The sequence below is a fragment of the Calliphora vicina genome, chromosome 4, assembly GCF_958450345.1.
Source record: "Calliphora vicina chromosome 4, idCalVici1.1, whole genome shotgun sequence".
In the NCBI taxonomy this organism is placed as follows: Eukaryota; Metazoa; Arthropoda; class Insecta; order Diptera; family Calliphoridae; genus Calliphora; species Calliphora vicina.
Window position 1 is genome coordinate 14,677,430 of NC_088783.1, and position 72,089 is coordinate 14,749,518.

Genomic DNA, 72,089 nt, shown 5'->3' on the forward strand with positions numbered 1-72,089 from the left:
CTCGCCTGTTCTCTTCATCTGTCTCTCTTTGTGTTTTTGCCTTTTGGTTGTGAATTTTCTTTTTCTTTTTTGTGATTATTTACCTTATTTCTATAAACACTGATATTTATAAGGTACTTTTGTGGAAAAGTAGGGTATTTAAGGGTTAATATATGATATTTCCTGTGTTTAGTATTCCCGAATTTTCTAAGGCAATTAATTGATATTTTCGAAACATACTCTACTTTTTTATCTTGTCCACTGCTTTATGTCAAGTTTTTTCCATAGACACACAAAAAAGTGTGTTGAACCAGCTAAAACTTAGAAATAATATGTCATTTCTGATTAGCTGCAATAACTTTTTAATGTATATACTACTATATACCATATGCATTACTTAGAAGTAGTAAAGAAATATTGAGAATTTTTCTGGAGAACACAATAGAAACAGTTGGCAGCTTACGTTCTTATTCCCATTTTCTAAATCTCTGGTTAAGGATTTTCGTAACGATATATTTCCATTTAATATAATTTTTGTATGAGGACTGTCAGAATATCGCCACGATAAAAAATAACCAGAGATAGAAAAAATGAGGGTTAAAGGGTCTCTCTTAGTCGTTGTGTATCTCCAATCATCAAATAATTTATGATTCTTTTTACACCATTTTGCATTAATCTTTGTATTGTGCGATTCAACAGATCAAAAGAAATTTAAAAATACAATACATGAAGTCGTAAAATAAGTATTCTACCATAAGAAATATGAAATTGTTGTGTATATAAAAATTCAATTGTGGAAAAGGGATAAAATTTCAAATGTCAAATATAGAAATACACATTTATACAATAATATTTACAAAAGTAATAAAATTTGTTATGCATAAAATTCTTAATATTTATCTCTTAAACTTGAAAGACACTGTAAATAAATAAATATTGAAATAAAAACAATTTAACTACTTTGTTTTTGTAAACAAAAAAAAATATTCCAAATTTTTTTTTAACCACTATTGGAAGTTTACTCTACACCACCATAGTGGGGAGGGTATATTGGATTTGTCGTGATGTTTGTAAACTGCAATAATATTGTCCCAACACCCACATCCAAGTATACCAATGTATTCAGGATCACTTTCTAAATCGATTAAGCGGTGTCCGTCCGTCCGGACTTCAGTTACGGAAGTCTGTAGAATGCCACTTGAATTCAATACTCAATATTCGCGCCGCTTCGGAGACCTAGAGAACGGCATTGGAGTATATGGATATATTATATTCGAAAATAACGCGAATCTGATATGTTTAATGATCAATATTTTCATCGTTGGCAGTAGCTTTGTATTGTTCTGAAATTCTTCCAATCTAGGCATTAATTATATCTTAATTATATAGTACTTATAACTCACTCTCATAGACAAGGTGTAAAACTTTGTCCGCGGATCCTAAAATAAGCAGTATGAGTACAGAAAGATGTCGACAATTTCGCATTAAACAAACAGAGAAATATGAGGGGACTATCAGTCTGAGGTTTGAGGTTCGACTATTTTGTTTGATGAAATCGGCAAAAAAACTAACACTCTCTATAACTTTGTAAATACTGTGATTATCAAGAAAATAATTTCAACCTCTGATCACTAGGGTATTCGAATTATTCGATTTTTCTCTTGTTCGAATAAAACTAAATCGAATAACAGATTTTAACTTGTTCGAATAATTCGATCACACGTTTGAAATTAATCGAATTATTCGAATAATTTAATTTTTTTTTAAAAAAGTAAAGAATGAAGTTTTGATTTTGGTTTTTTAATATTTTATATTTAAAGAAAAACAAAAATAACGTTAAAGTTAAAAATTCAAGTATTGATAATGTTAAAAAACATTCGAAAACAAAGTTCATCAATAAATAAAACAGAGATATTCTGATCAGATTAACTCCCGAACAATCTACAAAACAATTGACTACCAAACCCATTAGTTTCCATTCTGGAGCTATGCTTTACAAAATTTGAGCTAGTTGGACATGATCCTGAATTCAAATCCAATATAAACGTATTAAGAACTTTGTTATGTTGTTCATTAATTCGGGTTTTATATTGAGTAACTAATTCTTTAGTAAATTAATTATTCACTATTTCTAAATTATTTATAACAAATTGTATTATACATCAAGCTCTATCGACGTTGCCGAATCTTTGCTTAATAAAGTGGTCTTGGGGAATTACCCAATAAAGGGAATCTGTCCAAGTTTGATATCATTGTCAGTGAACGTGGCTAATTTGAAGTCAGGCAGTGCATGATTGATGCATTTACAAATACGCAAAAAGTTTATTAGTTACAATGTTAGACAAAGATCCTCAACGATGTTCAAAATCATGTATAAGACGAACTCCATGCTTTTCTTGCAACAAAACGTTAGTTTGCAATATTTGTGTTTATCATTCGATTTATTAAATATTTTGCAACACTTAGGTACGCGGTTAATAACATCACTTATATACAATGTATATTATACACATATTTTAAGATCATGGCCTTCATCTATTTCAATGTAATCATTATAAATGTCATCCTCAATATCACTTTCGACGGCCGTTTCAAAATCACATTCTCCATCACATTCAACTCCACTTTAATCTAAGTTAATATCTTGATTATTAATTGCAATTCTTCTAATATTTCGCCAGCTAAATAACAAATATTTTATTCCGTACCTTTTATTTTCATTGGTTCAAGTCCTAAGTTAAAAATTTTGAATGATTTGTTTTGAGGATTATAACTTCTTGCAGTAATATTTATATCTGTGGTCATATGCAATAACCACCTAAGTCGACTTAAGAAAGATTTGAGTTATATATGCTACATTATTCTGTTCATAGTACTCTATGTATACGTGAAATCCCTACCTTCCTAACTTTCTTATTTAAAAAGTTATTAATTAGAAACATATTGGCTTAAGATCTAAGGAAGACTATTGCACTTATAATAAGCGCCAAAATATACTTAAGAAAACATTCAATTATATTTTATTTTGTTTAAATAGCTTATATTGACTTTAGATGTTATTGTTATTTTTCACGAAATAAATTTTCATAAATAAGAGTGCTGATATAAGAGCCAAACTAAAAATAAGCGATTATTGCAAATTGGCTTAATTGGTTGACATGTCAATTTTTAAATATGTAATAACAGCTTAACTCAACATATGCCAAGCAACAAACAAAATACTTATTTTCAACAAGCAACAAGCATTTTCAATTTAGTATTTCTGAGTTGCATTAAGCGATGATATTTGTTTTTATTAAATATTTCTCTAATAAATAAAGCTTTTGTTATAATTTTTCATTTTAGCATTGTGGGTGTAAGAATCTTTGATTCTGCATTATACTTTTTCTAATGCATTCTTTTATTTTTTTCAGAAACGCTTTTATAAATATAAATTGCTTTTTCTCAAAAACATGTTTTTTGAATTAGGCGGTTATTGCTTGTGACCACAGATATATTTATAGAATGAGCTATCGGAACACTCATCTACAGTGATCAAAAGTCCCTTTCAATTTAAAAAATTTAAATATAATATGAACATTTATTCGTTTTATTCGATTATTCTACATAAAAATTTTCGAATTATTCGTTATTCGAAAATGACCATTTTTAAATTGTTCGAATAATTATTCGTAAGAAATTATTTGATTAATCGATCGATCATTAGTCGAATGAATACCCTAGTGATCACTTATATTTCGGACAAAAAATTGATTTTTAGAAAAGAAATGTATTCATAAGATGCTCTTGGTGTTTCTGCAAGTTTGTGTTTCTTTAAAAAAATAAAAACATTTATTTTTACCCCGAAAATATGTTCCCAAACATTCAAATCTTCCAGATATTAGCATTATGATGCCAGTTAGAAAATATAGTGCTACTTTGCTTCAAAGCGAAGAAATTTGTACAAAAGATAACCGAAGTCATAGTTGATCGACTAAACTTTAAAAAATAGGGTCATTATATTTTTATTTTTTTCATTATGAAAATTAGGCTCAGTAGAACAAAATTGATATTAATTACTCAGATATCCTAAGAGATTTAAAGATTCTCTTAGAATATAAAATGTATTTTTACCTAAAACCAAAACACCAATCATTTATCATGGACCTTATACATATGTTCACCTTCCCGATGCAATTATCTTAACAATCACACGTTGGAATTTTATAGCAAGTTAGATTAAACATGTAGCATTTTGTTCAACGTTCGTTTTTGCATTGAAAAACTTGAATACTCCTCTGAATTGTGACATTACTTTAATGTATAAAATTTGTTGTTTATTTCATGTCTTTAGCTTGAATTTATCTAAAGAATTTCTACAACACACGAAATGTTTACTTAAACTTTGTCATGCCACCAACCAACTGAAAGAATGAAAAAAAGCAGGAGCAGGAGCAGCAACAATATGCAAACGTAAGCCAAAAAACAAAAAAAAATACACAGGTAAGAGGAAAAAATACTGTCCCAAAAATCTAGTATATATGTAAGTATTTATGTCAGTGAGTGTGAATGTGTAAATATGATATCGTAAGGTAAGTAGTTAGTAGATTGTTACATATCCTTTGCCGTATCCTTTTCAATTACTATATATTTATACACACACTCTCTCACATAGCTACACATGCAAACATATCCTTGTTCTCTTTTTTTTTGGGGGGAAAAATTCTTATTATTTTTCAGTGTTTTTTCGGCTTTTTGTTGTTGCAGCTACAGCCATCTTATTTTACTTATTTATACAAATACACACATATTCCGTTAAATTTATATAAAATTTTTTGTTGTTGCTATTTTAGCTTTTTATTTTTTGTTGTCCCTCTCACATTTGAAAATTGCTCATTTCTTGAAAATGTGTCATGAACCATTTAAGCTCATTTTAGATGTAATTTAAAACGCTAAATTATGCTCATAGCCGGAAGTTGTCATATACTACCTAAGTGTTTCCTTTTTCCTGATTGCTTCACTGGCTTAACAAACGAAATGAAGAAAACTTACACAACAACAACAAAAAATTCATATAACATACTTTAACGAAAACTGAAACGAGTGGAGAAAAAAATACAAAAAAATAGAAACGAATAGAAAAGGAAAATAACGAAATCCCATTAAAAGTTGGCAACCGTTTTCCTACAACAACAGCAACGGCAAGAAAATCACATAAAAAATTATTAAATCTAAAAAGTATGAAGAGTTACAAAATGTGCTTACAAATGCAAGAAAATAATACGACGAAGCAGCAACAAAAAAAAAGAACCCTAATAAAAATTGTAATAAATTTGTTAATTTTAAGCTGATTTGCTCTTAAAAATTTCACTACAATTGCAGTTGGAAATTTAGAACAGTAACCGTCATAGTTTCGTTTAGTTTTATAACAAATTACAAACATCTAAATATGTATATTTCTAGTATAAAGACAAAAAATATTATGCAGTAGTATTTTCTTAAGGGCAAAAGTACAAGATCAAATGATTTTGATTTTTTTGCTATTGCATTTTTAATACTAATAAAATTTAAAATCATTGAAAAAAGATAAAGACTATATTCTAGTCTGATTGCTTGCTTAAAGATCGCCCAATGAACCGTTTATACTCCTATACTCCTCAAAATGTCGTATCGGTTACTATTCCCCTAGCTATGTACACGGACAGCTGTAAAAGGGGTAATAGAGTCGAGGCAGGTTTCTTTATTGAGAATTATGGGAAAATCCTACTTCGGGCTACCCATCGCCTGCCCTTCAGTTGGCAATTATTGCCATAAAACGTGCATCCAAATGGCTGAGGTATTATCGAATATCTGGAGATATATGTATATTAACTGATATCACGTCTGACGTTAACGGAATAGCGGATGTCTTCACGACATCTAGGTTACCCAAGGAATGACGGGTATCTTAGCTAATATGTGTACCTGAACACGATTGAAATCAAAGTAATTGTATAGCAGATAAATTGGTCAAAAGGAGTGCAATGATGCACATTGGGGCAGAATCAAACTTTTTTGGAAATAAATCTGGCATTTCTAAACGGCTGGTCTGATCGGAATAAAATTTGATGTGGGAGTATCCGAGTTGAAGATATTAAAATGCGCCATACGAATGATCCAAGGGCGGTGCTATGGGGGCTCAAAGTAGGGTACATTCGACATGTAAAATTTTTAAACACGTGCAATTTTTTTGTTTCCTATCCGATTTTAAAGATTGTGGACTAATGAATCCACATATGATCTTGAGGTCGACCTGGCCCATTAACGATGACGGCAAGAAGAATCTACGTATAGAATTCCGTCATGAGGAAATAGTGCTAATTGTTTAACTTATTACAGGACACTGCATAATTGAAACACATACTAGAAGGCCTACGGTTTAATGATTACTATAGAAGCTGTCGAAACAAAGAAGAGGAGGATACTGTGTCCCAGCTATTCTGCCAAAGCTAGGCTCTGGCAAACTTGAGGAAACGTATTTTTGGAACATCCTTCCTCTCCTGTTAAGATTAGATTGTTAGATTGTTCAGCTAGGAAACAACGGATTTAGAATAAATATCCTGCTGTTTACTTATGAAGTATCACAGTGGCTACCCATGTCGAGTGTAAGGGGCGTTATGTATATGAGGGTTCCTACACAGAGACAACAGCTTCGTGATAGCAACCGAATTTGTTGTCAATCGAATGATTCTACTTTAGTGGCCGACTTGTGGCTACAAAATTATAAAAAAGGTAAAAAAATTTTGGTTGCTTTAACCGAAATTCTTCTTTGTAAACAAACTTCCTGTTGATAGAACCGAAAAATTCAATGTGTGTAACCGAATCATTCGATTGGAATTAAATTCGGTTGCTAATTCGGTTGTTTTCTCTGTGTATACCAAATTTCTGAGATTTGGTTTAGGAACGAAGGAATACAATTCAAGATCCTAGCTTTTGTATACATGAGCAATTAAACATACTGCACTGCAAGCAAATCTCTGAGTTCTGTAGAGTTGATCCACGACGTTTTTTGTTTTTGCTTGGACCAGCACTCAGGGGATGACTCATACTCATGCAATGCATTGTGTTGGAACTAGGAAAATAGGTTATGGGAAGGAGGATAGAGGGAGTATTGTTTGTGAACATTTGATTTGAATTTTCCTACATTGAAAGAGACAGGAAATACTTCGACAGGAAGCTTATTCCACATACGGACGGTACGGCTAAAAAACAAATTGACCACGAATGGATGAGCCCCCGCTAATGAACGTATCGGGTATCGGGAACAAGTTCCCTAATTTCATCAGAACACATTCCATTGTAGTATCGATAGAACAGTGAAACGCAACCCACATTGCGATGATGCTCCAGAGAAGCGATAGAGCTGGATACCCTACTGTCGCCGATAAGCACCTTACTCGACCGCGTACAGGAGAGGTCAATCCTGTACGCGGTCGAGTAACTCCAAAATAGACTTCGAAGCACCGGCCCATACATGAGAGTTGTATTCCATTTTCGGTCGGATATAAGTGGTGTAAATAGTAAGGAGATCAAATGAAGTGAAGTATTTCTAACACCGTCTTAGAAAACCGAGACACTTGAATGCTTCTTTCGACACTTGAAAAATATGTTTTGTCCAGCGAACATCACACTGAATTCTCATGCCTAGAACATCGAGAGCTTCTGATTCCTTAATATTTACACCACCCATAGAAAGAGATGTAGCAACATGATCTGTCGTGCATTTGTGTGTTAACATACAACATTGAGTCTTACGTGTATTAAAATCGACTCTGTTCGCATGACCCCATTCGGAGATTGTCACAAGATCTTTGTTAAGTGTATCATTCATGTTTTGCCTCATTGCCCCAATCTCCAAAAGGCTTGGCCTATAGCTGAATGAATATGAATGGCAAATGTTGATGTCATCTGCAAAATAATAGATAGGGTTGGAAGTTTGACTTAGAAGGTCATTTAGAAAAATAAGGAATAGAGTAGGAGAAAGAACGGAGCCTTGCGGTACCCCTGAATGAATCTTGAACTTATTTGATGAGATCCCATCTACAACAACTAGTATAGTGCGATCTCTGAGAAAGCTCGATATAAATCGAGAGAAGTCGTTACCTACACCAGACACATAAGTCATTATTGAAAGTATTGACCACTTAACCAGCTTAGGACTGCAGCCTCACTTTGCCCCGAACATCCTGCTACTAGTTTGGTAAGAGTAATATCTACAAATTTCGCGCAGTTCACATCCCCAAAGACGTAGTAGTCTGAAGCTTGGTATCTTGGTCTTTGAGATAAACATAACTAGTTCGGTTCTGCTTCAATTTACTTCTAGCTCATTTCAATGGCCTAGTTTTTCCATGACATTGGTTGTGATATTGATAATCACATTCAGGATTATACCTGGAACCAGTAATACCACATATTCCGCATCAACAACAAATTTAATGCTCTTATTTTAAGACTCGATAAGAATCGAGGTGTTTCCCATTCAAATTGTTTTCAATTTTCGGTGTTACAAGACATCATTTGGCATAATTTTTAATTTTCAATATACCCCTGGCACCCCACTTTGGGACCTTGAGGGTCTGTCCCCCCTTCTTGGTGATTAAAAGTCCAAAGTCTCAACATAAACTCAACTTTACCTTCTCTATAGACATGATAAACTTTATTAAAATAGGAGTATCTCTTTCGAAGTTACAGATTTATTTCCACTTTCGACAAGAATCAAATTATCAACAATCAGTCACAGTAGAGAAAAGATCACAGAAACTTAGTGTATTTCACGTCCAACTGAGTCTCAAGACACTCAGTTATAACTCTAGATTTCAGCTTGATCACTATCCAGCTACTGATGTATTTTTTTAAATCTTCTAGGCTCAGTTGTATGGCTATAGTTGTTATATTGTTGGAGACCTCATTTATATATCTCAATGTAAGCCATCTATATAGTTTGAATTCATGTGATCTCTAGTAGTCCATACAACGTCATGCAAAGCTATATCCTTTTTAGGTAGGCATGTTGACAGCTAGAAAATTGTGACAATGAAAACATGAGACTTTATAAAGTTTTCAATAGGAAAGATTCTAGAAAAATATCATTTGTATGTTTATATGTTCTATATATCCAGGGAATGCTGGATCCCCTTGTATTCTGCCGCTCCTGGACGAGGATTCCTTATGTTATGTATATCATGATAAATCGTCAATCACATATGAAATTCTATCATCGGAGGTTATGTTTTCAATTATTTCAAAAAGTGACTCAGTCATAGTCAGTAACGTTCCTACGGCCTGGAAATTTGTTAATTAGGGTTCCCAAAATTTAAGATTTTAATTAAACTGACAACCAAGTTTTCTTCTTTAGACAGTGATTTTTTTGAAATTATATTTAAATTAGTTTCTTTAAACATATTTTGCCACCAATGCTACCACTTTAAATGAAAATTTACTAGTTTAATAGCAAATGCTCTTTATGAAGCTACTTAAAAACCACATACCAACACGTAGACTTTCTCTTAAATGTAAAGCCACCAACATCTTAAGCGAAATTTTGCAGTGTTAGCTCTAAGAAAATTGAAAACCAACAAACATCTATTCTCCCCCGCTCTCCAACAATTCCTGGTACATTTTTTGTGGAGAAAATTCCAATTAAAGCCACAAAAATACTACAACTACAACATAAAAATGTAACTTAAGTTCTTATTATTACCTTCATATTGTATAAATACGTAAGACTGTGCCAAAGTATGTGTGTGTGTGTGTGTGTGTTAGAGTAAAGTATATGGGCCAGAAAAAATATATGAGAAAAGCTAAGAATCTTAATAAGAATTGGAGTCATAATTAGATGTACCCTTAATAGAAAACATATGTTGACAAACATATAAAATGCTAAAGTATTGGGGGTTTTCGTAAGATTTGGATTAAGAACTTATGCAAGTAATTATGAATATATTGGGTGTATGACTTAAAAATTCAGGATTTACAATAGATATTTTGAACGCGTTTTTGTTGGCTTTGAAAATGTCGAATTTGGTACCAACAAAACGTCATATGCGGGAAGCCGCTAAAGCACACCAATTGCTCACCAAATCTAATGAAGAATGTGGTTCATCGATTCAAACCATCTCTTGTTCGGTGCAGAAGTGGTGATTTAGACGCGAAATTCAAAGATTGCCCAGGCCAGCTCAAAAAAGTTTGAAGACCGAGAATTGAAGGCATTAGGTAAGGTTAGGTTATATAGGCAGCTAGTATTAACCAGCTCACTTGGGTCCATAAATTGGTCCCTTTGTGTTACCCTAAAGGATCATGCTCAAGACCTCATTAGCATGAGCATGTGAGTTCTGACTCACATGTCAGAACTGGGTTCAATGTCGAACCAACCATTTATGCCGTGCAAAAATGGACTACCCATTGTCGCAGTCCGATCCCCTGCTAGGGCTGGCCAAAGGCAGAGGACATGTTCAATCTTCTCATCCTCGTCTTCATCATGGCAACTACTACAGAAGTCATTATATGGAGTATTCAGTCTCCTAGCATGTGTACCTATCAAGCAGTGCCCCGTGAGTACTGATATCAGAGCTCGGATATTCACACCAAATAGCCTATAGTACTTCATCCAGTGTATCGCCCTTTTAACCGCTGAAATCTCAGCTTGAATTACACTTCATTGATCATGTAACCTGAAACACACGCTCTTCTGAATATGGAGAATATAAAAGACACCACCCACCCCAACCGCAGACTTGAAACCATCTGTATATATGACAAACGTGTCCATAGAAGAAGGAGACTCGCCCGTCAACGACACAGAGAAGCGTCTGTCAATAAAGGGTAAGGGTGTGCAAAAGTCAATATTACCAGGGAGATAAGATATACTTCCCAAAATAGACGCATGGGCAGTACAACTAGACCTCCATGCTCCTACAGTACTTAACTTAACCGTCGAATTTATGGCCAATTGTTTGGTAGCCAGTGCATCATTACGAACAGAGCACGCCCAGACAAGAAACAGTAATAGTCCATCATGACAATGCTCGATACCGAACGATGGTTCCCTTTGAAACATAGTATCTGATATTGGCTTTATTAGTTCTTGGCCTGTAAAGATGAGTAGTTCTTTTGGCTCGGAATCCATATGTTCCAACAATTTCATAAATATCCCCAATATCTGCAAGTATATTTACAACATATGTGTGTCTCTGAATGTGGCTTTAGAAAAATTGTTTAGCATAAACGAGAGGTAAGGAATCCTGTCAAAGGAAACAACAACCTCAAAACAAACAAAAAAAAAATAAAATAAATAAATAGCTGGGAAAAGAGTCAAGTTGTTTTTGGGTTGTAGTTTATACTAATTTCTATATTAAACATGCCTATGTTCAAGCTACTTTTCCGTTAACTATTTATGTTTGTTTGTATAAATATGTTTTGTTCAGTCAACGTACTCCCGTATAATAGCGGTAAATCCTTGAACATGGTAAAAATTTGTGCAAATTTCGAATTATTTCCCCTTTTTAATGTTAATAGCTTATACTTTTACAGACATTCTTACACAACTCATACATACATATGTTTTAAGACAGACGACTAAGAAGCCAGTAGATATTGTTTTTCACTAACAGTTATTTAGACCTCAAGCATTTAGAGGACAACTTACTTAGAAAGGGGAGAAATAAAACACTTTGAATTTGGTTGAGATACCAAACTAAATGTACAGAAATAGTCACTCAGTCGGACTGACTGAATGTCTGTCTTTCTGTACTTTAGTCATACATATTAAAATTGTATTCTAGTGGTTTCTTTTGTTTTTGTTCACTATTTAGTGAATTTTTTTGGGGTTCCTGCCAGACCACATACGAACTTAAACATACTTATTCATACATACATACTTATGTATTTATATCTTCAATGTGTGTGTCAACCTTACCATGTATGTATATCTCTGAAAGAGCATGATATATTTACATATACACAGTTATAAATTCACTTAATAGGAGGGGAGAGAAACAGCAACGACCTGATAACATTTTTCTGCGGTCGAATTTGGTATTTTATATTCACAAAACAATGTAGCCAAATAAGTCTGCCAACAACGAATAGTGTTACAGCCTAAACAACTAGATACTTTCAAAGTTTTAGAAAAATATAGGTACCTATATCAATAAGATATTAGTCCAAAACTTTTGTAAAAATCTGCATATTTGCAAAATACCGGATTTGACCTTTAATGTCTATATATTATAAGTGTTGTCTGGATGAATTTCTTTTAGTAAAAAAAAACTATATGAAAACAAAAACAACACTCGTATATGTGATTATTTCGATTAATTTTTTGTTTCAGTTTTTTCTAGTTTCCGCTCTATTTATGCAAGAATTTGAAACTACACGCAGAGAAAAAATATAATTGGGCATGGTTACTGTAACCATTTAAATAGTGTTACAATATTTTTAACAATATTATAGTCACAGTAACCATTTACATGATTGTGGTAACCATAATATGGTTAATTTACGATTCACATGATTGTATCAACCATATATATGGTTACATTAAACAAATATATGTTTGTGGCAACCATATTTGTGCTGAATAATTTTATCATAATATGTTGTTCTCAGATTATGATAAGCTTTAAGCCGAGAACAATATAATATGATAAGTCCTTCATCATATGAATGGTTGTCACAAACATATATTTGTTTACTGTAACCATATATATGGTTGCTACAATCATGTGAATCATAAATTAACCATATTATGGTTACCACAATCATGTAAATAGTTACTGTGACTATAATATAGTTAAAAAACTTGTAACAATATTGAAATGCAGTAACCATGCCCAACTATATTTTTTCTCTGCGTGTACACGCTTACAATAAACCTATGCGAAACCAGAAAAATATCTCACCCAGATCCAGTGGCGTTTGAATCTTACTTTTATACAGAATAACAATAGTATGACTATGAGACTGAGTTCGCAACATCAGGATAGTTCAATGTTATGCTCTGAATTTATAGTGTCCGAACCAAATGCCAAAATGGGTCGCTATAACTCAAATTGTAGATGCTGCTGGTAACTTGTAGAACCAATAATATTGTTAGAGGCCGGACTTAAGGATTCTTAAAGTCACATGGGAATTTTCAGATAACAGTATTTACATATAGGTACAAAACAATAGATATGTACTGGCACATGGAAACTTGTACCAGAAAGGATGGATGCAAAAGTGTTGCTAAACTCCAATCAAACAGATCCAACAAAGCTAATTTAAGGATCTTAGTTGCTAAATCAGGATCTTAAACGCAATGTCTGGCCAGTCAAAAGAAGAACCACAGATAAAGGAAAAACCGAATAATATTTAATAAATTATCACAAAACCGAAACCGATCGGTTTTCAATTTTATAAAACCGAAACCGCAGTTTTGAAATTCTTCGGTTTTTTGGAAAATCTAGGTCCATTGATATAGAAAATTCAAAAAAGTACCATGAGAATAAAGAAAAAGTATGTATCATGAAGTATGCCCTTGAATTTTAACTCACTTGGTACCATATACTAATAATTTCATATTTCTATGTCCATTATTACAGAAAATTCAAAAAGTACCATTAGAATATATAAAAACTACCAAAAAGCCCCCACTTGTGGTTTCCCACTCATTCGGGTCCATATAAGCTTAATTTCATGTTTTTAGGTTCATTGGTGAAGAAATTACAAAAAGTACCATTCGAATAAAGAAAAAGTACCAAAAAGTCTCCCCCTAGAATTCTCACTCACTTAGGACTATATATGCTTAATTTCATGTTTCTAAGTCCATTGTTATAGAAAATTCAAAAAGTACCATTAGAAGAATAAAAAAGTACCTATAGTAGTTATAGTTAAAATATTAAAAAAGTACCATTAAAAGAAAAGTACCAATTTCCCTTTTCCTCCTTGAACACCCCTCAAGTTTGAAATTTAAAAATATTCTATTTTTCAAAAATTGTTTATGCTACAGACATGTCTCAAATCTAAAATCTGTGTTAATGTGCCCAAGGAAATATATGTTTTAAAAATGTACCAAACTGTTTACCCGGATTTGGCCCAATATACACCCTGGCACTCGAGTTCCAAATAACACCCTGTTAGTTAATTTTTTATTCCTTTTTTAGTACCTTTTTTATCCCCATTGCGGTGGTAAAATTTTATTCAAATAAAAATCTGCATCGTGGTGGGAGTTCATAATAAAATATTCGAATGTCTATGTAAAATTATAGAAAAACATATTTTATGAAAAAGTACCAAAAATAAACACGATTTTTATACCTAAGGGTTCGAATTTCCAAAAAGTACCAAACTTATATTTTTTTTATATTTTGATAAGTAAAGAATACGATTTAAAATTTGTTTCTATGTTTATTGGTTTAAAAGATACATAGGGTGCCAAAAAAGTACCAAAATACAGTTTTTACCCGTTTTATCCTCTAAAAGGTTCGAATTTCGAAAAAGTACGAAACACCTGTCAAGCTGACATTTTTAAATGGAGTAAGATGTAATTTTAAGTTTTTTTGTAACTTTATTAGTTTTGAAAATATAAGGTTACCGAATTTACCCATTTTTACCCTTTTTACCCCCTAAACGTTCGAATTTCCAAAAATCCCTTCTTATCGGATCGTTTTGGGGAGGGAGGAACCCACAGTTAAAATTTCATGGTTCTAGCTTCAGCCGTTTGGGCTGTGTGATGTTGAATCAGTCAGTCATTCAGTAACGTTACTCTTTTATATATATAGATTACTGGGATAGTGATATTCTGCTTGATCAGCTTCCAGAAGGCATGGTTACTAATCTCAAATGAACATAAACAAGGTAATTGCACACAAAATAGAGATATTCTCTCTGATCAGCTTGCAAAAGGAGTGGTTACTAATCTCCCTTGTATCTTTCTATCCTAGATATTGAAAAAATCTATTGACACCTTGAACCAATTTGGAATGCACTGTATCATTGCTTTGCAATTGCGTCCTCAGAAAAAATGAGAATTTTCTCCAACGTTCAGGAGAAATTCACTATACGAAATCAACAACTCGACAACGTGAACTTGGGCAATTTATTTTTCAAATCAGAACCAGTTCGTTGAAATTAGTTCCAAAGTATCTTAATTGTCTTAAATGGATCCGTATCATATAAATTGTTAGAGCATAAATATGTCTTTACTCTCAAATAATTGGCTGGTTCTATGTCAGTTTCCTTTCCTCTAGGATATGTGTCGAAGTACAGTAAGAACCTGAAAAAAGAAATTAATCAGACGTTTTGTATTATAAAGTGGAACTTCCAGTTTCGAGTAACAATTATATATATGTATTTCTTCTGATGGGTGTCACAACATTTACGAAAGATTCGAATTGCATAGAAATTCAAGTATATTTCCTTAGAAATTCTTTATTGAATCATAAAGAACACAGAATAGGATAATGGATGAAATATCACATCCGGTAAATAGCCTACAATTTTGCTAGAACAAAAATTTTCATGACCATTTCAGATAAATGTGCTTGTATTTCGTTGATACATCGATCAATTTCCGATTTTAATATACGAGTTCTTTTGGGCTTGTTGGCTTAGACAATTGTTTTAAATCACATGATCTATGCCCGTAATTTCAACAATAAGATATCTATCAGGGCTTAGTTACTTATGGAGTAAAAATATTTGGTAATTTTTATCCATATATTGATTTGAAATTAATGTCATGTTACCTTTAAGGTAAATATATCTGCTGGATATTTTATACCGTAGATATCTATTTGTTGAAGTTACGGGCACTAGGCGGACAATTCTGAGAGTACACGACCATGAAATATTCGGTAATTCAACTGATATTGACCCTATGACATATAACAACGTTTGATTGCAAATAAAAGCCGTTTAGTAGTTTGAAAATTGTAACAACTCTTTATTTATTTAAAAATGTACAACAACTGAATTAAAGAGTCACTCAATGTTTTTTTTTTATACACGTTTATAAATTCTCAGAAATACAGACACTTTATAATGTACACGAATTCACTTGAAAAATACAGCACACTTTAAGGCACTCAGTTGATGTTTATTCGAAAAGCGTCTCTTATAAACTGACTCACGACTGCAACCTCTGCCACTATTTATAACACTGCCATCTGCACTCTAGATTGCTCTTTAACTGTCAAAGTTCGAATATTCTAGATCTTACTAATACATACGCCATCTGTGGTGTACTTTCTACAATGTTCTTTAACTGAATATTCGAATTCGAATACAGCGTTGCCAACTTACGATCAAATCAACTGAAAGCTTTTATTTAATAATGCCCACAGATATGTTACAGTTTGCTATTAAAGCACTGTTATTTCAAAGCATTATGCTACTTTTAAATCAGCCCTTAAAATCGTTATATTTGAATTCAAGTACAATTTCGTAACAATATCATCCAATTTACGCAGAAAGAAATCAGTTGTTATGTCGCGATATCCAACACAAGTGACCAGTCTCTTTTTTTAAAAAATATGGTCTAATGTTGCCCTTTTATGGTTCCAACATCCAATTCGTTTTTGCCTACCAAATTTGTTTTCGTTATCAATATATTTAATGTAGAAGAAGTAAGTAGGTTAAACCAAAACACAAAAGAGGAGAGAAAAACAAACTATAAAAACAAATAAAACCATCACCTTGAACAATAACAAGTTTATATGACATGAAACAAAAACAAGAATACGATATAACGTCATTTTACTCCTGCTTACAACGCTCACACAGACACACAATTACTACTGCTACCTTGGGTTTTTTATTCATTCCCAACGTTGGAGCAGAGTTAGTGTTGTCAATTTAGCGCTTTTTGCGCGATATTTTTAGTGCTTTTCTGGAATGGACTGGCTTTTTTTGTAAAAAAGAGTTAGATTGACGAGGCAATGGCAAGGTTTTATCTTCTGATTTTAGGCCATGTTTGTAACTACTCCCATCCATTTTCTAGATGAAATATATGCAATTTTATATTTAACTCCTTGTGGACCAAGACTTTTAATCGTTGAAAAAGTTTTATTTTTTTATGAAATATTGAAAAATAAGGACTTCAGAAAGTTATTTACAAAATTTTAACTTTGTGGGGGACCTACAAGGAACCGAAAGGGACCTGCAAAGATCCGAAAGGGACCTGGTACCTCCTTTAAGGTTAGGACTAGTTAACAAGTAGCTACTCAAATCTACGAGCAAGTTGGAAACAAGTTGGAAGCAATTAAATCAGAAGAAAATTTCGTTTTACAAATATTTCTGAAGTTTTAAGGTACTGCGCGGAACCTTTTAATCATAAATAGTTGGCATTACTGAGCAGAGAACTGTGCTCCCCAGTGAGTGGGTGTTTGCATATGAAAATCGAGTATGTGTGGGTAAGTTTGTAACGGTGTCTTCATGTTGATGTTTCAGTGTGTATGTGTGTGTCTGCCCAACCATGTTGGAAAAGATTAATGTAGCAGTAAAAATAAGATTTATTGGTGTGAAATTTCATCATTGACATCAGGTGATTATTGCTAAACCCAAACATTTGGTTCTTGTACAACAACTACATTTACATCAACATATACACACACAGATACAGACAGACAGACAGACATACATACACGATGTTTTGAACACGAGTAGAAATTTTACTACCACACACATACCTACACACATTTAAAATGTATTAATGTCTTAACGTTTACATATTTTATAGCCCTTATTATTCGCCCAGCTAAAAGGTGGCGAAGGAAGTATTTGATTTAATTAGTATCAAATTAAAATTACAACAACCAGTACAATTAGTGTAGGATGTTAAAGTAACCAGTTAACCAGTGTCAAGACCAGTCAAATGCAATTAAAATTAATATGAGGATTTAGTTTTTATGCATTTTCTATTAACTGCACTTTCTATATATTTTTTAAAATACTAGCTGACCCGACAGACGTTGTCCTGTCGAAATTAGAAAAAATGTTTTTTGTACGATTTATGAATTTGTGAGAAGCTGTTTGAAATGTGTAAAAATAGAAAAAAAATGTCTTGTATTGTTGCTTCGATGACGTTATTCATCAGGTTCGAAAACACCTTTCGGCTGAGTTCGGATTGAGTTCGACAATAAATAATTGAATTAAATGCAGCCGGTCGAAATGTAAATCAGGATTTTGCCGTTACCAATGTCCAGCAATTGTTTGGAAAATATTTCTCCAGATTGATCGTTCTGCAGCTCGAAACGCATGTTCACATTCAATTTCAGTTTCTTTCAAACCGACTTTGATTGTTCCGTAAATCTTTCAACGTTTTGTCTAATGCCTCCATAAACTTTTTATTCGCATTGTACTCTCATCCCAAACGTTCAATTTACTTTTCTGTAAAACTTTGGCCATCGCACTGTTCTTGGCAATTTAGCATGTTGGATTTTCATTGTTTTTCATACTCAATGGCAACTTGAATGCTGAATAAGCAATTCGACCGTCTTCCAACAACGAAGCTTCAATTTTCGATGAAGCTAGTGCAAGAGCAATATCATTCTGTGAGCGTATCGTCGCCAAAATCGACCATACCCTACTCTAAGTAAAATAGCAAAAACATTTCTATATTTAAATTTCAATAATTTATATTTTTGAGTGATTTTCGGAAGAGGGCCTTATATGGGAGCTATGACCAATTATGGACCGATCACCATGAAATTAGGTCGTGTAATTTATGTCTTTATGAGAGTTTACTATGTTGAATTTTGTGAGTATACCAACATTAAGCGATTTATGCACGTTAAGGTGATTTTCGGAAGCGGTTCTATATGGGAGTTACGACTAATGATGGACCGATCGTAACAAAATTTGGTGACATGAATTTTGTATATATAAAACTTATTTGGAGCGCAATTTGTGGAGATACATTTATAAATTAAACATTTATGACCGATAAAGTCCAATTTCGGAAGGACATTTGTATTGGGGCTAGGTGAAATAATGGACCGATTTCATCCGGTTTCAATAGGCTTGGTCCTTGCGCCGACTAAGTAAATATGACATAATGCGTCAGTGAGAAATAAATGGGACCAATCTGGGACTGGATTTCCTTCTTTCTGCTGTTGAAATTTATTTGACGAATGATTCCAATTACATATAATTTATAATTATAATATCTTGGCATTTTGGACTATAGCAGCGTTCGGGCAATGCTGACATAGTGGCCCTCTGGTTATTAAACATAAAATTCCCATCCAAAATTTCCCTGACAATCAAAGTTTATAATCCACAACAATTTTTTAATTCCCCAAATTCTATGAATTAGAAATGCTACAAAACCTAACTTTACAATTGATAAAAATGTGTGTTTCGAAATTGTAAACCTTTTGACATGAAAATGCCACTTACTCTACTCCTACACTACTAACAACAATACACACAAACTAAAGCTCTAAGTCTCTCGTTATGATAAAATTAGATGATGCAATTGCAAATATTTACTCATACTCTTACTCGCACAATTGAACTTTGCACTAATTCATATGAAGCCATATTTTTGCCATAAAAATTATTGAAAAAAAAAATATGGAAAATAAACTATTGATTTATCTGCCAAATGAGCCAGCCAGCCAGCATACACGTATGTATGTAGATGCATACATAATTACACTCCTCATACATCAGACACACTCGATGCGCATTGATAGGTAAGTAAGGGGAGCCAGGGAGGCGAGTCATCCTGCTGAACAATTGAAGAAGAATAATGTATGAATGAATCAATGTACGAACGAACGAACGAATGAATGAATACGACAGATAACAATCAAAACACCAATTGACAGTTTGTTATGAATATTGTCAAAGTCAATGATTAATATACACACATTTACTATATTTTTGTTGGATGTATGCTGAATAGATAGCTTAGTAAGCATATCTGAGTGTGTGTGTGTAGGCGGAATATCTGAAATACATGAAACATTATACCCAATAAATATTCAAACAAATAATAGCTGCAAATGCTGCCAATACAAAATATTGAATTCATAGATCACTTAGAACTGATGGAGGTCTATTACCTTTACCGCTAGTAAAGTAATAAGTGTTGACACTTATTCCATACAGTCTGGTAGTCAGTTTAATATATGGATATCGTCACAGCATTGGAACATAATATCGGTTTTCATGGCTTGAGTCTTGGTTTATCGACGAAAACTTTTGGAGGATACGTATTAAGTTTCGGTGGTGTTTTGAACTGATATGGTGGTAGAATACATTCATGACTACACGCAGAGAAAAAAATATAGTTGGGCATGGTTACTGTAACCATTTCAATATTGTTATAAGTTTTTTAACTATATTATAGTCACAGTAACCATTTACATGATTGTGATAACCATAATATGGTTAATTTACGACTCACATGATTGTATTAACCATATATATGGTTACAGTAAACAAATATATGTTTGTGACAACCATTCATATGATGAAGGACTTATCATATTATATTGCTCCCGGCTTAAGGCTTATCATAATCTGAGAACAACATATTATGATAAAATTATACATCATATAAATGGTTGTCACAAACATATATTTGTTTACTGTAACCATATATATGGTTGGTACAATCATGTGAATCATAAATTAACCATATTATGGTTACCACAATCATGTAAATAGTTACTGTAACTATAATATTGTTAAAAATCTTGTAACACTATTTAAATGGTTACAGTAACCAACCAATTATATTTTTTCTCTGCGTGTATATAAGGAATAGTGGCTGATTCCGGACTGGTGACCATAAAACTGTCGAATGACTTGAACTCCTTCAAAATCTTCACTCCATTATGTCAAATGGAAAATACAATGACTGACATGTATTTTATTGTTGAAAGAGTTAGGTTTTTTGACAACAGATTTAGGTTTTTGGCAACTATGCTACCCTCTGGTAATTTCTATTCTATCTTCTAAAAATTAATTTCTCTCCCTTCTCTGTTTTCTTTACCTTTCTCATTATCTCTTGCCTTTGCATGTAATACAAATGAATCAAATGAAACTAAACTGTTCACAAAATTTTGAATTTGTTTCATTAAAGTTATGAACATGATTAATATAAAGTATACTCGTAGAATTAACATCGAAGATACGACTTAATTATGATCGATTGTAAGTAATTCTCTTTCAATTATATTCCCTCCTATATCATCGATAAAACTAAAAGATCTAAAATTTTTGTTTGAAATTATTTATCTTGAAAAGGATAAATAACACAGGGAACAAAATCGAAAAAAATTTTAGAGCCTTTTTAAAACCCTACAAAATTTTGATGTATTGTGGTTCCAGTAGTACATATATGGTCCAAATTTTAAATTCTATGGAGAAGTTTTTTTAAAATTTTTTTTTTTTTGTAAAATTAAGAATTTTTTTAGACATTTCTCCACATAATTATGATAACTCAAAAAGGGTTAGCCCGATATTATTAAAATAAACTTAGAAAAGCTTATATTTACATAATCTTTAATCCGTTTATATATTACGTTTTAATCGGCTCAGTAGTTTCGGAGTTAAATTAACAAATCGAAGCAAAAAATATATTTTTTACGTAAAAATAGCCAATTTTTGTGTTTTAAAAAAATCATAAAAAATCAAAAACGGCAGAAATTATTTAAGTTTATTGCTTTAACGCAAAACCACATATAATAGCAATAAAATGAGATATCGATCATTAAAATCGATTGATCGAATTTATTGACAATTAAGTGAATTCGCCCATTTTCACAAAATTTTAATTTTTTATTTGATATACATAAAATTTCGTAGTTAATATTCTTCTTTGGATTGATTGAATTTTGAAAACATTTTCCCCATGCTAATTACAAATTATCACATACTATATATTGCGTTTCAATCGGCTCAGTAGTGTCGAAGTTAAATTAACAAATTGAAGCAAAAAATATATTTTTTACGTGAAAATAGCTAATTTTTTTGTTTTAAAAAAATCATGAAAAATAGAAAATGGCAGAAATTGTTTAGATTTATTGCTTTGTCGCAAAGCCACATGTAATGGGAACAAAATGAGATATCGATCATAAAAATCGATGGATTCCTTTCGAATTTATTCAGAATTAAGTGAATTCGCTCACTTTCACAAAATTGTACGTGCTTAGTGTAAATTTGTACTTTGAGTGTAAATTTTACATGTCTTTTGTTATTGTAACGAAAATTGTAACAAAAACAAAACACATGTAAAATTAAATAAAAAAATTCTCAAATTCTCTTCGGAAAACGTATTGAAACCATCATAGACAGACGGTCATTGTTATATCGTCTTCCTTACATATAACGATCCAGAATATTAATGAAATAGGTTTGAGTCCTTAAGATACCTTAAGAGGCCTTCAAAACCAACATTCTGTTATATATAACGATGTTGAAGATATTGAATATTGTTGAAATTTCAAACGGAATCACAAACTTATCTATGCAGTTACAATTCATGGGGACAGGTTTGAAATGTACGAACATTTTTCGAACAGCCTATTCAAATTCTATATAATCTGGACTTATGAAAGTATCTTTCAGCTAGTTACTGTAACTATTAATTTACATGATGTGATGGTTGGTATATTTGTAGATGAATATGTGATTTTTCAAGTTTTTACACTACCCAGCAGTTCTAGGAAACTATCCCGAACTAATGATTTTATCTATCATTTTAGTTACATAACTAGCTACATTACAAGTTATTCTAACATGTAAATGTCTTAAGCAGTGGGTCAATTGACCCTTTTTGATTACAATGAGATTGTCTGATAGCTGGTCTAAAGTAATCAGATCATTGGATTCACATACTGGTTATATAGAGTTAGTTACATTACTAGCTACCTTACTGGTTAATTAATCAGCTGCACAACTAGTTATTTTAACATGTTAGAGTGCTAATTGACCTCAAATAGTCGCTTAAAAAGACATATAACATAGACAATTCATAACCGCTTGCTTGTAAACAAATCTTTCTCCGACAACTCTCTAATATATTACTTCTGGTTGGTAAAATAAATACTTTCTAAAATGTAGTACAAAATAAATGTTTAAATTGACTACACTCTAGATTACTTAGAGACACTTAAGTGACAATTGTCTTCACGCTAGATTACATGGGATGTATAAAGTAATCAATTGACCCAAAATATATAAATTGGAGTCAGCCAAGTGATCAGACATTAGTGACAATTACTGTCTATAAGAGATACATTGACTACTTCCTTAACTGCTGGGTAATGACAGTTAACAGTAAAGGCAAGCGTAGTATGTAGAAAATATATACATATGTATATACCGCATACATGTAAGACCGACTGTCCTGTAAATATATAAACGACTATAATGTGTATGCGAAATATCCATTATCCTTAAACATTTCTGTTTAAGCACATAGTTATTGGATGACTGTTGGTCTGACTGTATGTTCGTTTGTTTGTTTGTTTAAATGCTATATGTCAATTTATATCATTTTATTGTAAATTGGAGATGAAAGTATGTGTGTGATTGTGTATTTGTACCATATAATTAACACAATAATTACAAATATAATACGCGTAACATTAATTCCAAGTGAATGATGTTGTTGTGGATGTTGACAGATGCTTCTTTCTCTGTTGTAACTGCCACTTACCACTCTTGTGTTTACAATTGATTGTATATGGACATGTATCAGCGCCATCATCAATTATGGTGCAGGAGAAGAGCAACGCTTGTATGTATGTATTATTATTATTGTTGTTGATGTTAATGTTAATGTTAGTACATTTGATGAAATGTTGAAAACTTGGAGCAAAACTGGAAAAAAAGAGCAAAACTACATATAGCACTTACTTGTCATGATTTTATATTTGTTAAATGTAGATTAATTCATTAGTGTCTAGAAGGATGCAAGTTAAGGTGATTTGGAATTAAATTTCCTTTGAAATTAGCAGTCATTATTTAAAATAATATTGTGACAGAGAAGTAGAAACCGGTGATAAGACAAAACATAGGATCATGTAATCTGAGACTGTCCTTTCGTGGGGGTCATGTAAAACGATATCCTATTTTGGCTCCAATCATCTACCACAGGATTTTGAGATTGAATTTTAACCAGTGAGATGAACAAGTATTCCTATTGTATTTAAATATTTTTATTTATCATTGTCATAGGCATAAATGAGGTGGGGATCCATATCCAGCAATGTGAACGTTAGAAATCAGATTAAAGAGCCTCAAAATGCATTCTCTTTTAGAGGGTATTATGAACAATGACAAAGAGTCCAGCGAACATCTTGTGGATCCCAATAGATCTATAGGCAATCAACCTTCATTTAAGCTCACCACGAAAATAGATGATATGGTCATGCGAGTATTATAGGGTACTATGTATCTTACTCAGGCGCGAATCCAGGTCAACAATTTGGGGGGAAGAAAAATTAAAATTAGTTTTTTTTTCATTTTGTATACTAAAACTTTTCGTTTTTGGGGGGAAATTTTTCTATTTCCTCCCCCCTGGATCCGTGCATTTTATTACTGATCGATTAACCTACGTTAATCTTTAAAGAAATTAATATTATTTTATAGTTTATGTTTTCCGTGATTTCTCATGTTGTTAAATATTTTGGTGCAGAAACAGAAATATTTTAAAAACTTATAAATTCATTTAGCTTATTTCTCCATATTCTGCCTTTTATCAATTTGATTGTCATTTATTTCTTCCATTCAATATAAAAACAACAGCAGATTAATGTATATAAAGGAAACGTTGTTGTCATAAGTTGATTGTCCTTGTAAATTTATACCATTAGTATTGATTTCTACATTTACACAACTACGTACATATAGCAGGCATGAGAGATCTGACATTGAATTACTGTGACAGATATCCAGACCCACACACACTTTAATATATATTTATATACCTATACACATATAATTGATGGAAAAAAATCTTTACAGGAAAGTTTGTCATGTACAGGGAAAAGTAAACATTTTATAGAAATACCTAAAAAAAAAATATTATTTTAAATTTAACTACTTATATACAGACCCACAGGTTATTAATTAATGTCAAAACTTTTCATTTTTCAGTACTTTTGGTCCAGACTGTTCTTAAATCCACATTTAAACTAACAATGATAATGATAAACTTTTCTCTATTCTATTCTATGAATTTGTAATGTTTGTCTTTTAAAGGTTATAGAAGAAAGTAAAATGACTGCTACTTCATGACATTTAATAGAGCCACCCACATACACATTCACACAATCCAAGTGAAAGTTATTGGACATGAATTTGGAAATGGCACATATGACAGGTCCATCGACCACAAAGTATAATATTGGAAAATAAACGACCGCACCCAGGCTCGTAACTATCAATAATATTGTTTACAAGGATACACACCTGCATTCCACAGTGGTTCAGAAGAAATCGCCATTAGCTTAAGAAAATACAAGAAAAACAGATCACGAATGTACGAACATTTTTCGAACAACCTATTTAAATTCTATATAATCTGGACTTATGAAAGTATTTTTCAGCTAGTTACTGTAACTATTAATTTACATGATGAGATGTTTGGTATATTTGTAGATGAATATGTGATTTTTTCAAGTTTTTACACTACCCAGCAGTTCTAGGAAACTATCTCGAACTAATGATTTTATCTATCATTTTAGTTACATAACTAGCTACGTTACTAGTTATTCTAACATGTAAATGTCTTAAGCAGTGGGTCAATTGACCCTTTTTGATTACAATGAGATTGTCTGATAGCTGGTCTAAAGTAATCAGATCATTGGATTCACATACCGGTTATATAGAGTTAGTTACATTACTAGCTACCTTACTGGTTACTTGATCAGCTGCACAACTAGTTATTTTAACATGTTAGAGTGCTAATTGACCTCATATGGTCGTTTAAAAAGACATAACATAGTTATTGGACATGAATTTACTCAATCAGAAATGGCACATATGACAGTTCCATCGACCACAAAGTATAATATTGGAAAATAAACGACCGCACCCAGGCTCGTAACTATTAGTAATAATGTTCCACAGTGGTTCAGAAAACATCGCCATTAGCATAAGAAAATACAAGAAATCCTGATCACGAATTTGCTCTTAAACACCCAACCATCAATATGACTCAAACGGTGCAAATATACACTACTCGACAACTGAATTCAAAAAAGTATATTTGGGTGGCCCTTATTTTTTAATTTGCTCTCAAGTTCTTGGGTGGATTTTTGATTTTAAAAACTCCAAAACCATGATGAACATTTTTCGTCCTCTGCCAGGGATCGAACCGGCATGCTTGGTTTTGTAGGCAAGCACTTTAACCACTACACCTTGATGACATTATTAAGCCTTTTATATCTGGTGTCAAATTGTCCAAGGCATCGTCAAATTTAGATTTATTCTTTATTTGTTATGATAAATTAATTCAAACTTATATATACCCTTCACCTTCGTGAGAAGGGTATATATAAGTTTGTCATTCCGTTTGTAATTTCTACATTTTTCATTTCCGACCCTATAAAGTATATATATTCTGGATCCTTATAGATAGCGGAGTCGATTAAGCCATGTCCGTCTGTCTGTCTGTTGAAATCAATTTTCTGAAGACCCCAGATATCTTCGGGATCCAAATCTTCAATAATTCTGTCAGACATGCTTTCGAGATTTTGCTATTTAAAATCAGCAAAATCGGTCCACAAATGGCTGAGATATGAGGAAAAAACCAAGACAGCCTCGATTTTTGACCTATTTTTGACCTATATCTGGAATTCTAAGACATTAATATAGACAATGTGGATATCTAATGATAGATATTTCAAAGACATTTGCAACGACGTATATAAGACCTTAGTAAGATGGACATACAATGGGTCAAAATCGGAAAAACAAAATTTAAACCCGAATTTTTTTTTTTTACAAAAAAAATTCAAAAAACAAAAAAGAAAATTTTAAAATTTTAAAAAAAAAATTTAAAATTTAAAAAATTTAAAATAACAATCGAAAAAATTTTTTTTTTTAAATGAAAAAAACAACTGGAAAAAAAATAAATTTTGTTTACCTAAAATTTTTTAAAATTTTGAAGTATAATTTGGTGAAGGGTATATAGATTCGGCACAGCCGAATATAGCACTCTTACTTGTTTTATTATAATTAAGTAAAAAAAAGTTGAAACACTATCGCCGCGGTTCATACAATACAAATCGGTTAACCTCTTTTCATTTCGGATTTCGGACATAGTTCGAATGCCGACTAATACATTGTGTCAGCGATCGTCTGCTCAACACATAAGCTTTTTTCAAAAAAGTAGTCTTTCTACTACTATTTTAAAATAGTAGTATTTCTACTACTTTGTTTAAAGTAAGTAGTATTTCTACAACTTTATTTTAAAAGAGTAGTATTTCTACGAATTTTTTTATAAAAGTAGTATTTCTACTACTTTTTTTATAAAAGTAGTATTTCTACTACGTTTTTAAAATAGTAGTATTTCTACTACTTTATTTAAAATAAGTAGTATTTCTACTATTTTTTAAAAAAAGTAGTATTTCTACTACTTTGTTTAAAATAAGTAGTATTTTTACTACTATTTTAAAAAAGTAGTATTTCAACTACTTTATTTTAAAATAGTAGTTATTCTACTACTAGTAGTAATTCTAATATTTTCTTACAAATAGTAGTGATTCTACTACTTTTTTACAAAAAGTAGTATTTCTACTGCTATTTAAAATAGTAGCATTTCTACTAATATTTTAATATAGTAGTGTTTTTACATACTTTTTTTTAAAAAAAGTAGAATTTCTACTACTTTGTTTAAATAAGTAGTATTCAACGAATTTTTCTTAAAAAGAAGTATTTCTACTATTTTTTTAATAAAAGTAGTGTTTCTACTACTTTTCAAATATAGTAGTTTAGGGTACCCCGATAGACCAGTCGATAGTATGTTGAACTATTAATCTGGGAAGGTTACGGGTTAGATTCCCGCCATAGACTCTGGGTTTATCTGCAGACAAGCAGTTCGTGTTTGTTTTTTTTTAAAAAACTTTTTTTTTTAAATATGGTAGTGTTTCTACTACTTTTTTTAAAAAAGTATTATTTCTACTTCTTTAAAAAAGGAGTATTTATACTTCTTTAAACAAGGAGTATTTCTACTACTATTTTATAATGGAAGAATTTCAATTACATTTTTAGAATGGTAGCGTCTCTTCTACTTTTTTTTAAAAAAAGTAGTAGTACTTTTTACCATCCAAAGAATAAAAATTCCAAAGAACAAGAACAAAAGTTATGAGCTGTAGCTTGAAGTTTATGCAGCAACAAAAATAACCTGTTGCCATAGCTTCCGGTGAATTGAATACACATCCGTTAAGAGTTTCGTGTAAATCAATAACTGAATAAGAAATATCGTATTTATTTGAAATGACATCCCTCCACCCACTGTGTCCTCTTACATTGACTCATCATGCCAATTGTCCATTCTGTAATTTCAACATAAATATTTCTCTTTCAACGAATACTTTGGTTGTTATTGTTGTTTCTGCTGGCTCTTTGTTGGCAAATGTAAGTGTATGTGGGGTAACCTGTGTGGGCAAGTGTGTGTACCGTAAGTGAATGTGACAGGAGTTCATATCCTGTTGTGTGTGTTTGGGCTGAGTTATTCTTTATGTAGGGACATTTGTGTACATTTATGACATGACTTATTGTTGTGTTGTTGGCGTTTACTACACACACATGGACAACATATGTATGTATGATAACATAGTTGTTGCAACATTGCCAATGCCACCAGTAGCCCTATAAAATTACTTTAATATGTGACATGGACCACATTTAGTTGGCCACTGCGGATAACATAAGTTGTCAACAAATCTCAAAATAATTATCATTGATTTTAATCTGCTCTCATATTTATATTCTATTGCTTGCTCTCTCTCTTTTTCATATTTCCTTTTCTAGTATAAATGTTCATTTGTCAGTGTTTTAAAGTACAGAAGTGGTCAATATTAAATGAATTCCAGAGGAGTATATAGTATAAAGTTGGTCACAGTCGAAGTTAGTTAATTTCAAATTCCTTTAAACAATAACACGGTGCAACGATAGAAAAAAACTTGAAAAACGACCTTACGTGGGTTATAGGTCTTTCTGAGTAAATTACAAAGTGTGCTAAAAAATTTCAGAAACACCATCCAATTCAGAAGTTATTCTAAAAAAAACATTTTCAGTGATGTTCGTCAACATATCGACCTGTAACGCTGTCAATTTGTGTCCGGTTTGAAATTTTTTAACGTGTTTAGAAAGAAAACTGATTACGCTTTAAAACAACGTGAATTTTTTGATACATTTGGAAGTTATAAGTATTGATCCTGTTCAAAATATCTATCTATATATCTTCTACATAAATAAAAATCAAATGTCGTTCGTTGGTAATTTTATCAGTAGAGCACGGCCGGACCGATTTAGACAAATTTTTTTTAAAATGTTGTTCATAGCCCAACTTAGGTTTTTACGGAATGAAAAATTGACCACGCCCCCTTTTTTCGATTTACCTAAAATCGGAAAACGACTACACCGATTTGGCAAATTTTTTGTTTAAGTGATCACAGATCGAGCTCCTTTTCTTGATTCAACGCTTATTGGCCAAGTTATTAGCGAAATTAGATATTTTGAGTTTTTATATAAAAAATCAATTTTTGGTCAGAAATATGAGTTATCACAGATCGAGCTCCATTTCTTGATTAAACGCTTAATGGCCAAGTTATTAGCAAATTTAAACATTTAGAGTTTTTATATAAAAAATAGATTTTTGGTCATAAATATGAGTGATCACAGATCGAGGTCCTTTTCTTGATCAAACGCTTAATGGCCAAGTTATTAGCGAATTTAGATATTTGGAGTTTTTATATAAAAAATAGAATTTTGGTCATAAATATGAGTGATCACAGATCGAGGTCCTTTTCTTGATTAACCGCTTAATGGCCAAGTTATTAGTGAATTTAGATATTATGAGTTTTTATATAAAAAATAAAATTTTGGTCAGAAATATGAGTGATCACAGATCGAGCTCCTTTTCTTGACTAAACGCTTATTGGCCAAGTTATTACCGAATTTATATATTTTGAGTTTTTATATAAAAAATAAATTTTTGGTCAGAAATATGAATTATCACAGATCGATCTCCTTTTCTTGATTAAACGTTTATTGGCCAAGTTATTAGCGAATTTATATATTTTGAGTTTTTATATAAAAAATAGATTTTTGTTAAGAAATATGAGTGATCACATATCGAGCTCCTTTTCTTGATTAAACGCTTATTGGCCAAGTTATTATCGATTTAAGCTATTGTGAGTTTTTATATAAGTAATCGAATTTTGGTCTGAAATATGATTGATCACAGACCTATGTATTTTGCAGATATATTTAATAAGTGGGCGTATTAGTGGACGTGGACAATTTTTATTTATGTAAAAACTTTTACTTTTTTTCATTATTTGAAGGACTATTTTGAAACTAAAATTCTACATGTTCTTCTTTGGTATATTTAAAAAAAAAATTAAATATACATACATAAAATTTAACTGAAACTTAGGTAAATATTTCAATTAACCCACTAATTAATGCCGCAATCATTTGCTAAAGGTTGACCATTGAAGAGTTAACACATAAACATTAATTATATAAACATGCATAAGCATGCAATTACAAATTCACTTACATGAACACATACATACATATGTACACACAATTGCAATAACAGGATGTGATATTGTACATATTATTATGTAGTATATAAATAATGTAGATTTGATTAGATTGTGCGAAATATTTATAGAAAACCGTTTGTACATTAAGTACCTACCTAGTATAAACATAAATCCAGATGTACAAACACACACAAATGTATCAATACATATGTATATTAGGGTGGCCCGGCCCTTGTTGTTTTCCATTATCAAAAACCAAATGTTTATGGCTGAAAAAATTTTTTAGTTAAAAAAATTTTATGGCGAAAAAATTTTTTTTGGTGAAAAAATTTTGGTTAAAAAACGTTTTTCCCGATTTTGATCCATAGTATATCCTATGGCGTTATATGTGTCATTAGAAAAGTGAAATATCTATCATTGGATATCCATATTGTCTCTATAGAAGTCAAAAATCATGGAGTCATATTAGGTCCGATTTTAAATAGCAATCGGCTGTAAGTTATTAGGAGGCTAATACCCTTGCCACTCATGGTGAAAGGTATAATTACAATTAAAACAAGTAAAAAAGATATATTCGGCTGTGACAAATCTTATATACCCTTGACCAAATTACAGTACACTCGCGATAATATGAACACCCCACAATATGAACACTTTTTACTCCCATTGGCTACTCTAAAATATGAACTAAGAAGTGTGTGCAAAAAGTGCAAAAGTTTTAAAATATGAACAGCTTATTTTTGTTGTTTAAAGTATTTTATCTATTTACACAGAGTTGAAATCAAAATCTACAGAGTAGTGGATAAATTCTAATTCAACTGCATAATAATTTGGGGATTTCCCTAGCTGTATATGGGAATTAGAATGCTATTCGCAAATATGAACAATCTTGCAAAACTGAACTGGCCTGGTTTACATTAAAATTACCTAAATATTTTTAGGTAAACAAATTTAAAAATACAAATTTTTTAAAAAAAAAATTAATTTTATTTTTAATTTTTTAAATTTATTAGTGAAAAAATTTTACACTAAAAAAACATTTTTTTTTGCTGAAAAAAAATTTGTCTTAAATTTTTCCCGATTTTTACCCATTGTAGGTCCAACTTACTAAAAAATTAATCGTCGCTGAAAAGGTCTTTAGAAATCGGGATCAAAAATAGGTCAAAAATCGAGGTTGTCCTGTTTTTTCTTTGTATCTCAGCCATTTGAGGGCCGATTTTCTCGATTTTAAATAGCAACCGAATCAAGTCTATAGCGTTTATATTGATGTATGAATCACGTATGTAAGTTATGTGAGGGCTACAGAAAGATGATTAAAATTATTTCTAAAAATCTTATTTTCTAATATTAAATTTCTGTTGTTTCTTTGGGTTGCAAATTTAAGAGTTTGTAATTTTAAATTTTCAGCTTACTGTTAATCTTTTTATATCTATATTCAAAATTGATCGCAGACCCACCAAAGTATATATATTCTGGGTCCTCATAAGACTCTAAGCCGATCTGTCCTTCTGACAACACTACTAGATAGGGCCCAAACGAAAGGAGCTAGCTGGCTGAAACTTTCCACAAATACTCTCTGCTGATAATGGTTGTTTGATATTGAAAATGGGCAATATCAGTTTATGATTTCACCTCGGAATACTGTTTGAGCAGTCATAAATATGTTGATTATACGGCAATCCTGATAAAATTTTACACAAATTATATCTAAGTACTCTGAAATTATACTGTAAAGTATTGAAAAAATCGGGCAACATTTGCCGCTAGTGCCATACAAGGCTCCCTCAGAAAATTACTTGAACACTAATAAACAAGGTTTATATGAACTTGGTTTTAATGTAACCTTTAATAGGTTCAACTACAAAAATTTGCACGTCTAAGGGCCATTATTACAACTTGCCGTTATAGTTAAAGTTAACTTTAAGGGTACCTTTTTCTATTGCTTAAAGTTACCTTTAACTATAACGGCAAGTTGTAATAATGGCCCCAATTCTCATTAGGCGTTTATTAGAACCGAAAATATTTTTTTTTATTTATGTTAACTTCGTTAAAATGTAAAATTTGGGATTTGAATCATTCCATTATATCCATACAAATTCTGCAACATAGTTTTATATACAAATGAGGGACAAATTAAATTTTTAGCGGATCGATAAAACTCTTAAAAACCGACCGACCGTACTTTCTTACTTGTTTTATATTTAATTAGATTTTTTTAGCATTTTATGTATTTAAAAATTTTCGTACCTTAACCAAAAAATAAATTGTCCAACCTCTAAACATTATTCGATTTTGTTAAAATTTTTAAATCACGAAAATTAATATTAGACCTTTCTCGAAAATCCAAAAAAATGTTCACCCTAGTATATATGTATTTATATAATTATATTATAAATATATATTGTATTATACACACAAAGAAACCCACAAACACACATATTTAAGTTATTCATTTACTAGAATAATTTTATGAAGTAGATTTTACCACCTTATAGGAATTATAAGAGAATTTAGAACGCTTAACAAATATTCGTTTATGCGTTTGTGGTAATATAAACTAATATGTTTAATAATACTCATAAATTTATTTGCAAAAGAAAAAAAAAAACAATAAATAAATAAAATTCTATTATACATACTTGCTGTGCTTTATGTAGGTATAATAATTTAAAAAATTTGCAAAATTTTTAATCAAAGAAATTTCACAGTAAGACAATTTCCAGCAACAGCAAACAATAAAATCCTGATAGTATGTACGAATATTTATTAAATATACAATAATAAATAAAGTAAAATCTTTTATGGATGTTTTTTCTGGTGAATAAATACTTGTCCACACAAAGTATCTTATAAATTTCTCAGAAACTATGTCTTTGCACCAATGACCTGGAAATGCATGCAAGTAAGTAAACTGCAATAACAATAAATAAATTTGTTAGAAGAAAATCAAATTATGATGGTAAAATATTTAGATATACAATAATACCAAATAAGCTGAACATATGTTTTAAGAGTTCAACATTGGATATTAGTGTGGCCCTTATAAATTTAAATTAATAAATAAATTTCAAGTATTTTATATTTTTAATAATGTTTATTGGAGTAGTCAAACATTTCTATATTGTTCAGTTTTGATCCCACATATGAAAGGGTTAATAATGTGCCAGAGATTCAAAATGACAAAATCATAAATTAGCTACCCAAGGCAACAATCTATATAAATAAAAATCAAATGTCTTTCGTTGGTAATTGCATCAGTAGAGCACGGCCGGACCGATTTAGAATTTTTTTTTTTAAATTTTGGTCATAGCCCAACTTAGGTTTTTACGGAATGAAAAATTGACCACGACCACTTTTTTCGATTTCAGCCAGGCTTCATCATTGGACCGAACAAATGTATGTGTCAAATTTAATCGAAATATCTTCAAAGTTGTTTTTGCACAAGGTCTGCATGGACAGACGGACACCCATTATGGTGGTGTCATTGTTAAAATCTCACCGTAAATTTCCAGGTTTTTTATAAATTCAACATTTTGCTACTTAAAAACCAATCTAATTTAATACAATAAGATTTTATATGAACCCAACAGCGCAAAAGTGGTGTAACCCAAAAGTGGGGTAATCTACCTTTTGGTATTAAAAATAAGATGGAGCTGAAAAATTCGTTTTTGCACAGAGCATAATATAACACGGTAATGTAGCAAAAGTAATGTAAGTTGAATATACCACTAAGTAAATAGTTTGGCGTTACCCCACTTTTGCACTAATAGTCTCTCATATATCTTCAAATTAATTTTTCAATTTCCTTTTTTCTTCTTTAGAATTAAACTTTACAAATTAATGTTTACCAGAATCTATAAAAAAAACTCAAGGAAATTAAAAACATTTCAACTATTTGATCGACACTTTTTCTATCTCTAATCAAGCATTTAATCTATAATGTATGGGTATCTATCAAAAACCAGCATCATAAACATCAAAATTTAAAGAAAACTAACGTATATTATTTTGTATCAATCCTTTAAGCACACATACATACAAATATCCCAACTAATACAATAACAAAATACACAAACACATTTATATGATAATGTTATTACATCAGTGTGTTCAATGAAGGAAAATATTGTCAACCAGTGAGTTGGAAGAAGAGATGATGATACAAATATAAACAAGGATTTCGTAAAAGGAAACTTGAAAAAATAAACAACAGCAACCAAACCTGCAGGACTTGGAGCAAGTTGCACCTCAACTATTAAAACAGGGTACCCACCGAACTACTTGAAAGAATTTTTAATGACTAATTTAAGGATCATAGGGCAACATTTTGAGTAACTTTTGAAAATACTGGTGATTGGTGCTCAGTTTCAAGTGTCAATTGGTCACTCTCTACATAACTTTTTGTTTAGAAAACTGGAAACTCTTATCAATCACAGTAAGTTCAACATGAATACCTGCCAAGCTTCAATTTAGCTATTGCATGATAGAAAATGGCTTCTTTTAAAACTGCAGGATATTAAAATACACCCAAAGAAAGCATAAAATCATGCACATACATTTGTACAATATACAATACATACATACATTCATATATATTACAATTTCAAACATATACAAACGAAAGGAAAAGGAAATATTTATAAAAAAAAACACAACAAGAAAAATATCAACGTAAAATCTCTCTCATACATTTGACAGCAAAAAGATCTGGGTAAAATTATTAATTTCAATTGCGCTTTAAATTTTCTTTAACGTTTTTTTTCCCCTGACAGTTTTAATACAACAAAAAAATTAATGAACTGTTATTGACATATAAACAATTAAAGTGGTCAATTGCATACAAAAAAAAAAAACGTAACATTAAAAATGTTAAACGATTTTTTAATTGATTTGGTTTTCACAGCAGAATTTTGTAAAACAAAAAATCCTTTTCAATGTCCAGCATGGCAAATGTTGCATGCTAAACGTGGATAGTTGCCAATACAGGAAATGCTTTTATAATCAATCGATTTAATTTCATATTATCGACATGTAATTGCTGCATTTGACAAATTAAAACCTTAAAACGTGATAGGGGGGTTTTAAAAATCTAAACCGAAATGTAGAACAAAGAGCAAGAGTTGTGTTAATGACATTTTATAAACGTCTAAAACAATATTGAATTGAATTTTAAAGTTTTTGATGTGATGCTTAAAAGTGAAACAGTAAATCAAATAAATAATATACAAAAATCTAGAAATCAATAAAATCAATAAAAATGTGTATTCATTACATACAGAAAAAACAATATAGTTGTACCTGTTTATTTATTTTTTACATTATTTACATTATTTTTTTTACTAATACATTCTCACCGCTTAGGTTTTTGACAACTGAGTTAGGTCTTTGACAGTAGAGTTTCCGCTCTATGTATATTTCTCTATGGTTATAGTAAACATGAACTATGTAATCAAAATCTAAATTAATTCTATAAATTTTTATTGAATTAAAAGACAGGAAAAATGAGTTAAAAGGAAAGCGCAGTTTTTTTCTTTAGATTTTCATGGAATCATAAAGTACAGTGGATCGGGCAAATGGTCTACATGGCTATTCTGGCATATACACAATATTTTATCGATATTTTTAATGGAGGCACTTATTTTATTTTGATTATCGATGTCTCCAAACGCCTAAAATTGTGTGATTAAAACATTTTTTTTAGTTTTCTATTTATGTCCAATGATGGTGACAATTGTAGTTTTTAAGATTCCAATCTTACGGGCTATTTATGGTCAATCATTTGTTACCAAATGTATAAATAAAAATCAAAGTATTTTAATTATACTCTTCACCTTCGTGAGAAGGGTATATATAAGTTCGTCATTCCGTTTGTAATTTCTACATTTTTCATTTCCGACCCTATATGCCCGTCTGTCCGTATGTCTGTTGAAATCAATTTTCTGAAGACCCCAGATATCTTCGGGATCCAAATCTTCAATAATTCTGTCAGACATGCTTTCGAGAATCGGTCCACAACTGGCTGAAATATGAGGAAAAAACCAAGACAACCTCGATTTTTTAACTATTTTTGACCTATATCTGGATTATTATGACATTAATATAGACAATATGGATATCTAATGATAGATATTTCAAAGACCTTTGCAACGACGAATATAGCACTCTTACTTGTTTTTTATTATTATTTTCCCAACGTTTCGTTTGTTTGTTTCAAACTTCTTCAGGAGTTTCTTTTATTGTTGAATTCAATTGACAAAAACATATAAATATTTTATTATAACTCATTGAAAACTTTAGATATCACAGTTTAACTTCCGAAATTCTATTGTTACATTGTTAAAATTACAAAAAAAAACTGGACTTCACGACACAGAATTAATAAATAAATAAAAAAAAAAAAACTGGACTTCACGACACAGAATTAATAAATAAATAATCATTACATCACAACATATACTATAAGTCAAACTTAATCCTAGTATCACAGAACTTCAACTGATTTAATAATTAAATATTGCTGCGGAATATTGCAGTTTTGTGTTATTTTATTGTGTATTGTGTTGGTGAAAAAAATTCGGGTTCAAAAATATTTTTCCCGATTTTGACTCATTTTAGTTCCGACTTACTATGGCGTTATATACATCGTTGCTGTACAGAATATTAGATACCCTCACCAAATTATACTTTAAAATAAAAATTTAAAATTTTTCGCAAATAAATTATTTTTTTTTAAATTTCTTAGTGAAAAAAACTTTATAACAAAAAATGTGTTTTGCCAAAAAAAAAAATTCGGAGTAAAAAATATTTTTCCCGTTTTTGACCCATTGTAGGTCCGATGTACTTCAGTCTTTTATACGCCATTACAAAGATCTATGAAATGTCTATTATTGGATATCCATATTGTCAATAATAATGACTTAGTAATCCAGATTTAGATAAAAAATAGATCAAAAATCGAGGTTGTCCTGTCCGATTTTCGCCATACTTTATAGTATAATTTCACTATTAGAACTAATTTGTGCAAAATTTTATCAGGATTGCCGCATAATCAACAAACAGAGAGTATTTGTTGAACATTTCAGCGAGCTATTTCCTTTCGTTTGGTCCCTATCATGTATTCAACAGACAAATAGAAGGACGGACATAGCTAGATCGTCTTAGAATCTCATCAGGACCCAGAATACAAGTAATTAAAAGTAATGAAATATATTTGGTAAAAACATAAATTCATGCTAAAAAAAATTAAAACTTGAGTCGGGTTTAGCAACATTACTTATCAAGTCCAAAATTTCACCTTTATTAGAATTTTTGATTCTGAGTCAAATAACTATTTTTTTGGGGTTTTTTGTGCTTTAATGTTCAAAATATTTTGAAACTTAAAAGCCACGCCCACAAAAAAGTAAACGTGACCTAAAATAAGATTTTCGTTATTTTTTTCAGAATCAATAACTCTAATAACGGTGAACTTTTGCGTGTTATTTGATATTTTTTTTCTAAAATCGACATAAGACGTGTATTATTATATATTTCATTAAAAAAAACTAAAAAAAAAGCTTTAAATTAAAGTAACACAATTATTTTTCCTGTATGTAGACTTTATTGGGCTACTGTATATGTGGGTCTGCGACAAATATTTTTATTTGTTATAAACGGAATGACAAAATCAGTATATTCCCCTTCATTTGTAGGGTATAAAAAAATTCCACATTCCTATAAATCCCCAATAATTATATGTTCGAAATAAGCATGTCTGTTCATTTCGTGTTAATCTACTTTCATTTCATTGTTTAATTTTGCCATACTGAAAAGAAGAAAGTCATTCATAAAAGTATGGGAGTGATCTAAAAATGGCCAAAATTCAGCATAAAATTTAGTGTATAAAATTTTTTTTCCATTAAAAGTTTTAAGTGTAACCGATTTTCAATAATTTTGTGTATAATCAATTTTTCTATATAAAATTGTGTGCATTACAGTTTTTCTGCAGAAAAATATTTTTCTATGGAACAATAACAATTTGTCTGTATACTAGGGTATTCAAACGATTAACCGTTAATCGGTTAACCGATTAATTTTTGTTGGTTAACTGTTCGAATAATTCAAAAATGCCGATTTTCAAATAAGAAATAAACCGATTAATTTGTGTCGGTTAACCGATTAACCGAAATTTCTTATTTTTGCACTTAAATTTATTTTTTTTATTTATTTTTCAGTTTTAATTCAAATACAAATGTCAAAGTAAAATTGCATATTTTTTCGAACATCCAAGAAACATGTTTAGTGAGTATAACAACTTTCATATTTAATTTACATGTATTTGACGGATGAGAACATGATAATAGATGAACCTGGAGACACTACTGAAATGAGTATTTTATCATAACTTAAGGAAATTAGTAAAAGTATTCAAAATCTAAAAAAATCCAAAAGGGACTCCAATGGTATAGTCGAGTATTTTATATGTTTAGAAAAAACTAAAAAAGTATCTTAGTTTCGGTTTTTTCAAAGTCGAGTTTTATTAAAACTAAAGAACATTATTTATATTATGTTTGAATTGTTTATTTTGTTTATTTTCTATGGTTTTCTTCTTTTTATTAATAAAATACTTAAATAAGAACACAAAATTCATGGTTTTATTTTCAGTTTAAAATTTAAATAGAAATTATTCGGTTAATCGAATAATTTAAAATTAACCGATTAAATTTTTTAAAACCACGATTAATTATTTGCTCGATTAATCGATTAAACCAGAAACCCGATTAATTGAATAACCTACTGTATACATATTTTGTCTAAGAGCTGTCTGTATAACAGTTTCTCGATGGATAGAACAAGTCTTTTTTATAGAAAATGTTCTATATTACATTTTAGTCTATGGATAATTGCCAGTATAACAACTATTCTTGTTGAAATTTTCTGTATAGATGTTTATTCTATAGAACCTTTTCTATATAAAACATTTTTATATGGAAAATTTTCTGTATAACATTTTGTTCTATAGAAAATATTGTGTATAAGTATTTTCTATGGAACATTTCCTGTCTAACTGTTTTTATTTTTAGAAAATGTTTTATATAACAGCTTTTTATGGAAAATTGTCTGTATAACAGTTCTTATCTATAGAACATTTTCAGTTTTTCTATGGATAATTATCTGTATATCCATTTTTAATATAAGTTTGTCTGTACTTAAGATTCTTCTAATAGAAATTTACTGTATACTAAAGTTCGAAAATCGTGTGCTGGAGAGTTATTTTTACTGGAAGTTGTCGGGAGTAGCTTTTTTCTGTAGAAAATGTCCATTATAACAGTTTTTTCTACAGAAAATTTTGTTGTTAAATTCGAATATTTTTGTAATATTTTATAAAGATTCTATTAGCGAAGTGCGATTGTACAAAGCTAGTTTAGTATATAATAAGATTTCATTATAGATAAACGAGAGAATTTAAAAAAAAAAAACAACAAGATTGCTATATTCGGCTGTGCCGAATCTTATATACCCTTCACCAAATTATATTTCAAAATTTTAAATATTTTTAGGTAAACAAAATTCAATTTTTTTTCCAGTTGTTTTTTTCATTTTTTGGAAAAAAAATTTTTTCGATTGTTATTTAAAATTTTTTTTTTAATTTAAAATTTTTTTTTTTTAAATTTTAAATTTTTTTTTTTTAATTTTTTTTTAAAATTTTTTTTGAGTTTTTTTAAATTTTTTTTTTGTGAAAATAAAATTCGGGTTAAACATTTTTTTTCTGATTTTGACCCATTGTAGGTCCAACTTACTATGGTCTTATATACGTCGTTGCAAATGTCTTTGAAATATCTATCATGAGATAACCATATTGTCTATATTAATGTCTTAGTAATCCAGATATAGGATTACTCCTCATATCTCAGCCATTTGTGGACCGATTTTGCTGATTTTAAATAGCAAAATTCTCGAAAGCATGTCTGACAGAATTATTGAAGATTTGGATCCCGAAGATATCTGGGGTCTTCAGAAAATTGATTTCAACAGACAGACGGACATGTCTTAATCGACTCCGCTATCCAGAATATCCAGAATATATATACTTTATAGGGTCGGAAATGAAAAATGTAGAAATTACAAACGGAATGACAAACTTATATATACCCTTCTCACGTAGGTGAAGGGTATAAAAAACAGATACGTGTAAGTTTTTTTACTTTAAAACCCCTTTTCCAAAGTACAGGTCAGTAGCTTCTCATTATACATGATTTTAAACCGTAAACAGATGTCTAGCAATTTGCCTTTACTGTAAATTCATTTAAATTTCTGCATACAATCACATGTATTGCATAATTAAAAGAAAATTCTAATTTAATTACTTTATCTGAAACAAAGCAAATGCAAAAATTAAAACATTAAACAATAGAAATTTTGAAATCTCAAGCTACTGCATTATTGAATTTCAACAGCAGACCAAAGAAACAAAAACTCCATTAAAACAACATAGAATAGATAGTATGAGGCAGAGATGAATTTGAAATGCCCTAAAATAACATGAATTAAATACTTTTCAACATTGATGGTTATTTTTTACACACAAGCTTAATCAAACTTAATTTGTATGTTGTTGTTTTTTATCTTAAATCCTTTACCAAACTCAAAAATGAAGACAAAATTTAAGCAAAACAGTTAATATTGAAAAAAATTTGTGAAACATAAATGTTTCATGGTAGCCACACTGTTTCGTTCATAACTTTTTTGTTGCTAAACTGATTTTGTTGATTTTTAATATCAAACTACCTAGAATAATAACAAATATTCTGCAATAAAAGTAATTTAATATGGAGTCATATTTTGAACGTAAGATTGTTTTACACACACTTTAAATTAACAAGCATTCGCAATATATATCAAACAATTATATTATAAAAATAGGTATCTATACTGCATATAATATGGCATAACATTATATGATAAGGGTCTCACATGAATATTTCTATGTGTTACATACGGATTGACAAACCTATATCTGTCCTAATAGTAGCGCTGTAGTGTTGCAGGGTTTAAAAACACAAATATTACATATGAATTCTTATGTTGTAACAACAATGCAAAAATCCTTTAAATCTCCAAAAAAAAATCCAAATGATTTTAATTGATTTTGAGATTAGAAAACAACAACGATGTAAAGAACAAAAAGAAATCACATTGAATTGGTCATTCCCTTAAAATGTAATTTAAGAAGATTGTAATCAAATTTGTGTTGCATGATTTGCAAATTTTGTAGTGGAAGTGTTTTTCCATCTACAAATGCAAAGAAATTGTTGCTCTTTTCAACACACAGATACTAGAGCATGTAAACAATAAGTGGTACACATAAACAAAAAAAAATATGGCAAAAGTGCATAGCAGCTTTAAATATCCCAGCAAAAATACAGCGAAAGTTAGCAAAAAATTAAATTAATACAAATTAGAAACCACTTCCAGAGAAGTGAAAAAAGAAGTAGAATTTGAAATACGGATGTATTGAAAAATGAAGTCATCAGCCATGAATTATTTATTCTACATTACTATTTATGAATTCAATTCAAAGTAGATATGATTTTGTAGATGTCCTTTTCAATTAGTGCCGAACTGATGAAAATCTGCTACTCTTAGAAGTACTTATTCACTGGGTTATATTGGTAAATACAGGAATGTACTGTACCCAACTCTTTTTGTACTTAAATCTATGACCAATGCTAGTGATGACAAACATTTTTATGTTTTTATTGTTATCCTAGATGGGATTTTAAGGATATAAAACTTAACATGTTGTTGCTGTTTTACATTCTATGCTTTCTATTGTGGCTTTGGAGAGAAGTCGCAGTAGCTGATGTTTGTTTAATAGTCTTATGTACACAATCCGATTCGCTGGAGCCGAGTTTTTGTTAGTTGATATAAATACTAAAAAAAAACAAAGAGTTTTGCATACAATTGACGGGTTAGATTTATGAATAAAAAACCAAATTAAATTTGTTGCTGGTAAACTGATCATACGAAGTGTCATTCACTGAAACACCGTATTAGTTTAATATTTTCAGCAACATGTTGCAAAGGAAATAAATAAAATATGTTAGTTTATGAACATTATCAGCAACATGTTGCTATATTACAGCAAAATGCTACTATGAAAAATGTAACACATGTTTGTTAACAAAATGTTGCTGCCTTTTTAGCAATATGTTTCCTAGAAAAATGTTGGTACGTTTTAATCAACATGTTGATAAAAAAAATTTTTAGCATGCTACATTTTTAGCAACATGTTGTTAAGTAAAATGTTTCTATTTTTTTAGCAATATGTTGAGACGTATTCAACAGCATTTTTCTATGAAAAATATTGCTACATTTCTAGCCACATGTTGCCAAGAAAACTATTCCTACGTTTTTAGCAATATGTTGCCATATTTTCAGCAACATGTTTCTAAGAAAAATATTGCTGCATATTTAGCAACATGTTGCCAAGAAAAATTTTTCATTTTTTTAAGTAAATTATTTCTAAGTTTATAGCAATATGTTGCTACGTTTTCAGCAAGATGTTTCCACGAAAAATATTGCTACATTTTTAGCAACATTTTGGCAAGAAAAATATTTCTACGTTTTTAACAATATGTTGCTACATTTTTAGCAACATGTTGCCAAAAAATGTTTCTACGTTTTTAGCTACGTTTTCAACCTGTTTATAAAAAAATATTGCTACATTTTTAGCAACATGTTGATAAGAAAAATGTTGCTAAGTTTCAGCATAATTTTAATAACACGCTGCTATGATAAACATTCGACATTATGTTGCTAAGAAAAGTCAGCAATATTTGGCCTAAATTCATTCGATTACAGCACATGTTGCCATTTTTTCATGATATTGCATAAACAATGTTGCTACATTTTCAATAAAATGTAGCTTTGAAAAACATTACAATATTTACAGCAACATGCTGCAAAGAATCATGTGACAACACCTGTAAAGAAAAATTTTATGTTTTCACCAAAATGTTGCTAAGATAATCTTTAGAAAGATGTTGATAAATTTATAATAACATGTTGCTGCGCATATTGCTTATCATTTTTAGCAACATGTTGCCGACGATAATATTGCTCATTATTTATAGCAAGGTCATACAACAGATTTTTGAGCAACATGTTGCAAAGCATCTACCAAAACATATGCACACTCATCATAGTTTAAAGCAACCATTCAAAATTACATTCAATGCAAGCAATGAAATCATATTTTTAGCTAAGTCCCAAAGAATGAAAATAAATGGGAAATTTTTACTTACTTTTTCAACACTAAAGGGAGCAAATGTATTTGTTAATGTTAACTCAGTTGAAAATTTACATACATACATACTACTGCCAGCTACAATAAAGACAATAATACCAATATTCAACAAACAGCAAAAAGAAACAAGATGAAGATACCTGGAAAAGGAAAACAAAAATATACAAAACCAATAGGTAGAAATGCAAATCCACTGCTACAAAGAAAACCCACAATGTTAATGGAGGGATTTTGAAACTAAAACACACATGCACAGACATGCACTTATTAGTCTTATTTTAAAAACAACAAAGTGGAAAATGAGCTATTTTTTTAAACAGAGAAAAATACAAACAGATAGGAAAACAAAATAAAAATAGTTATAAAAACAAGTAAGAGAGCTATATTCGGCTTTGCCGAATTTTATATACCCTTCACCAAATTATACTTGAAAATACAAATTTTAAATTTTTATAGGTAAACAAAATTTATTTTTTTCCAGTTTTTTTAATTTTTTTTCGATTTTTTTTTTCGATTTTTTTTTAAATTTTAAAAAATTCTTTTTGTTTTTTTAGTTTTTTTTTAAATATTTAGTGAAAACAAACTTTTAGTAAAAAATAAAAATCGGGTTAAAAAATATTTTTTTTTTTTTCCGATTTTGACCAATTGTAGGACCAACTTGTTCTTATATACACTGAATCAATTAAGTCTCCGTACAGACATATTCATAATATAAACTAGCAATTATGGTCACTTTTCAATACATATTTAAACCTTTTTTTAATTCATTTTATAAAAAATCTTATAAACAGAAATCAACATAAAAAACTACAAATTTTTATGTTTTTAATGAAAATAAAAACATAAAAATTTAGATAAATTCATTAATTGTACGAAAAGTATCACCAAAAAAGTCTCCGTACAGTTAACCGTTTTAAGGCAAGGAATCACAATACTAATCTTAATTGAATTTAATATGTGGTAGGTCCTAGTGATAGAGATGCTCAATCGGGTTGAGATCAGGTGCCTGAGCTGAGCGATTTAAGTGCTTAGGAACATTATAAATAAGACATTCCTTTACTAATCTAGAGGTGTGTTTGGGATAGTTGTCTTGTTGGAAGCAATACAAACGTCCCAAGCCTAATTTTTCAGAGCTTTGTTTTAAGTTTTTTTTTAATATGTTAAGCTATGCATATTTATCCATCGTGTTTTCAACAAAAATAAGATTTCCCACTCCAGATGAAGCCATGCAACCCCAAACAATAACGTTACCTCCTCCATGCTTTACGGTTAGCGACAAATGCTTCGGATTCATTTCAGTATTTTTCTCCATAACATTTCTCTTCCATCTGAACCAAAGACATTCAATTTACTTGCATCACTAAAAATAACTCGATTCCAAAATAAAAAATCTTTATCAATATGCTCGATAGCGTAATCCAATCTCTTTTTCATGTTCACTTTTCGAACAAGGGGTTTCTTACGGCTTACTCGACCATTGTTTAATATTGAGATCATCAAGTTTAATATTGGGATTCCTTGCCTTAAAATAGTTAACTGTACGGAGACTTTTTTGGTGATACTTTTCGTACAATTATTGCATTTATGTAAATTTTTATGATTTTAAGGAAAATGTTTGTATTTTTTTATGTTGATTTCTAGTTTATACGATTTTTTATAAAATGAATTAAAAAAAGTTTTAAATATGTATTGAAAAGTGACCATAAATTGCTAGTTTATATTATGAGTATGTCTGTACGGAGACTTAATTGATTCAGTGTACGTCATTGCAAAGGTCTTTGAAATATCTATCATTAGATATCCATATTGTCTATATTAATGACTTAGTAATCCAAAAATCGAGGATGTGCTGGTTTTTTCATTATATCTCAACCATTTGTGGACCGATTTTCTCGATTTTAAATAGCAACCGAGCCGGAAGAATTCCGGAGATATTGATGTGTGAATAGTGTATGTAAGTTATTTGGGGGCTTTGGTTTTCAACAGACAGGCGGACTGGCACACAGACGGACATGGCCTAATCGACTCCGCTATCTATAAGGATCCAGAATATATATACTTTATAGGATCGAAAATGAAAAATGTAGAAATTACAAACGGAATGACAAACTTATATATACTCTTCTCACGAAGGTGAAGGGTATAATAAACAATAATAAACAAATGGAAAGTAATTCTGTAGCCCGGTTTTATTTGCTAAACCCGTTATAATAGAAATGTGGAAAAAGTTGAGAATATAGTGATACATCTATTCAAGTATTTATTAAATACTAAGATCGACCACTCTTCCGATCCCTCTCATTTGTTAATTAAACTTTATGCAGTGATACGAAATTAATTCATATAAAGTGTAAAAACGTTTTCGAGATATATGAAAATAGCTATTTACTTCGTATGATAGGTTCCACGCCCACCAATACAATCCCGCCCATTTTACGATTATGGTTCATCAGATATTCGAAATTAGGGATTTTGAATGAGCGGTGCCATATCCACTAATACAATACCACCCATTTTCAGCCAAATTATTTATAATAATAAGGGAGATATTCGGGTAAATTGTTAAGACTCTCCAGATATTCGGAAAAAAAAACTATTTACTTTATCTGGGACTCTCCCTGTTATTTTTGTTGGTTGACTTCATACACTTATAAGAAATTTGTTCGTATAAAGTTTGAAGACTGTCACAATTAAGTTCAGCAGATATTCGAAAATAACTTTTTAATTTGTATAGGTGGTGCCACGCCCATTTATCCAATCATGCCCCTTTTCTTCCAAGCTGCGCACAATGATACCGAAGTAAATTCCACGATGGTTTGCAGCTTTCACTTTGTATGAGAGGGGCCACGCCCATACAAGGTGTTACTTCCAGATATAGAAGAACATACATTAAAAATTTCAAGGGGTTTAGGCTCCTATAATGCGCAGACAAACAACAAAAAAAAAGACATACATTAATTTTTATATATATAGATACATAATATGTATAGATAGATAACCATATACCCAGTAAACATTTTAGAAAAATAATGTTTTTTTTTCATTTTATTTCAAGGTTTGTTGAGAGATATATTATTTGCAAACATTTCTGAAACGTTTAGCATTTGAGATGCAACTTATTTTCCAATCATTCTGTATTAGACATGAAACCTAGGGGATTGTTGGGATACTAATACTGGTATACTTTGACGTATGAGCAATACGAGAATTCACAAACAATAAAAACCATGCAATGTAGAAATGCATTGTCATTGTAGTAGTAGTAGTTCAGTTTCAAGAATAACAAATCAATATACAGATATGGAAAGAACTGGAAACATTCTCCAAAGTCTAATAAATAGTTATCTCATTATACATTTCATGTTCGATAAAAATATACTTCAGTAAAAATTTTATGAACAAAACACCTTTCAAATACTTAAAATTGTAAAATGAATAATTAAATTTTTGTGTTTTCAGCAACATGTTGCTAAGAAAAATGTTTCTTAATTTTCAGCATAATTTTAGTAACATGCGGCTTACATTAACCTTCGCTTTACAAAACTATAGTTAAATATGAAATTTTCATATTTTATCATATTTTGAGAAATAATAAAATAAAAGCTTATTTTTACTTCGAATATATCCATATTTACTTGTATATGAGTTTTTGTCTTCGTAGGATACCGTTAAACTATTCGCAGGTATAACCAAAAAAAAATATTTTTTTTAATGACAGTTTCAAAACTCCAATTTCAAATTTTGTTAAACAAATTTCAGAATTTGTTGATCATCACTTGGGGATTTATTGTCAACATAATAGGAAACAAAAATGTGAAAAAATTATGTCAATACCTCCTATAGTTTTTCCGTACCTGCGATTTAAATTTTGCGATTTGCGAGAAAAACTAATTTTTTGGCCATATTTTGGCGAATTTCCTTACTGTTATGATTTTTAAGTAAAAGCTATTCAGAATATTATAGTCCATGTAATTTTAAACATAGTCTGAAAGTTTTACTAAATCCGAAAACGTCAACCCTTAAATCGAGAAGGTCAAAGGTCAAATTTTTCAATATTTGGAATTTCTCATGGAAAAATAGCGAAATGTTTTATATATTTTTGAGCCGATTTTAAAGAAACTGAAGAAAAGTATAACATGATGTCTAGTATTTATAATAACAGCACAAAAATTAAAATTAACCCTTAATAGCATATTGGTAAAGCGAAGGTTAAAGATTTGTCCGTTAAGATAATACACGAAACTACTAAAAGATGGCACTGCATATATAAATAGTAGTAGCGGGTTGCAGTCGGTCAGTGTATTGTAAGCGCTGTTAGACTTAACTTCAACTTCATTATCAGTTTGTAATATAAGTGTATTGAAAGAGAGTGACTCTTCTTAAAGGAAATAAACCACCGTTTTTAAAAGGTAAAAACGTAACAACATATTTAAAAGACATTACAAGTACACATTCCTTTACAGCCTGCCAACAAATTTGTGGCAAAATAAGGCAAAAAGACAACAGAAGAAGTATCCGTAATGAAAAAATGGTTAGGAATGAATTATTGAACAACAACAGTAGAAACAAAGAGATCCATACAATGTTTAAGGAAAAATACAATTTCCGGAATTCCAAGAGAGAGCACACAATATGTTCATAAATTACAATGCTTTTACAAAGACACGCAAGCTGCGACACAAAAGGGGCCTTTACAAAATCTAACTGCTATTCTATCTATCATTCTGGGATTGTTTGAAAATCCGTGATATATTAAGCTTGTTTAGTTGATTTTTAAGCTATTCCTTGAGTTATGTGTATTTAAAGTTTTAAAGTTTATCGAAGTATTTTAGATTTCAAATACTTATTTAAGGCCCATAAGTTTATAGGAACTCTGGCTAAAGCTCATTTTTCATAGTTGAGCAACATGTAGCTTAAAAAAAAAGAAATGTATAGAAAAAACTTTATTTTAAATTCATAAGAACTAAATGTAATAAACAATGGATGACAAAAGAAGAAAAGCATTTTCTCCAAACTTCATACATATTACATCGAAGTAGTTTAGTAATGGCTGGCCTATAGTCTTAACTAAACAAATGTTTTATTATAAATATGCCTGAGTGTAATAAACAACTGTAACTTGAAATTAAAAAGGGACACTATAATTCTCATTTAGTTAAGAATATTGTTGATTTATTTCCTTTAAATAAACCGGATACTTTTGATTGCAAATGTAAAATGTACAACAACCACAGAATTAAATAGTCACTCAATGTTTTTCTTATACACGTTTATAAATTCGCAGAAATACAGACACACTTTATAATGTACACGAATTCACTTGAAAAATACAGCACATTTTAAGACACTCAGTTGATGTTTATTCGAATAGCGTCTCTGATAAACTGACTCACGACTGCAACCTCTGCCACTATTTATAACACTGTCATCTACATTATAGATTGTTCTTTAACTGGCAAAGCTCGTATATTCTAGAGCTTTCTAATATATACGCCATCTGTGGTGTACTTTCGACAATGTTCTTTAACTGAATATTCGAATACGAATATACGAGTCACAGCAAACAGCGTTGCCATACTTACGATCAATGGTCAACTGAAAGCTTTTATTCAATGTTAATAATGCCCACAGATATGTTACAGTTTGAGAGGTACTGCTATTTGAAAGCATTATGCAACTTTTAAATCAGCCGTTAAAATCGTTATATTTGAATTCAAGTACAATTTCGTAACAATATTTTATGCAAAGCTGCAGTATATGCAGTTTGAACTGACTCTGGTTTAATGGTATGAGTGAGAAGTAGTGATGCGTCATTACATTACTTGAACATTTTTGATGGATAAGATTCCTAAAAGTAAACTCCAACTATGTGATCCGGCTGTCTTGTTTTGTAGCCCACTGTATCTATTTAGAATAGTAGACACTATATGAAAAGTGAACTTGTGGCTTTAAAGGCCACTGCTACTACGACACAAAAAAAAAACCAAGAACAAAGAGAAAAACGAATAGAAATAAATGAATAAAAGCTTAAAGTGCGGCAATTTAAAAATATAATGCAGTGTAAATGAAATGTGCTACGGCGACAAAAGAATATTTAAATAAGTAACAGTATTTTTTTATAAAATGAATTGTATGCAAAAAGTTAACACACACTTCAGCAAAAGGATCTTCACATAAAGTCATATATATAAATACATAAATACAGATAGCTCTCTTACAGCAAGAATGTCACAACTAAAAAAACGATTTTTACATTTGTTGATCGGCTCGGTTTTTAACAACCGATTATTATAACCGGTTTTATTGGTAAGGTCGGTTTCCGTTTTTTTGAAAATCTCACATTTCGAGTATCGAAGAAACCGGGTTTTTCTCCTCGAATAGCTGGTTTTTTCTAAAAGTGTGTTTTCATGAGTTTTAGTGTATTAAAAACTAAAAAAAAACTTAAAAGAAATACTCTAACTATTTTAGAAGACTTTTTATATTTAGACAAATGTCACAAGTTATCTGGAAGGCCTGAAAACTTGTTCAATGCATTGTTATCTATATCTCAATGTATAGCTTTATAAAAACAAAAGAAAAAATAGACATACTCCAAAGCATTTAAACTGTGTTTTATTCCTAAGAGATTATTTTAACGTTCATAACTTGTTCAAATTTACTGACATTAACGATCTTCGGGTCAAATTTGACCCAAATAGAATATACATTTTTGTTGTTGACATTTGAATTTAATAAATTAAATTTTTAGAAAAAATTCAATTTTAAATTCAAAATGGGTAAAATTGGGAAGACCTTACTTATGAAGGATAAGAAAAACATAGCTTTGGTATTTACCCTTGGAATCGAGTATAATGTACAGCAAGTATGATGAAAAGAGATAGATATATATTAGAGCTACAAAGCTCTGAACAAATTTAAATTGATTGTGCGTAACAAAATTCAAGATTTTTGATCCAGGTCAAATATGACCCAAAGACGTTTATAGATATTTTTTTGCCAATTTGTTTTTCTAAAAACCTAAGATAGTTGTTGACATTTGAAATTAAATAAAATTCATAAAATATCAAACAATAACTTTTAGAAAAAATTAAATATTAATTTCAAAATGGGGTAAATTTGAACCGAATACCTTGTGAAGGTTTTAATTTAATCACTATTATCTTATATATAAATAGGCCACACGTTTTTTTGTGGTACACTTTTAAGTATGTTATTGTCCACCAGTATTGATGAAACATATATGGTTTAAAAGATTATTTTCTCTAGATGTGCACAATATAAATCCTTTTTAAAAATTATTTCCATAAAAGTGTTAAAAAGCGTTCTAAATTTGCTTGAAAAACAACAACAACAACAACATGTTTATGCACATCTAAATACACGTTATTTGTACACAAACGTGAAAAATATGTTTGCGTATACTCAAAGTAACTGTATAATTTTGTTATTAGTGGTCGAATTTTGACCTCCAGGCGATCCTAGTTTTAATAAGTAGAACTGTTTTTCTTCTTATTTCTAGGCGTTTTAATATTTTACCAAAAAACCGGATAACCGGTTATTATTACTTTATATTTACTTCTATATTAACTTACTTTATAATGACTACTACATACCGTCTTCAATACTTAGAAGTAGTTCTGTAATGGCTCATTTATAATCGGATATATACGTTGTTGTTCATACATACATTCAGATTTTGGTCATTTATGTATCATGGATTCATATATCGGGAATAAATTTGTATGAATGCAATGAGAAATCATAAAAATTAGATATTCTTCAGTAATAATTCAGAGGCTCTTTAAACCACAATTTTGATGTACATATTGTGGTTCCAGTAGTACAAATATGGTGCAAATTTTAAATTCTATGGAGAATTTTTTTAATTTTTTTTTTCTAAAATTGTGATTTTTTTATATGTTTCTCCACATAATTTATGATAACTCAAAAAGGGTTAGTCCGATATTATTGAAGTAAACTCAGAGAAGTTAAAATTTACATAACCTTTAATCTGTTTATATATTACGTATTAATCGGCTCAGTAGTTTCGGAGTTATAATAACAAAATGAAGCAAAAAATATATTTATACCCTACACCACCATAGTGGGTAGGGTATTATGCGTTTGTGCAGATGTTTGTAACGCCCAAAAATATTAGTCTAACACCTACCTTAAAGTATACCGATCGACTTAGAATCACTTTCTGAGTCCTTGTGCGCAGAGTACAGAACGCAATTTTGAAGATATTTCGATCAAATTTGGTACATATTATTTTTTCGGCCCAAGAACATTTTCGGCCCGTTCATAAATCGCCTAAAAATGTTGGTATACTCACAAAATTCAACATAGTATACCTTCATATAGACACAAATCACACGACCTAATTTCATGGTGATCGGTCCATAATTGGTCATAGCCCCCATATAAGGCCCACTTCCGAGAATCACTCAAAAATATAAATTACTGAAATTTTAAATGAAGAATGTTTTTGCTCTTTTACTTAATGTAGGGTTTTATATGGTCGGGCTTGACCGACCATACTTTCTTACTTGTTTTTATTTAAAAATATCCAATTTTTTTGTTTTAAAAAAAAATCATGAAAAATCGAAAACAGCAGAAATTGTTAAGATTTTTTTTTTCAGACGGAAATAGCTAGAACATAGATTATACAAAATAATATGACTTTTAATTTTATTATTTTAAATATAATTCATTAGCTGAATACTTTTTTATCTGAAGAAAATTAATTAGAAAAACATACTTTTCATAAGATTTGAGGTATGACTTTTTTTGGACTAACTCTACAATGTGTAAGAGAGTATTAGTATAATAGCGAGAAAGTATGAGCATTAGGGTGGCTTTGATTTTTCATTTCTTGGATTTTTGAATCTCCCAAGGTCTAAAATTGTTCTCCATCATATAAAACCAAATGATAAACATTTTAGCAAAATAGTATAACATTTTATTTGAAGCTTCGTTTTTTGGTAAAAAATAAAAATAAAAAAAATTAAATTTTGAAAAAATTCAAAATTATATATCCAGTTTATATATTTCATGCTTTTCTCAAATCCCAAATTTAAAATTTTTTAATATTTTTTAAGAAATTTTAAAAAATTTAAAAAACATGAGGATTAAAAACGCAAATTTTAATAATTGTGGCTATTATGGGTTAACGGGGAGACCGATTTGAATTAAAATTTCAGATTGCCTCGTATTTTCAAAATATCTAGGACATTGTCAAGCCTTTATGGGGTCAAAATTGTCCAAAATTGCAAAGTCTTATGTCCTCTACATTAGAATTTATTATTGGGTTTATAACTTAAAAATGCAGGATTCACGACAGATGGCATATATTTTGAACGCGGTTTTTGTATTTAAAAACTTATATGTCCATTCGAAGGCTACATATCTTTCATTTATTCTCACTTAGTTATTGAACATTATAGAGTAAACAACAAAGTTTTTTCTTGCTTCGAAAATGCCAAATTTTGTGCCAACAAAGAGTCATGTGAGGGAAGTTTTGCTCTACTTTTATAATTCGAAAAAAAGTGACGCTGATTCAAACCGATAACTTACCGAATATGTTACATCGGTTTCAAAGTGCGAGAAATGGTTTGTGCCTTTCATAAGTGATGATTTTGACACCGATGACATAGATCGCCTAGGCCAGCCAAAAACGTTGGAAAACCATGAATTGGCGGTATTTCTTCATGAAGATTGTTGTAAAACAAATGCTTGCAAAGTCATTGAGTGCAACTCTAGCAGCAATGTCAAAACGTTTGCGAGCAGCAGAAAAGCAGGAAAATTTGTTAGATACGAATTTACGCCGAGATACCTTGAAATACGATTTTGAATGTCCGAAATGATGCTAGAACGCAATAAAAGAAATTCTTTTTGCTCCAAATCATTACTTGCGATGAAAAATGGATCCATTACGATAACTCGAAGCATAAGAGATCGTATACGAAGCCTGGTCAACCTGCCAAATCGACACCAAAGCCATATATCCATGGCGCTAAGTTAATTCTCTGTATTAGGTGGTACGAAAAGTGTCCTATCTATTATGAATTTGACCAGACAATCATAGGGAACCTGTACCGAAGTAAATCAAACAAAAATTTTCTAATTTTTTGAAATTTCTTTTAAACAAAATTTTGAAAATATTCAAATTCAGCATTTAATTTTATCGTTGATGGTGAAGAATTCAAAATAAGAGCCATGCTAATGTGCATGAGTTTGTTTAAATGAATGTTTGAATACATGTGCATGTTGGTGAGATTGCGGTTGGTCAGTAAACAAACGGAAACGGAAATGAACTTTTAAAAGACTTGGCACAAAGAGCCCTGCAAAAAAAAAACAACCAACAAAGAGAATAGGCTAAATAACAAAATAGCAGCAAATTCAACAACTACAACAGCAAACAAAACAAAAAAGAAAATAATAATAATAAAACTAATGTTATAACAATACACTCCAATGGCCTGAACTACGGTTTGTACTTAAATAAATGGTTATTTAGTTAAAATATACTCTCACATACAATTCACAACATACTCTTACTAACACATATGTATAAGTACCAGCAGAAAAATGACCAAGTTTTAATGGTTTTCTTTTGTCTTTTTTTATTTTTTATTGCTTTTAGTACTGAGAAATACTTTACATTGGCTTGTGAAAAAATATTAAATAAATTGTACTTATTAACAAAAAACAAAAACAAACAAAAAATCAACAACAATACTTGAAAATAACAAGGTTTTTCTTTTAAATTTAAATGATTTTCCAAAAAAAAATTTGGGTAAAAATTTTTAACAGGTTTTTATTATAGAAGCTGTAACGAACAACGAGATTGTGTGTAGAAATACTTGTAATAAAATGTAGATTTGTTAAAATAAACTCTTATAAACCGAAGCGAAGCAAACGAACAAGGGAACCTGTAAATGAAAAAGGACCCTAAAAAGCTACAACAAGTACCGCAATAACAATAACAACCGAAAAAAGTACGGCAATAAAAGCAAAACAACAGGAAATTGCACTTCAAAGACAATAATCATAATAATCGTAATACGAGTGAGTACAACTTCAATTTGCTTACACACACACTAACACACACTCTATCTTTCTCTCTCACCCAGCTGTTTTGGATGACTGTCCCGAATTACCTATCTGATGTCTGATAGCTGGTTAAATGTGTGTAAAATTTTATCAGGATTGTCGCATAATCAACATATTTATGACTGCTCAAACAGTATTCCGGTAGGACATTTGTATGAGGGCTCGGTGAAATCATGGACCGATATTGTCCATTTTCAATACCAAACAAACCTTATCAACTGAGAGTATTTGTGGAAAATTTCAGCCAACTAGATCGTATGGGCCCTATCGTGTTTTCAACAGACAGACAGACGGACGGACATAGCTAGATCGTCTTATAATCGTATGAGAACCCAGAATATATATAGTACAGTGGGTCTGTCACAAATAGTTTGATGCGTTACAAACAGAATGACAAAATTAAGATATCCCTCATCTTTTTTTGGTGGTGGGTATAAAAAGTTAAACAGTGACTTCACTGTGTTACTGGGATGTATGAAGTGACCAAATGACTACTATCTGCACTACAAAGAGCACATAAATTGGAGTCAGCCAAGTTATCAGATATTATTAAAAAATCCTGTCTATAGGGAATACATTGACGACTTGTAGAACTACTGGGTAATCTTTCGTTTACACTCTTAATGTAACTTTCCCCTCACCTTTTCCTTTAAAACTTATTTAATTTGATGAACATAAAGTTATTGTGCGAAATAATAAAAAGTCATAATAATAAAAAACCTGAATATGGAAACATGATTTTAAAAAATATACTTACAAAGTACTTCATAATACATATTTGTTTGTAAAACCTAAGGATTTAGAAAACAATTAATAAGAACACACTTGTTAAGGAAGACTAACCCTAAACTTTGATGATGTTTAGCAGGACCTTATGTGTATCTAAGCAATTGTGTTCACCGAAATGAGAGAGTATATTATAGTAATTGAATTGAAAAATTGCAATATTTTTGAAAGACGTCATATTTTTTAATCTAATTTAGATATTGACTTGAAATCTTTTTTGTAAGACAAAAAAAAAAATTAATTGGAAATAAATGTGGATTAAATTCTTCCTAATATTTGCATTCATATTAAAGTTTTTATACAAATTTTAGTTTTAGAAACTTAATAAATATTAGGGTGATCGATTCTTCGACATTTTTTAAAAACCGGTTTTCGGTTTCTTCGAAAAATTGCAATTTAATATAAACCAGTTTCGGTTTTTTAATAATAACCGGTTAACCGGTTTTTATGGAAAAATATTGAAACGCATAGATATAACAAGAAAAAAAGATTTATTTATTAAAATAATAGTTATTAAGACAATAACAGTTCATGGAAAAACATAACACAACAAAAATGAGATCATATAACAAAAAACAAGCCTTTTTAAAATGCTTAAAAATTTTTTAATTCTAATTTTGATTATTTCTTTTAACCTTCACAAGGTCTTCGAATCAAATTTGAACAATGCTGAAATTTAAATTTATTTTTTTCTAAAAGTGAGTAGTTGATATTTTATCAGGCCTGTCACAGAATTCCATTTCGATCGAAAGTGGAATTAATACCGCATTTTGCTTCTTCAGAAAATGTAAAACGAAAATTTCTTTCGGAAGGAAACCACTTTCAGTATTCAAAGTGGAATTGATATTTATTTGTAATTATTTATTTTTCTTAAAATTTTAATCAATTTCTGTACGAAAAACTTAATTTTTATTTTAATATTAAAGTCGTTCTCATATTAAAATCAGAAATACAGAATTATTAACTATTTTTTGTGAATTTTGAAGAATTTGGAATCTGAAGAACCTAAAACAAAAAAAAATCGATCGGAATAAAAGCTACTGAATTGAAACCATTCCGAACAAAATATGTGACAGGCCTGTATGAATTTTATTTAATTGCAAATGTCAACAACTACGTTGGCCAAAAAAAATATCTCGATTTTTTTCTTTTGTTTTTATAAAGCTAGACATTGAAATATTTCTCAGTGTACTTGTAAGACATATTAAGCTTTCCAGATCGCTTGTGACATCTTCGAAAATATTGTTTAAAAAAAGTTTTTTGGATTTTAAATATTTTTTATAGTTTTTAATACACTAAAACTCATAAAAGCACACTTTTAAAAAAACCGGCTATTCGAGGTGAAAAACCCAAAAAACCGGTTATAACCGGTTATTAAAAATCCTAATAAATATGTAATAAAATCTTTATTTATTAACAAAACTCAATAAAAATTTCAACGTTTTTTTTAATTTGCCATTCTAAATAACAAAGTGTAAAAAAGGTCAAAGGGAATCCCGCAATTCCTAAAAATTGGAGCGAAAATCCCAAAAATTTAATTTTTTACAATTTTGCTCATAAGGTCCACATTTCTTTCAGGGCTTTGAAAATACTTTGGGGATAAATAGAGAAAACACCAAGGTTTCCAAGCCTGCCTTCCGTTTTCTGATCACGGTTTTGGGATTTTATAACATGTTGCCCAGAGTTGAAGTTTTGATAAAAAAAAAGATAAAATTTCGAAGGGGGTAGAGGCGACAAAATTCGAAAAATAGAACATGGTTTTTATACCATAATGTTCTCCGTAATGATATCTTACATAAAAACATTAAATTGTTATTATATGCTCTTAAAGAATGTTTTATATAATAAAAAAAGAGTTAAGTCACTTTTCGCTTAAAAAAAGCACAACATCTACTATTTTCTGTATTTTTAAATTGAAAATGGTTTAATTTTTTATCAATAATCGATATTGCTCTGAATCGTTAATTTAGTTGTACAACTAACAACAAAAAAGTGTTGTTAGTTTTTGGAGAAATTTTAAAATTTAAATTTTGAAATGTCTATAACTCGGAAATTATAAGAGAATATAAATAGCATGCGCAAAACCTAGCCGAGCAATTTCCAAAAATATAAAAATCTTTTGAAATCTTAGCCCCCATAACGCCGCCCCTGGATCATTTGTAGGATCCAACTCGAATACTTCTTGTTTATGCCCACGTCAAATTTTATCCCGATCGGTGGAGCCGTTTAGAAATGCCAGATTTATTTCCAAAAAATTGGTTCTGCCCCACTTTTTTCTCTTAATTTAATTAATAAACTGAAACTGGTATCACTGAAAATCGAGAAAGTGCAAAATAAGGGCCATTCATATCCGATCTTCAATTCGCTTTCTATATACATATGCAGCTTAATTTTTGCAGATTTTTCTGGTTTCGATGCAATTGTTTTTTTTTTCCAACTTGTATTGGTCATTACAAGGGAAACCAAAATATGAAAATGCATTTTTTTTCTGGTGAGTCTAATGAGCACATGGATAAGATAAGACACGTTTCAGAACTATTTAAGACTTTTAGCATCGATTTGTTAGTGCATATTTTTGCATATTTTACCCTTAAATGCATATATCTGTTTCAAGAGCATATTTATGTCATATTTTTGCGTTTTTAGAGGATATTTTACTGTTTAATAGCATATTTTGACTTTATCAAAAACAAATTTTGTCTTACTTATTTTTCGCTGTTGTGTTACAAGTTTTTACTTCCTTTGTTTAAAATTCAAAATTGAAAATAGGTGAAATAGGTGGCTTTTTTTAATATAAAATAAACACTATTTTAATAATAGCGCCATCCAAATATCAAATTTTAGTTCTAATTCAAACTTAACCGTTCTAAGTGTTAAATTTAAATTTGCTCCTATAACATCAGTTGATGTCGAAAGAACATTTTCTATGTATAAAAATGTTTTCAGATCCTATAAACAACGATTTTTATTTGAAAATTTAAGTCAATATTTTGTAATTTATTGCAATAATAACCGTAATTGAAGAAGTGACTTTATATTTATATAAAATATCATCAAAAAATACCTCTCGAGGCCTTTTGATAGCTTAAGTTCCTATTGTTTTTATGTTGTATTTATTATACCCTTCACCTGAGAAAGGTATATATAAGTTTGTCATTCCGCTTGTAATTTCTACATTTTTCATTTCCGACCCTATAAAGTATATATATTCTGGATCCTTATAGATAGCGGAGACGATTAAGCCATGTCAGCCTGTCTGTTGAAATCAATTTTCTGAAGACCCCATATATCTTCGGGATCCAAATCTTCAATAATTCTGGCAGACATGCTTTCGAGAATTTTTCTATTTAAAATCAGCAAAATCGGTCCACAAATGGCTGAGATATGAGGAAAAAACCAAGACAACCTCGATTTTTGACCTATTTTTGACCTATATCTGGATTACTAAGACATTAATATAGACAATATGGATATCTAATGAAAGATATTTCAAAGACATTTGCAACGACGTATATAAGACCATAGTAAGTTGGACCTACAATGGGTCAAAATCGGAAAAAATTTTTTAACCCGAATATTTTTTTTCACAAAAAAAAATTGAAAAAACAAAAAAAAAATTGAAAAATTTAAAAAAAAAAAAAATTTTAATTTTAAAATATTAATCAAAAAAAATTTTTCCAAAAAATGAAAAAAACAACTGTAAAAAAAATTAAATTTTGTTTACCTAAAAATATTTAAAATTTTGAAGTATAATTTGGTGAAGGATATATAAGATTGTTCTTATTATTTTTGTTTATTTTATGTTACTTTACCTTTTTAGAAATGAATTGTATTGATTTTTTAAGTAAAAGTATATTTTTTGGTTAAAAATTATGTAAAAGTTTGTTTTTTTAAGAGCATATTTTTAAAATTTTAAGAGCATATTTTAAAGTTTTTACTGCATATTTAAAGCGCTTTTTTTAGAGCATATTTCCGGTTTCCCTGGTCATTACAATGGGATAGTTTTCAACATTTCCTGTAAACATCATATATTTAAAGAAATTTAATTCGGTATTGTTTTTAGTGCTACAAAATCATACTTTTTTTTACAAAATTTTCTTACTTTTACTATGTATTTATGCATTCTTCTCATTATCTTTTGCTTAATATTACATTTTTGCTTAATAATCATGTCACTTCTGAACCTTCAAATAAACCACACTTAATATTTTAATAACTATTATGAGAAATAAAACAGCAAAAAAGAATTAAATACATAAATTATGGTAAATTACAAATAATTATACAAATGCCTGGTTGCGGAAATAATCACTTCACATGTGTACAAGAAATTATGATGCTGTTGCCAGTGTTGTTGCTGCTGTTGATGATGATAATGTTGCTGTTGCATCCACAACAATAAACATTTTACACTAGAGTACACTTCTGGCCCTCTTAAAACAGATGACAAAAATGAAACCAGAAGAAGCAAAAAATAGCAACCAACTTCAAAATTAAATAGACACAAACACACACTACAACCAAGAGGCAGGGGAGTTTGCTGGAAAATATATATATTTTCTAAGCAGATTTTATGTTTCTATAAGTTTATCTTGTGTTAACGTACGTTATCCATGGGCACTAATCCCTAATATACATACTCTGGGTTGCTACTACTGTTACCAGAGACTTTAAACATTTGAACCAGAGTGATGAAGTCAGTGGAGGGGTAAAGCGGATTCAAGCATGTGTATTGTAATATCTAAAGACTACACGTTTATTGTATGTTGGGAAAAAGAAAATGTTACTTCCTTTTTTAATTTTCTACAGTTTTTTTTTTCTGGTAGTAGTTGCTTTTGAACGAGGCTAGAAAGAGTTTGCATGTACTTGAGTAATAATGGAAAACAATCGGAGTATATAGAATGCAAAAAAAACAAAACAACAGCAAATATCTAAATAAAAAAAAATAACAAAATAAAACAATAGTATATGTGTAGGGGCCACATAAACTATAGTTGTTTAACAAGCTGCAATAATATGGAATAACAATCCAGGGTATACTAAACAATATAAGACTAAAAACATATACTGCTACATAGTCCAAGGGGCAGAGATTCCTAAACTTTAAGTTAAAGTAAGGTACCTTTAAGTATCTTTAATTCTTTAAACAACCATGGCTGAAATAAGGATACTGAATAAGGAAATCAAATCTTTAAGAAATATTAAAAACAATTAAGCAATTTTTCACACTCATTTCAAAATTTTAACTTTGAATCGAAAAAATTGTATAGGTTTTTAAATCACTAAACAATTTTGTTGTATTGTGATACCAGTAGTAAAAATATGGTCGAAATTTTAAATTCAATGGAGAGTTTTCTTTTAAAAAAAATTAAGTAAAATTGTGAATTTTTTTTAGACGTTTCTCCACATAACTAATGATAACTCAAAAACGGTAAGTCCGATATAATTAAAATAAACTTAGAAAAATTGAAATTTATATAACCTTTAATCCGTTTATATGTTGCGTTTTAATCGGCTATAACTCCAATAGTTTTGGAGTTATAATAACAAACTGAAGCAAAAAATATATTTTTATGTGAAAATAGCAAATGTTTTTGTTTTCAAAAAATCGTGAAAAATCGAAAACGCCAAACAATTTTCTGATTTATTACTTTATCGCAAATCTACATATAGTGGCAACAAAATGACATATTGACTATAAAAATCTTTGAATTCTTTTCGAATTTATTCACAATTAAGTGAATTCGCTCATTTTCGCAAAATTTTAGTTTTTTGCTTGATATACATAAAAACTACTCAATTTTGGTGTTCTTCTTACGATTGACTGAATTTTGAAAACATTTTCCTCATATTATGTACAAATTTTCATATATGGGCAATTCCACTAGAATCGCTACCACGACTGAAAACACAAAAACCCTTGAAACTTTTTTTCAAGATGATTTGAATAGAAGAAAATAATAAAATGTTACTATGTGAAAGTATTTAGATCATATTACAACATTTTGTAGACAAAAAAATAATGGTTTAAACTGATGATATTTAATTTTTCAATGTTTTAGGTATGTTTTAGGCTAAAATTGTGGCGAAAACTAGGCTTCGAATTAGCTTGTAGTATGAAATGAATTTGACTCTGATTGTTTTTTGCTATTGTCAAATTGTTTATGGAAACCGAATGTATATTTTTTATTAATTTTTTTAGTTTTTGTATACAAACATTTACAGAATATATATTGTTTTATTATAAGATACTAAGTTTTATTTATTATAAAATCATCCAAAGATTGTTTTTATTTAAATATGACGGATTGTAAAGAAAAAGTATTTCGTTTAGTGTAAGAAATTAAAAGAAAATATAACGCCTCTCACGATTCGAATATTTTCGCATATTTCTACATGCACCTCAAAATGAGTTCCGTTTTATGTCACGTATGGTATACGTGACATATTCACTCGATATTTTTGGGACAACAATATTTCGAAAGAAATTTTTATTATTTTAAAATATAGTACCCTCTGAATGGAACATAAAGACCAAATTATTTTTCAGATACTCTTATTTTTGCAAAATCTATTCCACTCTATAGACGTACAAATGTCACGTACGATGATATGGAATTGCCCATATATATTGCGTTTCAGTCGGCTAAGTAGTTTCAGAGTTATAATAGCAAATTGAAGCAAAAAAATATATTTTTTACGTGAAAATAGCTAAGTTTTTTGTTTCAAAAAATCATGAAAAATCGAAAATGGCAGAAATTGTACAGATCTATTGCTTTATCTCAAAGCCACATGTAATTGCAATAAAATAAGTTATCGATCATCAAAATCTAAGAATTCTTTTGGAATTTATTCACAATTAAGCGAATTCGCTCATGTTCACAAAATTTTAGTTTTTTGTTTGATATACATAAAATTGAGTAGTTAATAGGGTATTCATTCGACTAATGATCGTTCGATTAATCGAATAATTTCTTACGAATAATTACTCGAACAATTTAAAAATGGCCATTTTCGAATAACGAATAATTCGAACAATTTTATGTAGAATAATCGAATAAAACGAATAAATGTTCATATATATTTAAATTTATTAAATTGCTCATAATTCAAAATTTAAATAAGTAATAATGACTCACAAAAATTGTGTTGCTTCTGAAATTGACAAATAACTAAAGGCAAAGGGACTTATGGTCACTGTAGATGAGTGTTCCGATAGCTCCTCCAATAAATATGTAAATATTACTGCAAGAAGTTACAATTATACAAAACAAATCTTTCAAAATTTTTACGGAATAAAATATTTGTTATTTAGCTGGCGAAATATTAGAAGAATCGAAATTAATAATCAAAATTTTAACTTAGATTAAAGTGGAGTTGAAGAATGTGATTTTGAAACGTTAGTCGAAGTGATATTGAGTATGACATTTATAATAGGTGTGTTCGCGTACTTTCCAGTAAAAAATATCCAGTAACTTTATTTTAGAGAGTAAAAATAAATTACTCTCAATCTGAAAAGTAACAAAAAAAAAAGTACGCGAACAACAATTTGTAAAAATCAGTTGTATTTTATTATAAACTAGTAGACCCGCCCGGCTTCGCCCGGTAGCACTTACTAATATTAGTTCTTCAAGTTTCTCCCACATACAACTGCCTGTTCTTATTTATTAGCAAATAAAATATCTAAATTTGTACTGCATACTTTAGGGAGCTTTTTTATTGCAGTTGACTGGACTCAATTTTTTCCAAGTTTTACCCGGAATTTTTTATTTTCTTTACAAACAATCTCCTGAAAATTTCGAATCGAATAAAAAAAAATCAGCCAAATCGTTTCTGCCTTTTCTTTGCAAAACTTGTAAATTGTATTAATTTTCAACTTTTAGTTTTGTTTGCATTTGTAACCATATGTTTTAAACGTTTTTTACGTTGATATTTTTTACTGGACAAAAAATGTCCAGTAAAAAATATCATGTTCTCTACCTTTGAACTGTCACTATTAAAACTCTCTTGCTCTCTCGTTACAAGTTCTTAAAAGTAAACGAACTGAATCCCGTAACATCCAGTGATAATTTGTATAAATTATTACAAATTATCAAGTACGCGAACACAACTAATGATTACATTGAAATAGATGAAGGCCATGATCTTAAAATATATATATATCGTTGAACATCTTTGTTTAACATGATAATAAACTTTTTGCGTATTTGTAAATGCGTCAATCATGCACTGCCTGACTTCAAATTAGCCACGTTCACTGACAATGATATCAAACTTTGGACAGATTCCCTTTATTGTGTAATTTCCCAAGACCACTTTATTAAGCAAAGATTCGGCAACGTTGATATAGCTATATTTATAAATAATTTAGTAATAGTGAATAATTAATTTACTAAAGAATTAGTTACTCAATTTAAAACCCGAATTAATGAACGACATAAAAAAGTTCTTAATACGTTTATAATGTATTTGAATTCAGGATCATGTCCAACTAGCTCAAATTTATTAAAGAATAACTCCAAAACGGTAACTAAAGTGTTTGCTAGTCAATTGTTTTGTAGATTGTTCGGGAGTTAATCTGATCAGAATATTTCTGTTGAAAATTTAATGATGGACTTGTTTTCGAATGTTTTTAACATTATCAATACTTGAATTGTTAACTTTAACGTTATTTTTTCTTTTTCTTTAACAATAAAATATTAAAAAACCTAAATCAAAACTTCATTCTTTACTTTTTTAAAAAAATTTAAATTATTCGAATAATTCGATTAATTTTAAACGTGTGATCGAATTATTCGAACAAGTTAAAATCTCTTATTCGAATTATTCGTTTTATTCGAACAAGAGAAAAATCGAATAATTCGAATACCCTAGTAGTTAATGTTGTTCTTTTGAAGGACTGAATTTTAAAAATATTTTCCCCATGCTATGTACAAATTTTCACATTGCGTTTCAATCGGCTTAGTAATTTCGGAGTTATAATAGGAAAAAAATATATTTTTTACGTGAAAATAGCAAATTTTTTTTAATTTAAAAAAAATAATGAAAAATCGAAAACGGCAGAAATTTTTCAGGTATATTACTTTATCACAAAGCCACTTATAAGAGCAACAAAATGGGATATCGATCACAAAAAACGATTTATTATTTTCGAATTTATTCACAATTAAGTGAATTTGCTCATTTTCACAAAATTTTAATTTTTTGTTTGATATACATACATAAAATTAAGTAGTTAGTGTTCTTCTTTCGATTGATTGAATTTTGAAAACGTTTTCCCCATGCAATGTGCAAATGTTCATATATATATTGCGTTTCGATCGGCTCAGCCGTTTCGGAGTTATAATAACAAATTGAAGCAAAAAATATATTTTTTACGTGAAAATAGCAATTTTTTTTGTTTTAAAAAAATCATGAGAAATCTAAAACGGCAGAAATTGTTCAGATTTATTGCTTTATCGCAAAGCCACATGTAATAGGAACAAAATGAAATATCGATCATAAAAATCGTTGGATTCTTTTCAAATTTATTCACAATTAAGTGAATTCGCTCATTTTCATAAAATTTTAGTTTTTGTTTGATATACATAAAATTGAGTAGTGAGTGTTCGTCTATCGATTGATTGAATTTTGAAAATATTTTTCTCATGCTATGTACAATTGTTCATTGTTCATATATTGCTTTCGATCGAACCATTGAAGGTCCGACTTACTATGAGCTTGTATATACCGTTGCAAAGGTCTCTGCAATATCTATCATTATATATTCATATTGTCTATATTAATGACTTAGTAATCCAGATATACAAGGTGGCGCAAAAGTAATCCTCCTATCAGAAAATGCTATAAATTTTGCGATTGGCCCCTAATGTCAGTTCTGTTTTGACATTTGTGTAGTAAACACATGCGAAATACACGTTGATAAACAATGTTACGCTATACTGCTCCAGAACGCGGAATATTGCTGACTATTTATTTGACCAATAAGGAAGACGATTTTTAATCAAAAATAATCATGAGTGATGAGGCCCATTTCTATCTTAGCGGGTACGTAAATAAGCAAAATTTACGCTTCTGGGGCACTGAAAATCCGAGTGTAACCCACGAAGAGCCATTACACCCGCTCAAAGTCACTGTATGGTGTGCTGTTTTCGCTGGAGGAGTCATCGGACCTTTTTTCTTCGAAGATGTCGCGGGTCAAACGGTTACTGTGAATGGTGAGCGCTACAGAGCAATGATCAACGAGTTTTTTTTAATGCAACTTGATGAATTGAGATTGGAAAACATGTGGTTTCAACAGGACGGTGCAACGGCACACACTGCACGTGCCACAACCGATATGCTGAATTATGCATTTCCCGGGCGCCTAATCTCCCGTTTTGGCGATTTGCACTGGCCAGCAAGATCGCCTGATTTGACCGCTCCAGACTTCTTTTTGTGGGGCGGGTTTTGCTGAAGTAGCGGGTTTATGTCAGCAAGCCTCAGACTCTTGCAGCTCTTAAAGACAATATCCGTCAAGAATGTGAGGACCTATCGCCGGAAGTTTTAGCCAAATTGATGGAAAATGCCATAAAAAGGGCTCAAATGACAATCAACTGTGGCGGCGGCCATTTACATGACATCATATTCTCGACTTGATGTAAAAAAAATTAAAAGACCAAATAAAAATAATCCACAAGAAGAATCAAAGTTTTTATTTTTTTTTTTTAATTACAGCCAAAAAACATCGGAAGTTTACTTTTGCGCCACCTTGTATATAAAAAATAGGTAAAAAATCGAGGTTATCCTGGTTTTTTTCTTATATCTCAGCCATTTGTGGGACGATTTTAAACATTAAATGAACCGGGTTTATAGCGGATATTTTGATGTATGAATCATGTACTATGTAAGTTATTCCGGGGATGCGGAATGTTGATTTCAACATACATTATCATTTCGATATTGTCGGAATGATGTTATAGTGATTGAATTTTCTTCCTGGAAGAGGTCCTGGAAGAGGTTATCATAAAAAATCATTTAGGAACGCCTGCTGGTTTGTTAGTCCAACTAAAGGATATATGAAGTAGCTGTAAATACTAGCAGTACAAGTATTTAGTATTGGTACTACATAGTACTAGTAGTAGTACAGTACATTTTCCTAATAGAACATATTGTTGTTTTTGTAGTCTTCCGTCTAGTGTTTGAAATGGAGAAAGACAGGGACAGAGTGAGTGAGAGAGAGAGTAATAAGCACAAAGTTAGTTTACAGGCAATAACAATAAAAATATGGCCTCAACAGGATTAATACATTATTTCCGCTGCATGTTTATGCGTTTCTTTACTTATTTCATTTCATTTTTGCCATTTTTTATTTTTTCCTTTCTCCTTTTACATTTCTGCTGTAACTGTTGTAATTTGTTCTTTTATTATTTCTTCTAGTTCTTTTTCTTTTTTTCTTCTTTATTATTATTGAGATTTCTGTTGTTGTTCACCTCCCCAGTGTAGGGAATTCTCATGTATGACTAAAATTTTGTGTGTTCTAGTTTGATTGTGTGTTCGAGAGCAATGTGTTGGAGTTTTGGATGAAAATGAAAAGCTAAATTATGGAAAATTTATGTAATGAAGTTCTTTTTACTTATAATTTAGTAGCAAAATATGTTTTTAGATAAATATATGTTTAATTGTAAAGACCTACACATGCTGGCAAATAAGTAAAATGATATTGTGTAAAATGTTATTATAATCAAGTGGGTGGAAAGAGAATTGCCAGTTAAATATGTATAAGTTAAAGTACATTAATTAAAGAGAAAGGATTTAAAAAGTATTTTAAAAATTTCAAGCTCGAAATTATGGTATGATACAAAAACCAAATTTCACAGGAGAGCGTTATTATTATTATTGTTAAATTTCTTTGTTTTGGCTGATATCGCAATAACCGATTTAGTAAATTAAATTTCACATACGATAAAATTAACTTAGTAATATTTCCATAAAAATAGCTAATATCGGTATAATATTTTACTATGTAAAAATGTAACATACGTTAATTTCGCGCAAAGGAGTCTAAATAGCTATTTAACACAAATTTGTCAACACTCATGCTAAGTTGTGCCGTTGTGATACCGTAAGCCAAAAATACACTCCAAATCGAAATTCAATGAGTACGTGCATCATTCGCAAATCACTAGTGGAGAGACATGTCTTATCAGTGAGCAATCTGTGACCGAAGAATTTCAATCTTAATCGGCAAAGGATGGGCAGCTTTTACAAAAATTATGCTTCCAACTATCGCAAGCCTATCAGTCAGACGGGACATGTTCCCATATGTCTCGATATCTCCTCAATAGACAACTATCACTCATAAACAATTTTCAAAGTGATATACACATTCTCCAGGGATCTAAAAGGAGCTTTCCTGTCAGTAATAATGAGAATATTCCTTGATACTGAATATGTTTGGGGCGTGAATTAAACAGTGCAACACAAAAAACAATAACCACATACGAACACAACTACGTGATAAAAGACAATAAAAAAGACCCGTGTCTTCCAGTTTTGCCGAAGGTCATGTACTTTTTGTATGGGCCCCCAAAGATTTGGGGCATCGGTGTCATTTACGCAAAAAAGTCATTTTCACAGGCTCATATCTTGCAAACAGTTCGGAAATTTGATTTACTCTCTGAGGCAAAGTTGTAGCACTTGTCATGAAGAATTGTGAACATATAAAATCAAAAAAACTTCATCTTCAATATCAAAATCGCAAAAAACTTAAAAAAATTCTTTAGTTTATAATAATTTAATAGTTTATGACCCAAAACACTTAATCCCTTTAGTTTTTTCTTACTAACTTCTATTGACCTACATAAATGGTGTTAAGAATATTGAGATCTTAGGTACATTTTTGTAGTTTATTGTTTCCTTGAGTTTTGAACGGTTTGCTACCTATGGACCTGAACAGGGGAAAAAGGTAAAAAACTTTTCCTCAGAGAGTAAATCAAAATTCCCAAACGTTTCCAAGATATGAGCCTGAGAAAATTATCACTTTTTTCAAAAATGACACCGAAGCACCATGCCTTTGGGGGGCCTTAAAAAAGGTGCATGACTTTTGGCCTTTTTGTTTTGGTCTTTTACCATGTAGTAGTGTCCGTATATGGTTATATTTCCATGACTCAAAAAAATTACACACTGTGTTATAGTATTATGATAATATCAGAGACAGTATAACATTTAGCTGGGCGTCCAACAGTATCAACAGTATCTGGTGATATCGAGTCGTTTGTAAAAATCTGAATCTATTTTAATATACTCTGGATCCATTTCAATAAATCTAAGGAATCGAAAATAGTTACGGATATAGTATAGCACATGGGTATATCTAGCCCAGGATTTTTATACGTTGACGCCACAACCACAACCACAACATCCGCATATGCAATGATATGAACCGATGAATTGAAACTCGGAAGCGGTGTTCCAACAAAATCTAGCCTCGCTTATGCTAAAAGTAGAGCGTATGTGCTCTCAGAGCCGTGAAGCCTGCTTATTCCAAATAGAGTGTCTAAATAGAGTTTCTATAAATATCTTCTCTATTGAATATTTTGGTTTCTTACAATAGTCTGCAAACCTATTCGTTTCGTATCCATATACTAAAAAATATTAATGGCACAATTGTGTTTGATCCTTGATTTAAATCACGGTAACATATTTTCATGCAATCTGTGCCTAGATCATGAATACAGTATCTCTATTTGTGCGCTGAAACGTGTATGTCATATTGACATTTGAATGTAGATAAACTTGAACATGAACATATTACTGCCCTGCTATTCTTGGAACTAGTTAAGCAATGATTAATGTGTTAATTATATTCTAAGATAAACTAAAACTAGTTACCTGCTAGCTAATTACAAGAGTGTCGATTGACACTATCTGAACAACAAACTAAATAAATGACAGCCAATTCGAAATATGTATGTGGCTTCAAATATATGGCCTCTATCAACTGTCAAATTCGAAAGTCCCTATTGGATGTCGGTTTATAAACAAAACTTTTTACAAAATCTTAATGAAAAATGAATAACAGTTTATAATTTTCAATGTTTTTAAAATGTTTAATGTAACCAACTTGGAGGTTACTTTAAACATTTTATTAAAAACTACTTTCGGAATTATCAGACTACTAAATTCCTAAGAAATGTTAAGGTATTTCTAAAACGTCTAGGTGATCATTGTGGAAATAGAACATTCTAGTTTTTACATTAGATAATACTGGAAATAGCTAGAAGACGTCGCTGGTGTATAAATAGCTATAGCAAGAGCATGCACCAGTGAGTTCATTGTGAATCTTGATTGAGTTAACATCAAATGGATTAATAAACTTTATTTTAAGTGTGTTTATTCATGTGAATTATAAGAAACACAGAATGACTTTTTAAACGGTTGTTGTGTAAATTTAAATTAACAGATTGATGTTACTATTTGAAGATTTGTCGTAACTAGCGATCTAACTAGTGCAAAGTTGTCAATTGCTACTTTTCAAACTGCAGGGTTAACAGAACCGTTAGTTATACATATGTATGTATTAGTATTAGAGTAAATATGTAATTGGTTTAACGTTTGGTTGAATACAAGTGTGAATACTTATGTATTTACTTACATACATATGTATGTATGTATTTTATGTATATTTAAGTGTATAAACATAAAATATTAAACTGTACCAGTATCTAAGTATGTATATGTGTGAGATATTGTATGTGTTTCTAATGTAAATGATTTAATGTGATTTCAATTTATGTGTGTGAGGAGTGAATGTGTTAAGATTTCACTTTTGCAAAATATTTGCTTAATAATTGTATTTGTCAAATCGAAATCGTGGGCCACTTAAATCTACAATACTAATATAAATATTAAGGTGTAAATATACACAAACTTAAACATATTTATCTATGTAAACGCATACATGTCAGCATTTTGGTTAAATTTGAGGCGAAAACAAATTATTATCACGTTTTACAAATCACACACTTACAAAATATTTACTACTTACATAACTACATACATACATAACCTCTTCTTAACATGCTCGTTGCTTGAGTAGAAATGTCAGTTAAATAGAAGTGGTTTATTGAAGAATGTCACACATCATCTTCATTAAGTAATCATTGAAACTAATGGATAATTAAGGGGGGGGGGGGGGGAAACATACAAACAGATTTATGGGTTATATTGTGAAAAAGGAAAATATGTTCCCCCTTCCACATGTATGAGCAGCCTTTGCGTGTAAATGATGCTTTATAGTTTGTCTATAATAAGTTCATTCTGTTTGAAACTCCTTAGGTATGTAAATGTTGAGAGCATTTGTAGACAAAAATGTTAAATTTATAAACACATAGATCGGCAACTCTCCTATCAAAGACCTAACTCAGTTGTCAAAAACCAAAGTGGTGAGAATGTATTAGTAAAAACAACTAAGAGAGCTATATTCGGCTGTGCCGAATTTTATATACCCTTCACCAAATTATACTTTAAACATTTTTTTAGGTAAACACAATTTAATTTTTTTTTCTTTTTTTTCTTTTTTTTCGAATTTTTCTTATTTAAATTTATTAGCGAAAAAAAAATTATGACAAAAAAAAATTGTTTGTAAAAAAAACTCGGAATAAAATTTTTTTTACCGATTTTGACCCATTGTAGGTCCAACTTGCTATACCCTTATATACATCGTTGCAATGGACTGCGAAATATCTATTATTAGATATAAATATTGTCTATTATTCATTGCACATTTTCCATACCAAACAAACTCTATCAACAAATAGTATTTGTGGATACTTTCAGCCAGCTAGTTGGGACGGACATAGCTAGATCATTTTAGAATCTTTTGAGGACCCAGAATATAAATACTGATGTCGGTCTGCGACAAATATTTTGATGTATTACAAACAAAATGACAAAATAAATATACCCTCATATTTGTTGATGGTGGGTATAAAAAGTGGATACAGGAATTTGGTATTTTTAAAAATTTGACCCCATTCATTCTACACAGAAAAAAAGACAATAGTTATAAAGTAATTAAAACAAATTTTTGAAACTGAATCAAAATTTGTAACAATTTAGTTTGTTAATACGTTTTTAAATTGTCATATTTACAATTTCTCTTACACAGAAAAAAGTTTCAACATAAATATTATGATTTGATT